The 70,050-nt window shown below is 36.1% G+C and overlaps 6 protein-coding genes and 1 long non-coding RNA gene across 18 annotated transcripts; 3 read left to right on the forward strand and 4 right to left on the reverse strand.

Annotated features, from left to right (window-relative positions):
• Nucleotides 1–3,403: 3,403 nt before the first annotated feature.
• Nucleotides 3,404–11,840, forward strand: LOC106377540 (calcium-transporting ATPase 8, plasma membrane-type). 2 transcript variants are annotated; one of them, XM_048747103.1, is made up of 35 exons: nt 3,404–3,630; nt 4,110–4,301; nt 4,496–4,612; nt 4,716–4,752; nt 4,834–4,949; nt 5,035–5,169; nt 5,249–5,338; nt 5,424–5,493; nt 5,582–5,652; nt 5,737–5,820; nt 5,903–5,980; nt 6,074–6,148; nt 6,265–6,348; nt 6,420–6,502; nt 6,601–6,709; nt 6,805–6,860; nt 7,002–7,044; nt 7,147–7,230; nt 7,347–7,472; nt 7,578–7,643; nt 7,737–7,835; nt 8,105–8,215; nt 8,317–8,484; nt 8,694–8,753; nt 8,849–9,013; nt 9,227–9,343; nt 9,494–9,592; nt 9,700–9,837; nt 9,938–10,084; nt 10,141–10,275; nt 10,355–10,441; nt 11,023–11,043; nt 11,148–11,239; nt 11,341–11,438; nt 11,571–11,840. In XM_048747103.1, the coding sequence occupies exons 2-35, from the start codon at nt 4,158–4,160 to the stop codon at nt 11,579–11,581; spliced, it is 3,216 nt and encodes a 1,071-aa protein (XP_048603060.1). In that variant the 5' UTR covers nt 3,404–3,630; nt 4,110–4,157; the 3' UTR covers nt 11,582–11,840. The 2 variants fall into 2 exon arrangements, with proteins under 2 accessions (XP_048603060.1, XP_048603061.1); XM_048747104.1 differs by lacking the exon at nt 3,404–3,630 and adding an exon at nt 3,790–4,034.
• A 3,651-nt stretch (nt 11,841–15,491) lies between these two features.
• Nucleotides 15,492–21,577, reverse strand: LOC106375096 (auxin efflux carrier component 2-like). Its single transcript, XM_013814994.3, has 9 exons — nt 20,162–21,577; nt 19,632–19,934; nt 18,879–19,320; nt 18,419–18,664; nt 17,766–18,051; nt 17,555–17,640; nt 17,318–17,475; nt 17,129–17,205; nt 15,492–15,769 (listed from the first exon to the last, which is right to left on the reverse strand). The coding sequence occupies exons 1-9, from the start codon at nt 20,429–20,431 to the stop codon at nt 15,703–15,705; spliced, it is 1,935 nt and encodes a 644-aa protein (XP_013670448.2). The 5' UTR covers nt 20,432–21,577; the 3' UTR covers nt 15,492–15,702.
• Nucleotides 21,578–22,635: 1,058 nt separating this feature from the next.
• LOC106374130 lies at nt 22,636–26,063 on the forward strand. 2 transcript variants are annotated; one of them, XR_007319135.1, is made up of 6 exons: nt 22,636–23,145; nt 23,233–23,383; nt 23,468–23,545; nt 23,680–24,658; nt 24,859–25,200; nt 25,378–26,063. It is a non-coding gene; the product is annotated as an uncharacterized LOC106374130 (long non-coding RNA). The 2 variants fall into 2 exon arrangements; XR_007319136.1 differs by having other exon boundaries at nt 22,640–23,145; nt 23,336–23,383.
• Nucleotides 26,064–26,309: 246 nt separating this feature from the next.
• Nucleotides 26,310–30,285, reverse strand: LOC106377544 (formin-like protein 3). Of its 8 annotated transcripts, none has more exons than XM_048747106.1 (4): nt 27,410–30,285; nt 27,083–27,178; nt 26,866–26,959; nt 26,310–26,781 (listed from the first exon to the last, which is right to left on the reverse strand). In XM_048747106.1, the coding sequence occupies exon 1, from the start codon at nt 30,213–30,215 to the stop codon at nt 28,641–28,643; it is 1,575 nt and encodes a 524-aa protein (XP_048603063.1). In that variant the 5' UTR covers nt 30,216–30,285; the 3' UTR covers nt 26,310–26,781; nt 26,866–26,959; nt 27,083–27,178; nt 27,410–28,640. The 8 variants fall into 8 exon arrangements, with proteins under 8 accessions (XP_048603063.1, XP_048603066.1, XP_022551659.2 ...); XM_048747109.1 differs by having other exon boundaries at nt 26,310–26,785; XM_022695938.2 differs by having other exon boundaries at nt 27,339–30,285.
• A 12,200-nt stretch (nt 30,286–42,485) lies between these two features.
• Nucleotides 42,486–46,120, reverse strand: LOC106377546 (casein kinase 1-like protein 12). Of its 2 annotated transcripts, XM_013817801.3 has the most exons (13): nt 45,792–46,118; nt 45,658–45,698; nt 45,280–45,349; nt 45,049–45,197; nt 44,888–44,983; nt 44,740–44,810; nt 44,594–44,655; nt 43,889–43,952; nt 43,713–43,797; nt 43,515–43,641; nt 43,332–43,442; nt 43,165–43,259; nt 42,486–43,076 (listed from the first exon to the last, which is right to left on the reverse strand). In XM_013817801.3, the coding sequence occupies exons 1-13, from the start codon at nt 45,865–45,867 to the stop codon at nt 42,864–42,866; spliced, it is 1,260 nt and encodes a 419-aa protein (XP_013673255.1). In that variant the 5' UTR covers nt 45,868–46,118; the 3' UTR covers nt 42,486–42,863. The 2 variants fall into 2 exon arrangements, with proteins under 2 accessions (XP_013673255.1, XP_013673254.1); XM_013817800.3 differs by having other exon boundaries at nt 43,165–43,442; nt 45,792–46,120.
• Nucleotides 46,121–48,233: 2,113 nt separating this feature from the next.
• LOC106375097 (IQ domain-containing protein IQM5) lies at nt 48,234–52,297 on the reverse strand. The gene is made up of 8 exons (XM_013814995.3): nt 50,751–52,297; nt 50,154–50,659; nt 49,851–49,953; nt 49,667–49,732; nt 49,486–49,574; nt 49,303–49,390; nt 48,883–49,215; nt 48,234–48,792 (listed from the first exon to the last, which is right to left on the reverse strand). Exons 2-8 carry the CDS (start codon nt 50,648–50,650, stop codon nt 48,436–48,438), a joined length of 1,533 nt encoding a protein of 510 aa, XP_013670449.1. The 5' UTR covers nt 50,651–50,659; nt 50,751–52,297; the 3' UTR covers nt 48,234–48,435.
• Nucleotides 52,298–56,448: 4,151 nt separating this feature from the next.
• On the forward strand, nt 56,449–60,628 carry BNAC02G11930D. 2 transcript variants are annotated; one of them, XM_013814997.3, is made up of 4 exons: nt 56,449–59,599; nt 59,803–59,938; nt 60,015–60,055; nt 60,176–60,628. In XM_013814997.3, exons 1-4 carry the CDS (start codon nt 59,500–59,502, stop codon nt 60,541–60,543), a joined length of 645 nt encoding a protein of 214 aa, XP_013670451.2. In that variant the 5' UTR covers nt 56,449–59,499; the 3' UTR covers nt 60,544–60,628. The 2 variants fall into 2 exon arrangements, with proteins under 2 accessions (XP_013670451.2, XP_013670450.2); XM_013814996.3 differs by having other exon boundaries at nt 56,467–59,599; nt 60,173–60,628.
• Nucleotides 60,629–70,050: the final 9,422 nt, after the last annotated feature.

The following is a 70,050-nucleotide window of genomic DNA, read 5'->3' on the forward strand; positions in this document are numbered from 1 at the left end:
TTTTGTAATGATTCCTAGCCTATACATCTCTTCACATTTGAAATTTTATCTAGAATTTATCCAAAAAATGAATTCTAGGTAAAATTTTGAGTTTGAAGAGATGAATAACCTAAGTTAATTAACAATCCAAAATTCATCTTTTTGATAAATAAATGAATAGAAAAGCAAAAACTAAGTTTAAAAATAACTGAGTTTTTTACTTATTTTACTTTCGATGGTTCTTGAAAATAAAGAAGAACCTTTTTTTTTGGATGAATTGTGATTGTTCATGCCATTGATAAAAGGGGTTTAAAGCATTTTGTGACATCTGTGATTAAATGAAACACTACGTTTCGATTTAACGGATCACTGTTCAGAAGAAAAAAAACATTTTTTACGAAGGGTTAAAGCCATTAAATATTTAATAGTTGAGGGTTTAAAACATAAAATTATAGTTGGGGGTTTTCCATCCGATTTAAAAATAGTTGAAGGTTTAAATCACTAAAATATAAGTTAATTATAAACATTTCTTATCATTTTCTGATTATATGAAACCCCGCGTTTCATTTTAACGGATCTCTTTTAAGAAAAAAACGATTTTGTTAACGGAAGGTTAACGACATTAACGGTTTAATAGTTAAAGGTTTAAAATCATAAAAATATAGTGGAGGTTTTCTATCCGATCTAAAAATAGTTGTAGGTTTAAATTACTAAAAACTTTTAATATTATTTGACAATATTTTATTACTTTTTAAAAGATATCAAATATGAAATAACGTAATTCTAGTGGTCGGTCAACCTAATCTATTTCTCGATCATGAATAGAGTCGATCCGGATTATTTGATAGGGGTTTGTTATAGATTCAGCAGTCGGTTGCATCACGACAGAAAAACGTTGTAGTCACTTTATATCGAGGCTGACTGAATAAATAACGGAAAACATACTAATAAGATTACGAAGCTCCAATTGGTTTAGAATAAGTTAGATTTCTCGAACAGAACATAATAGTTATATTTAATGCTGAGAAAGTAAGAAGAGAGCTAAGGCAGCGACAAGCGGAGGAAGTTTGGGGTGCCTGCCCTCGTCCTCGCAATGAGAAGCCTACACCTGACAAAGCGAATTCAGAAGCTAGCATAGATTGAACTACCACCCATCAGACATCAAAATACAATAAGCATCGGAGAGCAGTGAGAGTCTCTGATAATATTAAGAAGAGGTTAATCTCCTGACTCTGGCCATGTTACATGAAAGTAATTCGGAATGATTTTGAAGATGTCTTGGTCGGAGGGTAGAAGGCGCAATCAACAACTTTCTTCAAGAGGTATGAAATGTTTGTTTAAAGTTATATATAATATAAAATGTACAAACAAAACATTTCAAAGAACTGCTTAACAGTTCTATATGAAATGTTTATTATAATTGTTGGCTGATGGTTAATTATATTTCAGCATTTTATGTTTTCTCAGTTTAATTTAGTATAACTTTATGAATATTTTGATTATTTAGACTTAGGAACTGTTACTTTAGATTCTTAATTGCTGAAAATTTACCAACTAATATAAACCTAATAAAGTATTAAATCCAACTTCCAAAAAGTTTTGAAGAATTCTTTGTTCAAAATTATCTGTCACTAATGTTTCTTCAATAGAAAATGTATTTTTAACCGTTTAGGATATCTACTAATTTATTTAATCAATTTTAATTTAAAAGCAGTCTTATCTGAAAGATTGAAACTAATAAAATATAGATATATTTATTTGCCTTTATTTGATTATTTAATGACAAATCTTATCTAATAAAATTAGCAAACTAAATTTAAATTAACACATGTTTCATAATGGTAATGATTTTCTTTGATCAGCAACAGCCACCAGATTAATGACTTTTGAAGATTTATTTTTCTTCTTTGGTAAATCATATCTTTTATAAGATAGGTTTGGTGAATCATATCTTATATAAGACAAGTTTGGTTTAAACTTAAAGATAATCTTACTTAGGTTTGGTTTAATAATATATTTTAAAGAGAAAATGGTCAAACAAAAAATGAATTTACACATTTTCGCCAAAAACATGATTGTTCGTTAATCCAAAACATACAAATTTGTGCTGACCGAGCCAATAGATATAATTTTAATTTAATTTAACTGAATTTTTTTAATAGAAATCTAAACGGCGTGTTTTACTAAAAAAACTAACAAAATTCACGTAAAAATATTAAACTTAATTACACTTTTTTGCTAGAACCATGAATACTTATTTGATCCAAAAAACTATAAACGTTTGACTGAGACAAATTTGATACAAACCAATAAGCCAAAATCCAAACAGAACAAAAAAAAAAGAGAATTCATATTTGATCCAAGATGTAACGAATGAATCTTGTAAGATGGTATAAAACATTTCCAAATAATGTTATCAACATAAGCTGAAAGGGCAAACCAAGAAATCTTAAAATCAAAAATCCAATAAAATTCAAATCTTAATATTCAATCTGAATTAGTATTTAAAATAAGTATTTAAAACGTAAATAAATAATTCAAATTTTCATGTTTATTTTGATATGATATCTACAGTGTATCTAAAACTTAAATCAATACATATATATATATATATATACTAATTTTATGTTTATTTGATATGATATCTAAAAATATCCAAAATCCGATCCTAAATGGGTTTTGATATGAATTACAAATTATATTCGAGCTGAAGTGTTAACCGAACCCGACATATACTATAATACTCAGATGAGCCTAAGAGGCTGAACCCAAAAACTCGGAAACTTCCACTCCCAAAACCCCAACTTCTTAAGTTCAAATCCAAAATCTAGAGTTATTTAACCCTACGAATATATAAATAAATATATTTACTTTTCGATAAAAAAAAATTTTGGAGGTTTTTTTTGTAAAAATAAACTAAAAAAATATCTTAGGGAATCCCTCTATTTCAAACTTGTAAATTGTAATATGTTTTTTTTGTTTAGATAGATTCCGTTTAATTGTGGAAGCCCCTTTGGTCCAGTGGTTTGACCAAGGGTTCATTAATGCTTCTACACTATGAGATCTGAGTTTCAATTCTCGGAAAAGGCGGAATTATGCGAATTAAAAGAGAAAAATCTTACAAGATATCTACAACATGACGCAAAGAATACTGTCAAGCGTGAATCCGATAGAGCGGCTCAGGTGATATAGTCAGGCATGAATCCTCATATGGCAGGGAGAATTGTCGACTGTAGAATCAATCGTCTGTAATATTTCTTACGGTTGTAATAGCATAATTATGTAGCGTTTAAAAAAAAAATTGGTTTAATTAAAAGGAATAATACAGATATTTGTTAATTAATTAAAAATAATAAAAGGCTAATCTAACACGACTACGAGCATTTATTTAACGCGTGCCACGTCGGGTAGTTGAAAAAAAAGAAGAAAGTAACGGGCCAGCAGGGGCTTCTTTATAAAGTTTGAATGTGAAGATTTACTCATCAACCCTAATCCCTCGTCTATCTATACATACACGATACACTCGTATATCGATTATAAATATTCGCTACCGTTCCCAAGCGCTCTCTCTCTCCCCCACAGAGAAAGTTGAAAGCGACGAGAACAAGCAACGTTTTCCGGCGAACTAACCAGAGTTTTCCTCCAATCCAGGTAGAATTTGGTTATAAACCGACTACGATTTTTAATTGGTTTTATATAACCGAGGAAGTTTTCTCGTCTTAAATAATATTTTAATTTAAATTAGTTTTGTTTAATGTAAGATTTGCAGTGTTGGTCGCTTTGTCTCCCTTTTATTCTTCGTCTTCTTCTTCGTTTGTTGAAAATCTGTTGACTGCTTTGCTTTAACCGTAACCGCTAAAGCGCGCTTTTCTCGTGGGTGGAATAAACCTCGCGCACATCGATTTTGGCTTCAAATCTGCTAATGTCAGTGATATTCGGAAGAAATCTGAAATTTGAAATTCGAATTTGAAATTGAGATTCTCGGAAAATACTTTGATTCGAAGAGAGGCTTTACTTTTTGTGTTCCCCTCACCACCAGCTTGCTATTTCACGTGGTTGGTTGAAAGCAGAAGCAACCTTTTAAAGTATAAACAGCGAGCTTATCTTTTTTGTTTCTTTTCCCTTCTCAGATTTAGGGATTGAGAGTGAGTGGTGGTGTTTTCTCTCCTCCGACTACGATGACTAGCCTCTTCAAGCAATCTCCGGGAAGACGCCGGGGAAGCGATTTGGAGTCCGGCAAAAGCGACAGCGCCGACTCCGATAGCGACACCTTCTCCATCCCCGCGAAGAATGCTTCCGTCGAGCGGCTCCAACAGTGGAGAGTAAGACCTACTCCTTCTTCTTGTAAACTACATACAGATACTTAACTCTGCGTACATACAGGATCATAACGTTGATGTTGTTATATGATTCTTTATTGGGATTGTTCGTTGTGTTCTATGCGACTCTGCTTCTTACTTTTTTTTTTTTTTTGGTATCTGCAATCGATCTTTGCGTTGATGTTGTTTATTCGCAGAAAGCTGCACTAGTGCTCAACGCTTCAAGGAGGTTCCGTTACACACTGGATTTGAAGAAGGAGCAAGAGACGAGGGAGATGAGACAGAAGATCAGAGGCCACGCTCATGCTCTTTTGGTTAGTTTTTTTTTTATCTAGCGGCTGGTGAATCATGGTGTTGGTGTGAATGTGATATGGACCGTTTTTTTTACTGATAATGAATGTTTTTTTTTTGTGTTAGGCTGCAAATCGTTTCATAGATATGGGGCGTGAGCAAGGTAATGTTGGTGAACTGTATGCGTTTGTGCTGTGCGTAGTCTTTATATTTCTGTAACTGGCGTGGTCTTCTTTTTATTCAGGGGTTGAAAAATCAGTAGCTTCTGCTACTCCAGCTGGTGATTTTGGAATCGGACCTGAACAGCTTGTGTTGATGTCGAAGGATCATAACGTTAGTTCTCTGAAGCAGTATGGAGGGGTAAGTTGTGTGGTCTCTTTGGTGGATTTTCTGTACTTGATTTTTTCTTGGTCAGAACTAATTTGTTGGTGTGAAATTGCATCAGGCTCAAGGGTTGTCTGAGTTACTGAAGACAAATGTAGAGAAAGGTATCAGTGGGGATGATGATGATGATTTGCTAAATCGCAAGACCATCTATGGTTCAAACACGTACCCTCGCAAGAAAGGGAAAGGGTTTCTGGTAAGTAGATGGTTCTTTGCTACTTGAATATATGTTTTTCCTTGCTCACTTTCATAAAGCCTGTTGGTTTCTTGTGCAGAGGTTTCTTTGGGATGCTTCCCAGGATCTCACGTTGATTATTCTGATGGTGGCTGCGGTAGCCTCTTTAGCTCTCGGGATAAAAACGGAGGTTTGTTGATGAAGTTAATTAATCAAATCTGCTCTTCCCTCTTTCAGAAGTGTAATATCGACTTTAATTAATCGTTGCCTTGCAGGGTATCAAAGAAGGATGGTATGATGGAGGAAGCATTGCATTTGCAGTGATTCTTGTGGTTGTTGTGACTGGTAATCTTTTTCTGTTCAACTGAATTATTTTGGGAATGACTTCTGTAATGTTTTTTTTTTCTGATGCATTCATTCTCCTCCTCTGCAGCTGTCAGTGACTACAAACAGTCCCTCCAGTTTCAGAACTTGAATGATGAAAAGAGAAACATACATCTGGAGGTATGAATTTGCGCTAGTGAAAATCTTTTCTCATTCTCTCTTTTTCATGTTTACTTCTTTGTTACACCGTTGATTGCTGTACAGGTTGTAAGAGGTGGAAGACGAGTGGAAGTGTCAATATATGACCTTGTGGTTGGTGATGTCATACCCCTCAACATTGGCAATCAGGTATATGATTTATTCAATTCCTTTTAATTTTGTCTTCGTCCATATTACCTTGTGTCTAACTGAAAGTGAAAATGATCTTTAGGTCCCTGCAGATGGAGTGCTGATAGCTGGCCACTCTCTTGCCCTTGATGAGTCTAGCATGACTGGAGAGAGCAAAATCGTATGTTTTTGTTTTCTATGACAGTGAAGTTGTTTATGTTTCTCGTTTCTTTTTGGGATAACTCTTAACTGTCTGCTGTTCTTTTCTTGATAGGTTAACAAAGACGCTAACAAGGACCCATTCCTAATGTCTGGCTGTAAAGTGGCAGATGGAAATGGTGTTATGTTGGTAGGATTCCTCCTAGTTTTTCTTTTTGCATAGCATAAAATAGTTATTAGCTAATACTAAAAAGTTGGTATATCTGAGGATATAATTAAATTATTTATGTCTTTTCTTTATGCAAGGTTACTGGAGTTGGAGTCAACACTGAATGGGGATTGCTGATGGCCAGTATTTCTGAAGACAATGGTGAAGAAACTCCCTTGCAGGTAGATTTTTAGACCATTGTTAACACCGAACCTTGATTTCTTTCAGCTTATCTTTGACGGGCTTGTACTAGGTGCGATTAAATGGGGTAGCTACGTTTATCGGATCCATTGGGTTATTTGTTGCTGCGTGTGTGCTAGTGATTCTACTGGTTCGGTAAGGATTCTATCTTTGCTGGTTATTGTTTTGAAACTTAATCCTTATCGTCATCACTGAATGTTTATAATTATGTATGTTGTTCTCTCTTTTTACAGATATTTCACCGGTCACACTGAAGACGAAAGGGGAGGTCCTCAATTTGTCAAAGGAAAGACAAAAATCGGTCATGTAGTTGATGATGTGATCAAAGTTATTACAGTAGCGGTATGTCTCTTAGTTATCATCTTAACCAAAAAGGGAGCGGACAGTAAGAATCTTTAATTTTCTGTCGAAATGCTAATACTCTGCTATTGGTGCAGGTCACGATTGTCGTAGTGGCAGTGCCTGAGGGTCTTCCATTGGCAGTTACTTTGACGTAAGCACTTTCTATCTTGCTACATCAGAAAGTTATGTTCCCTTTCAACTACTCTGTTTTGTGTGCTAGTTTCATAGTTTAAAAAGTTCACTTTTCTTTGCTGATTGTATTTGCTTTTCTACTATTTTTGTTTCGTTTCAGTCTTGCCTATTCAATGAGGAAAATGATGGCAGACAAGGCTTTGGTATGATTACTTTTCCGTCTCCCTATCTTTCTTGTGTGATGGGAGTGAACAATGTATGTTATCTTAGAAGCTCTATTAACATGACAACTATTTGACACACAGGTGCGGAGGCTATCTGCTTGTGAGACAATGGGCTCTGCCACCACTATTTGCAGCGATAAAACTGGAACACTAACTTTGAATCAGGTGTGTTTTGTGTTTACAAATCTGGGTTGGGTTCTTGCTCTAAATTAGAGTAATATACTTGAGAAAGTTTCGTCACTTGATGTTACTAATTTTTTCTTTTTCCAAAAAAAACATAGATGACAGTGGTTGAGTCTTATGCGGGGGGAAAGAAAACAGATACTCAACAATTGCCAGCAACTATCACTTCATTATGCGTTGAAGGAATAGCTCAAAACACAACTGGTAGTATTTACGTACCAGAGGTAAGTAGCTTTGACAGCTTGACTAAAAAGTCAAACTTTTAAGATAATTTCCTGAGCATTGCGTCCTGTTAGAGAAGACACTCATGGGGTTTTATTTTCTGACAGGGTGGCGGTGATTTAGAGTTCTCTGGTTCACCAACGGAAAAGGCTATTCTTGGCTGGGGAATTAAGGTTTAGTTTTTTCAAGTTACCATTGTTTTCTAGTTCGAACTTAGTGTTTTAGCTTATTAGTTGAGGCGTGATTTGTATTTTCCTCTTTTTCAGCTGGGCATGAATTTCGAGACAGCCAGATCGCAGTCTTCTATTCTTCATGCTTTTCCGTTCAACTCTGAGAAGAAACGTGGTGGTGTTGCTGTAAAAACGGTAACATGTCTGCTGCTATAACATAGATACTATATGAATTGTCTTTTTTCGTTTTGGGCAATGATACTATGAGTTTATGTGGAAATAAATCATTTTCTTCATTTCTTTCTTGTCATGGGATTTTTTGTACTCTATTTGTGTAAGTTTGTGAAAGAAATTAGGCTTGTGAGGTCTACTGTATCGATGCAGTTAAAAGTGATTTGGCTCTCTCAGTTCTCTATAAGCACAGTTCACTTATTTGACTTTCTATTTTCGATATTACTTTTCAGGCTGATGGTGAAGTTCATGTTCACTGGAAAGGAGCTTCTGAAATTGTCCTTGCATCTTGCAGAAGCTTCATCGATGAGGATGGTAATGTGGCACCAATGACTGAAGACAAGGTTTGTGAAAAGAAGTCTAATTTATTAACCTCTTAAATTAAGCGTATCTGTATGATTCTGCAATTTACCTTATGGTTACTGTGTTTCTTTGATGTTTCCAGGCACAGTATTTCAAGAATGGTATCGAAGAGATGGCTGGAAGAACCTTACGATGTGTCGCACTGGCCTTTAGACACTATGAAGCTGAAAAGGTCCCAACAGGCGAAGAACTCTCAAAGTGGGTACTCCCAGAAGACGACCTTATTTTGCTAGCTATAGTAGGCATAAAGGTGAGGATTGATTTAGTTTATTTCTGTACGTTTTACTTTATCTGGAGATTAGTTGAGCAAAATTTGTGGCAGTGGGCCTCTCATCCTTCGAGATTGCTTTCGGTTTTCCGCTTAACACCAATTTTCTTATATTTCAGACAACAACCGTATGTTATGTTCTGCAATATTCTTGGTAGTGTTTCTTAACGAATTGTTTGAAATGTGCACAGGATCCATGTAGACCAGGAGTCAAAGATTCAGTTCAATTGTGTCAGAATGCTGGTGTCAAGGTACTTGTTTTATTAAAAGTCTCATTGCTATTTGTTTCCTCGTTTTAGGCTAGTAACGCTTGCATGATCACTTTATTGTATTTGTTGATGTTCAGGTCCGTATGGTCACTGGAGACAACGTCCAAACTGCGAGGGCTATTGCTTTGGAGTGTGGAATATTAACCTCAGATGCTGATGCCTCCGAGCCTACTCTCATTGAAGGAAAATCATTCCGCGCCTTGACTGATGCAGAAAGGGACAAGATTAGTGACAAAATCTCGGTAATGTTCATAACACCTCTTTTGAATTCTTCAGTCTGAATTGGTTGGTAGTTAATTTGAATGCCTTTGTCTCATTCTATGTATAGTTTGGCATGTCTTTGGGTTTCACCCGATTCATATATTGTCCCTGACCATCAGATGCATCAGTAATTGTAATATGATACAGTAGTAACATCCTAACTAGAAATTTAATTGTTTGCTGCACGTGTGAAGGTTATGGGCCGATCATCTCCCAATGACAAGCTTCTGCTGGTACAATCTCTGAGAAGACGTGGGCATGTTGTTGCTGTGACCGGAGATGGGACAAATGACGCTCCTGCACTGCACGAGGTAAACAATTCTTCAATTTTGCTAATTTTTGAAAAACTGGTTATGCCGAAGTCTATAACTATTGAAAGCTCTATTTGCCAAGTATTTGTCTATGCTTATTCAGAGCCGATCATGTTCTGATTGGTGTTGGATTTTTAATTGGATTTTCAGGCCGATATTGGTCTTGCTATGGGAATAGCAGGAACAGAAGTGGCTAAGGAAAGTTCGGATATCATCATCTTGGATGATAACTTTGCTTCAGTTGTCAAGGTTTGTTCAAATTCACTTCATTGCCAAAATCTAGAAAGTTTTTCTCGCAATTGAATTTGATTATTCGATATTCCAACCAAACATGGGATGGCGTCTGATGTATATAGGTTGTTCGCTGGGGACGATCAGTCTACGCCAACATTCAGAAATTCATCCAGTTTCAGCTCACAGTCAATGTTGCCGCTCTTGTCATTAACGTTGTAGCTGCTATCTCAAGTGGTGGCGTTCCACTTACCGCTGTGCAGGTTTGAGTTTCTGTTTCTTTTGGCTCGTTTCAAATCTCTCTCCAACTAAAACACATATATAGTTTTGTTCATACACTTGACGTTTTTTTTAATCATACAGCTTCTGTGGGTTAATCTGATTATGGACACTCTCGGAGCATTGGCTTTGGCTACCGAACCACCCACTGATCACCTCATGGGAAGGCCTCCCGTGGGCAGAAAGGAGCCTCTTATTACCAACATCATGTGGAGGAACCTTTTGATTCAGGTAAAAAAACTCTTTGTATATTTGAAATCACCAACATACTAATATAAAACTCTCAGGCTATCTATCAAGTGAGCGTATTGCTAGTTCTCAATTTCCGAGGCATAAGCATACTTGGCCTCGAGCATGAAGTTCCTACACATGCCACCAGAGTGAAGAACACAATAATTTTCAACGCCTTTGTTATCTGCCAAGTAAGTAAACTGAAAGGAAAAGCCTTGAGCATGTAAACAAGCGCGTATGTTAATTTGATTTTTATTTTGGTTTTGACAGGCATTCAACGAGTTCAATGCTCGAAAACCAGACGAGAAGAACATCTTCAAAGGCGTTATCAAGAATCGTCTCTTCATGGGAATAATAGTCATAACCCTTGTTCTAAAACGCGGCGAGGAGGTCCGATTTTCCGGCGACTAGGCGTGAAGCGGCACCCTGCCGCTACGATTTGCTACCAATCGGACAGTTACGCGGTCTGATACAAAAAAAAATCTTTGTTTTCGCGATTTTGAAGTTCAAATCAACAAGTATTGATAGATCTATAGTTGTTATGTGTAAATAACAACAAAAACGCATGAGAAATGAAGATTTTTCGAAGAAAATCTATGGCAGCCGTAAAAAAAAAGTTGCAGAAACAGGCAAAACCCTGATAAGAAGACGAAGAGATAATTACAAAACTGCCATTTAGCTAAAAAATATGCAAAAATGACTCTATTGGGCGTTGAACCCGGGACTGGTATGTCACCAAGCAATGACTAAACCACTAGACCACAAGTAATCTTTGCAATATGTTACTTAAACTATATTTTGTATATAACTTTATTTTAAAAATAAAATAAAACTTAAAATTAATCTCCGATTAATCCCCGATTAAAATCCGATTTCTTCGTTAGGCGCTAGGCCCAACCCGAACGCACGCGTAGCGCCTAGCGAGTTTCCGAACAAGGGTCATAACTCTCGTCCTCCAGGTATAATAATAATAATAATAGAGTCCATCACAAAAACGTATTGCAATTTACACATCCTTTATTCTTTCCACATGGAGACTAAATCTTATTTTGTCGTTTGTCAGGTTATCATTGTTGAGTTCCTCGGCAAATTCGCTTCCACAACAAAACTTAACTGGCAACAATGGCTAATATGTGTTGGCATCGGTGTGATCAGGTCACGCTTTTTTATTTTATATACTGTCTACATTTACATGTGCAGTGCTTGTTGAAACACTTCTAACTTTGTACACAAAACTTTTTTGTTGATTTGAGCAGTTGGCCTCTTGCTCTGGTGGGGAAATTCATTCCGGTTTCAAAAACTCCTCTCAGCAACAAACTAAAATGCTGGGGAAAGAAAAAATCTTCTGGAGAAGGTAAACAACAAACTTTTGAAGCCTTGTGATTTTATCATTAGTACAAATTGGAATGTTCGGTTTGGTTAGCGTTTCCCTTTTACCAAAATTTGGTAATTTTTTGAAGTATTAACAACATTTTATTTGCCACAGGTTCACTCTGATTTGGATGCCGGTTTTATGACAGACGCTACGCGAGATTAAAGTACACTACTTCTAGGACTAACAAGAACAAAAACAACGTTTCGTTTGGTGTTAATGATGGGTTTTATTGATATATTTTGGAAACCCAAAAGTACAGTTTTTCGGGGTTTGTCTATGCGGTCAAGTTTGGATTTCATGTTTTTTCGGTTATTTACAATATTATTGACTGACTGGTGAAGATTTTATAACCATGAAATATGGAAACTCGTTATTTTATTATCGTTAGCTCAGCAGTTAATGCCCGTTTCCCGTGACCTCTCAATCTCAATGGAAGTCTTGGATATCTAATAATAATATCGAGGCTTTATATTAGTCAATGTATTGCTCCAAACACTGTTGTTTGGGGGTATCGGAACCGGTCTCCGTCGACTGATTTGTTTTTAAAAGTTAGATTTCTTAGAAACTGGCGACATTGTCCTTGTTGTTATACTAAAGAAATCACCCAGGATATGTGTTTGTAATTGACCCATGGGGAGAGCTTCAGAAGCTCGTCTAACGTCTTCAGAATTATACACTTGCACCTAAATTAAAGTTGATAAAAGCCAATATGATGGCTTCATCTACCGAGACTGGGATCATGTTTGGGAGGGTACACTGTCTACGAGAGTTCAAATGTCATGGTGCGAACCAAGAGTTTGTTTGGCCAAGACGTTTTGGTGAACGTGAGTATGGAGAAACCAACAGATATCAAGCTTAGCGGTTACATAAGGATCCCAAGCAAGACACAAGGAGACATGCCTACTCTTAACTAGAGATGTCAAACAGGTTTATCCATCTCGTCCCGTGCCGTACCGCGGCGGGTTAGTTATCGAGCGGGTCACAGCGGGTCTGTCCCGCGCGGGACAATCCTCAGAATGCCGGCCCAAACCCGTACCACATAACATATGCCTTTGCGGGCCGTCCCGCAGAATGCCTCCTTATCAAATCGCCTACTATAACTTTTTTCATCTACAACTTTTTTCATGAATGTTCAAGTGGAAGAATTGTGTAAGCGAGTTGAAGAGACCTCATTAAGCTTCACTAAAGCCTTAAAAACCAATGCCATAAAGCTCTGTTTGTGCTTGCGTTCTTGAGTTAAAAAGCCTTTTTTTTTGTTATCAGCATAAGATTTTATTAAGTTTGAATCTAATTGAATTGTTGTCTTTGCAATAACTTGGTTCAAGTGTTGTATGTCTTCATCAAACCATCTCTTTGTGATTCTTTGGATTTCAAAAAAAAAAATCCGTGAATCACTTTTTATACAAGTGACATGATATAAAACTAACTTTTCTCATAAACAACATCATTGTAACCAAATTTAATTTAAGAAAAACACTATTTCATAGTATTGAAAACAAAACCAATCAACTTAAACAAGAAATCTCACATTGTAATAAAGCAATTCATATTTGTGTGTAATAAAAAGAGAACCAAATCAAAACACCACCAGAGCTCGAATCGTCATCGCTGGAGCTAGAGTCGTCATCGCCGGATCTCGAATCATCATCACCGGAGCTCGAATCATCATCGCTGGAATTCCTTATGTTTTCTGGGGGAAAAGTCACAAGAATTGCTTTCTTCTCAATCTCTCTCTCTCTCGTTTTTTTCAGGTAAACTAAGAAATGAAAAAAAAATACGGATCCACGTAATCCCGCATAACCTGTTTCGGTCCATCCCGCAAAAAGACCCTGTCCTGTAAAGACCCGTCCCGAGAGGCCCACAAATTTATAGACTTAGAAAACCTCGTCCCAATACCGTCCCGCTAGAGTCTTTTACGGACCAGACCCGCGGTCCAAGTCCATGATTGCCATCTATACTCTTAAGCAGATAGGGAAAAGTAACTGAAAAATTAAATTCACTCGCTATCCTCAATATTTCATATAAAAGAATTTACTCCCTAGACGTTCATTTTGTTCTTGAATTCTTTGATATCTCGTATTTTCTAAAACTGACAATTTTAAATTCAAAGCTAAACTATATAGTACATAGTATACACATCTATCATACAAAACATATCCAGTAAATAAAATACGTCCAAATGAAATACTAGTTCTTCAGCATCATGACAATTGGTGATTATTACATGCTCCTGCCTGGTCATACTAAATAAAACAGTATGAACATTAATTATACAAGACAAGATTCAAGAAATCACCGAAAAGAACTAAACTGATGCATTATAACAATAAGATGCCTAGAGAGACAAGCGCTGTCCAAAAATTTCAGTTAGCTTCATAACATTATAAATATTTTTGCTCCTACTATAAATATGCTTATAGTTCTCTTAAGCATTTAATATATTACGCGTAATAATATAAAAGATCTTTTGTCAGATAAGTGAGGACAACTATTGAGAGATGAATCAAATTTCATGTGTTGTTGTTCTTTCAATTTACGTTCCGACCAGAGAGCGAGTTCCAACGTTTATCGCTTCGTTTTGATACCCCCACGTGATACACACAGTCAACGCTCCAGAAGCAAAGCAATGCTTTTCTTCTTTCTAGCATGTTACTACTATTTTACAATGTCAAGGGAAATAAGCAAACATAAATATAAATCGGAAAGGGATTAAAGAACACAATCCATGCATTTTTAAAAAGAACAAATTTAAATTTCACAACTATTCGGATAGCTATACTCAGAGATAAGGTTTATTTGTGAACTACACTTCTTCTTGGTAAAATAATGTGAATCATTCTTTTTTTCTTTTTTGTCAACTGATGATTTATTAGTGGGACTAAAGTCCAAAAATGATAAAGCCCAAAACATAACAACACAAAAGGCCAAGACGAACGGGCCAACATTATACAAACTCTTTGACCCGAAAGCTGAAAGAGGAAAACCATTGAAGAAGCAAAGCGACACCTTTCCACCAAGTGTACGATCGACGAACGATTCAGAGAACACGCGTCAAGAGAGAGAATCACCACCTCCTCCGGAAAGAGCCACGCCGGAGCTCCGCCGTCGGCGGAGACAAATCAATGAAAGACCAACTGAGCGGTCTTCACGGAAGGCCATGAAGGCCGGGACGCGACCGGATCACCACTTCTAGAAAGATAACCACAGTCTTCAATCAATCTGAAAGAACTCCGATCTTCCTAATTGAACAAGCAATCATCTTTAAAGATTGAGAATAGCTTGAAGATGGAACGACCTAATCTCAGGAAAAGGAAGGCGACGGAGGATCAAATCAAGAGTCGGTGGTAGATCGAAGGATATGAAGCGACGATCAAACGGAACCGGGAGAACCCCAATGAAAAGCCGGCGAAGACAATTTGATGGAATCATCTTTTTCCGGAGACAAAAGCCAGCGAAGATAGCGTTGAAAGAACCACCACTTCACAGAGTCGAAAGCTCGAACCATCGGGAACACCGAAAGAATCCGGTGATGGAAAACAAAACTAGGCCGGTTAAGCTCTCCTTCTGAAAGATCCGGAGTTGATAAGAAGAAGCGGCTTCGAGAGATAACTCTCTCTTTCTAAAGAAGAGAGAAACCGACTTCAAACATTTGTATCTAATTTGAATCATTCTATACAGAATACCTTCAAATTAAACAAAAGTTATATATTTGGATAGCTCCTTTAAGAAGTATGTCTACATGTTAAGCAACGATATAAAAATGCGACTACATTCAACCTAATATATAATCCGTTCACATACGTACACAGTAAGATAAAAGAAATGAAATAAAGGCTGAATTTGGAGGGATTAGCGCATTCGATCCAAATAATTGTATAATTTACAAAAGCGCAAGATCTAATCTAAACAAATTTTTTTAGCAAAAAAAAAAAAACAAATTTGCACGATCTAGCTAGTATATAATTTGATAAACAGCAAAACCAATAAAATAAAAGTATATATCGTACGCACATCCCAAAATTTTAATTAATGTAATAAAAATTACAAAGAGTCACGTACATGCATGTGCGTATAAATTATAACAAAACTAACTAAAATATCTATTATATCATCTGCAATAAATTAATTAATACGACATTGCATAGTCCATCCACCTAAGCCTGAACTGGAATTAGTCTCCTTTCTTTTCTTAGTAATTTTTTTAAAAATTACCTTTAATTTGCCATTACGTCTTGATTATAACTTAAATCCCCAAAAGAACGTAGTATAGCACTGTTACAGGCAAAGCAACCAGCATTCCGAATATAACCCTGCAAATCAATAGATATATATATAGAGAGAGAGTTAACTTACGGAATGAACATTTTAATATTTTTGGAATATTTGATAAAATAATATTTTTTGGGAATATCTAAACTATTAAAACTGAAGTACAATTAATATTTAGCCCTGAATATTCCTCAATAATTACAAGTGAATGTCACTCTATTTTTAATTAACAAATAAATTTACAAAAACTAAAAACTAATAGATATAAGTTTCCATAAAAATCGTAAATGAGATTCCCTAATATTTAGTTATTACATCAACTTAAAAGATTGCAATCTTTCATTTCCTAAAAGAGTCTATAATATAAACGCAGAAATCCTAATATTTAGCTATTACATCAATTATACCATTTCATTAAAGTATTTGAGCAAAGTTATGATTGTTATGGATTTTTGTACGTGAAATTGGTAAATGTAAACATAATTCATTTTTTATTAGTTAATTTCTTTTTATCATAAATATTTTAGCGTGTGCACTTCTGAAATACAAAATCCATACTAAAATCCTATAATAAAATCAAAATCATATGTAAATGTAACTTATGTTTAATAATCTAAATAAAAAATCCATATTAAAATCATATGTAAATTTAACTTATGTTTAATAATAAAAATACAAAAATCCTTACCAAAATCATATAGTATACATTATTTATCATTTCAAATTTTTAAATTTCATAGTTACATCCAAATTTTCAATTTTAATAATATATTTCTTATAAAATTAATGCTAAAAATATATATAATTAAATGAAAACTATCCAACTTATGTTTTAAAAAATATTTATTTATTTGATTATTTCAAATAGTTAAAGTGCTAACACTATATACTACAATCATATAAAAAATACTAATCCATATTGTTGTTCATTTTCTTATATATGGTAGATTTAATTATTTACAAATGAAAAAAAATTTACTCACATAAAAATGAAAAAAAAAACATAGCATATTGTTTTTTTAGATTTTGCTTTATTAGTATACAATAAATGAGAAATAAAATGAAAATTTGAAACAAATAAATTATATTTACAAATGCAAATTTTACAATTATTATATTTATAAATGACTGAATTTACAATTTTTATATTTAGTATGATTATTGTTATTTTATTTACCATTATTCAGGTAAAACAATACTGGTGTATATTAAATAAATATAATATCCGCACGGACGTGCGGGTTAAATTCTAGTATTATCTTATAACTTGAGCAAAAAAATCTTGAAATTTTGAAATGAAGTTTGTGAAAATATTTTTTCTCAAAAAGGTATTAATCATAAATGGTTAGACTTTAGATGTTGAGCACTTTAATTAGAGAGAGAAAAAAAAAACAACTTACGCAGTGCTGAGAATATCAGGATGGACGTTATATTCCTTGGCGAAAACAAAAGGAACAATTCCTTGAGGAAGAGCAGCCTTCACAAATATATATATTATTCTTAATAATTATATATGAAACTATTATAAGAATGTCAACATCGCTACTATCAATTGTAAGTAAAATTTAATATGTAAAATTAGTACTAACCTGAACGATAGCGATATGGAGGAGATTGCCACGAAGACCAATTGCAATTGAGGTGGCTGCGATCACGGCCGGTCCGGTCAAGAACCTTACGGCCATCGCGAAGACTGCCACTGATTTTCCGCATGCTATTATCTTTGGTTGCAATGCCATAAATAGACCTGTATATCAAGAACTATAATTAATGAGTATAAAACTTCATATACGTCTCTCTAACATTACCAAAAAAAAACTTCATACCAAGACTAAACATAGCCATGCCGAGACCAGCATCAGATAGTATCGCAATCGATCCACTCACTATGGTTGGCATCTTTATATTCCATCTGTCCCATAAAATGATCAACATCGAGGAAACTACATATATTATGTAAAACGGGAGGGACCAAAATAACGCGCGTCAATTTTTAAAAATAAACTATGAGTATTGTTATTTCTAATTTTGACTTACTTGTAGGAGACAAGGGACCAAGCAAGGCCAAAGAGACTAGAGTAAGTGTTAGGGTTTCGAATGAGTTTTCTCCAAACCATTATCAGTATTAATCTCGTCATCACGTTCGCCGGCGGCATCTGCTGTTTCCTTGGACCGCCGGGACCACCGTCTTCCACGTCACTACCTTTCTTCCCATTGTAAGGTGACGAATTCACCCCTGACCTTCCTTCGTTATTACCGTCTTGATCCATCTCCACATGCCCTTTTCTTCCCGGTGTCATGTTCTCTATCAGACTATGCATCGCTGTCATCATTAAGTTTTTGGGAATTAATATCTAATTATATATATTACTAGACTATGATTGTTTATAATCGATGAAAATACTAACTTATATATTGACTATATAGAGTTCAGTTTGACAATGAAACATTCAATAAAAAATCCAATCAGAATAGCAATTCGTGAAAATGATTTAGTAACAAAAAAGAATAGCGAGTCTCTTAAAAAAAAAGAAAATCATAATTTTTTGTTTTGTTTTTGTTTATAAATGATGTTCTTAAAAAGAAATCGAATGAAATCATAATTTTACACAAAAGGTTGAAACTCTAACCAAAGAATGGGACTACACATTTATACTAAAAGTAAAAAAATGAGTGGAAGATTAATCAACCTTTGTAAGCGAGGTTTTCTTGAGGAGGAAGTGAAGCTTTTGGGTCGGTGGATAAATCGACGGAGGCACCCCTTGTCATAGCGTTCCTGGCGTTGGCTTCAGACACCGGAGAAGCACTAGAACTCCACACGAACATGTTCATCTCCTTATTCTGTCCTCCTCCGCCACCAATTTCCTTTTTCTTGACTCCACTTGCTCCGCTCGTTGACCCCGTGAACATCGGGTTCGGTGGAGGGTACGATGGAACTGAATCATATATTTAAATATTAAATTCTCATGCACACAAAAAGAACAACACAAGAAACAAATGGTACTTTTAATAAATACGACAATGTTCTATCATATTTTTAGAATTACTAAAAAAAAAATTAAGTTACTACAAATTTTAGGTTTATGATGAGTTTCTAATAGCTTAGGTAATGATATTAACTAAAAAAAGAACAAAGACAAAAAAGCGTACCATTATTGTTGTTATATAATTCACCACTAATGTTTTTCCCTCCTCTTGCTCCTTTCTTCGTCTTCAAAACTTCCTCATCAAAATTCGACGTTCTTGGCGTCACTCCTTTAGACGACTGAAGCGAGTAAACATCTCCCCCCGGAGCTGAACCGGCGCCACCGTAGCTATTGGTGTAGCCGTGACGAGGGCTCGGAGCTTTGCTTGCATTAAACATAGCGTAGAAATCTGTCTGGTTAAAGCTCGAAGCTCTCGGCGTCGGCCCTCGCGAAGATTGTACTGAATAAATCTCAACACCGGTCAGATTTGAAGCTCGCGGCGTTATCATGGAGGAGTTAAGTCCTCCACCATGAGATTTATTGAACGATGAGATCATAGATGAGGCGGCGCTTGATCTCCGGACAACCACGTGGAGCTTCCCGTCGTCACCTATCTCCGCATCAGTCTAATTATTAAATGAAAAAAAGAACATATTTTAGGTAATGTGAAGTATATATGAAAAGGATGGAGTTTGTATATTTAATTGAATATGGCTAAAAGAAAATAAAATAGTTGTGTTTGACTTCTGGAAAAATAATTCAAACAAAGCTGATCAAGATTATATTAGACTTTATTCAGTAAAAAAAGTTGTATTAGACTTTCACATGTTTTACCAAATTACTATAAAACGCCATAATAGGTTTTTTTTTAAAAAAGGTGCTATATATATAAATCTGTAAATGCTGCTAATAAGGCCATTCCTGTGAACATTCATACCTGGAGAGGCTCACGGCCATTGAGAGAGACAACATCAGAGTCAACACGGAAAGAAGTGATGGAACCGGCCGTTTCCGGGAACTGCTCGGAGATGAGAAGCTTAGCGCCACGGAACTCAAACAAGAAGAGCATTAATGTATACCATATGATACTCTGAAGCACCACGACCTGCACCATTAGGTTACCGGAGAAGTCCCCGTACATCGCCCGGAGCAACGGGATTCCCATTACCAACGTGTTCGGTAGTGTCGATAGAGAAAAGAGCGTTATCATCCATTCTAGACTTCCTCTCCGACTAAACGCCTGAAAATAATCGCCATAATACACATCAGCGCATATATACAAATAAATATCGTAAAAAGTTGTAGTTTAGTTTCTATCATAACAACGATTACTACTGAACTATGATCCACATACTTAATTAAAGCACACACCTACATTAAAAACCAAACTATATTTATGTGCTTATAATTTATAATATACTATAAAATATGATCATAGAGATTATTATCATTAATTAAGAGACTGGCCTGCCAAAGAAAGAGCGCGGCGAGGATGACGACTTTCTGAAGAGAATCAGCGGCGAGGAAATGGTAGTTCATGGCATACGGATCATTGGAGGAGATGAAATGGAAAGAGAGGAGAGGAACCGCGAAAACCGCAACGAACCGGTTTATACCGGAGCATTGGCTCGGTGTGAATATTCCCCACCACCGAACCGAACCATAGGCTAGCATCATAGCTACGTATAGCGGCACCATCGCCGCTAGTACGTCGTACATATCTTTGCCGGTGATCATTTTGATTTATTTTACGACGAGTTGAGAGAGAAGAGACTAATTAAGATGGAGAGAGAGAAGAGAGGTTTATGTGGTGATATAATATTTATGGAGGAGGAAGTGAAGTACACTGAGTCAATATTAGTTTTGAGTTGTCTGTGTTAATTATACAGTTTTATAGTAGAATAATGAGATTCGTGTTCAGACAATGAATTATGTCCATATATATCGTTTGACACTTGAACATCATTCAAAATATTAACCAAGATTGGCTTTCATTTATTTATTTTCGAAGTTGGTCAAAATTCCAGATTAAATCATAGGAAAAAAAGTAATACTAGGTCCAGGATATTATATGCCTGATATTATATTTTGTTTCGGTGATATGCAAATTTATAGAATTAATGTAGATAATGTATTCCATGAGATCATTAAATAATCATCATGTATAGTAACTTCTTAAACTATATATATATGTATTAACTTTATAACTCTTGCATCTTAAATATATAAATTTTTCTTTTTATTTTCTACAAGAAGCCATGAAGAAGTAGGGAATCTTGTCTTGGGGTGAGGAAGATTGGTTTCCCTTCTGTCTTCGTGGTCTATAAAAGTATCTGAAGCCAAATTAAATGTTCTAGAGATTATATTTACGCAAAAGTTAGATTCTAAATATATAAGTTGGATATTTAGGATCCACATCCACTTGTACGTGTAACACCACCTCTCAGTTTTCAGTTTTCACACACAAATTTTCATTATATATATAAGTATTATATGGTAGTACTATAGATGGAATATATAAAAGTTAAACCGATTGTGTGTAAGCTATCGACACGGCGAAGGTTGATCCATGCACATGGTGTTGATGGCATCTAACAACACTTTCTGAGCGATCTGCGGTTCTTGTATGTATCTTATTTTTAATCAGGAAGAAAACAATTGAAGATCTGATTTTAGTTAGGAATATAATAATTTAATTTTAGACCGTTGTAGTTTTGTTAAGGGAATTTACATGTTTACTAGTCTAAGATAATGGTTTTTCATTTGAAATCCTAATGATTTTTATTAGTTATGGTCAAGGACATAGGCTGGACCGGATGAATAATTATCATCCTTCCTTCCATAAGTTAATTGTCGTATTTTCATATTTCGTCGACGTATTTATCACGCCGCTTTGATTGGGCTGAATGGAACTTAAATTTATCCAAAAGCACAACATACGGTTAGTTTTCTGAACATAAATAAAATTATATCAAACATATTTATATTCTTTTTCTAAAACAGTGATTAATTGTCATATTACAAACTATAAAAAACAATATATACACGTGAACGAAGATTTACAACACCACCATATCAGTTTTATAAAGTCCATGTCTTACATATCAGATTAAACAGAATATTAATCTCAGCGAAAATCTGATATACAAATGTAAGTAAGAAGTTATCTTATGAAAAACACCATGTCTTACGTAACTAAAATCATCTAATAACATCAACAAGTAGATCAATTAGTATGAGTCTAAATAATCATGAATTTCATTTCTGTTTGGAATATCTACTCTTCTAAAGAAACTTATTTAACATGGGTTGAACCTTGATTAGAATATCTACAGTTGGATCCAGTACATCCTAAAAGGTAAATCACCTAATAACACATTCTTTAAGTAGAATCACCTAATAGAAATAGAACAAAATTTTGACAAAAATATATAGAATAAGATTTTAGCAAAAAGGCTAGAAGAAAACAAAAGATAAAAACAATAGTTCTTATTATACAGAGCCCAAAATAAGCGTTGGTTTTTATTGGGCTTTGATTCTACAAGAAACTTTTAGTGAAGCTAATCTGTCCAACTGTGTCCTTCCATGATCGTGCGCAATTACAAGCCTACGAGGCCAATATATAAAGAACGAAAAGTGATCAGAACTATATACATTAGAGCATCTTTACCGGGAGATCTTATGAGGAGTTTTTAGTTTAATTAGGGATTAAATAAAAAGAAAAAAGCCAATAACCAGAAGCAACATATCTTAATTAGGTGACATAAGACCATGATTATCCGGAGATTTTAGATGGGGTTCTTAGTTTAATTAGGAATTAAAGAAAAAGAAAAATGATAATTACCATAAGTAACGTATCTTAAATAGGTAACATAAGAGCCGCCTCTTATATGACACGAGTTGCTTTATTGCTCTTCTCCTCTATTTTTTCTGTTTCGTTTCTTTTGCCTTTTCTCGAGAAAATTCCAAAGAGAAAATCTCATGATTACAAATCTGATCATGGAGATGGAGTCATCAAAGGTTCTTGAAGATACAGACCATAAAACTGATCCGTGAGTACTAATCCAGCGATGACCTTCGACGAGGTTCCATGGAACGCAGCAAGAGCTTCTTCAAGGCCTTGCATGTTTCCTTTTCTTTAATCTCTCTCTCTTCGCTGCATATTCTTTTGCTTCTGTTTGATTAGATTCTTTTTAAAAAGTTAAAAATCTATGAACATGATTGGTCTGAGTCAGATCCATGATCTCCTTGTATGCTCTCAAGGCTTTGTGATCCAATGATCTCTAATAGCTTTGTAATTTGTTCCAACAATTGGCTGTTAGTAGCTTGTGATGCGGACTTTCATCCTTTACGTTTTTGATGTAACAGGAGCTGAAGAACTTGAGACCTCAGCTCTACTCTGCTGCTGATTACTTTGAGAAGTCTTATCTCCACAGCGAACAAAAGCAAATGTATGTTAAACCATGTGTCTCCCTTTAACTACTTAGTAGCTTTGAATGATGGTTGTTTAAGAATATATATGCTATGTTATTTGTTAGGGTGTTGGACAATTTAAAGGACTATAATGTAAAGGCTCTTGTTAATGTTGTTGATCACTTGGGTACTGTTGCTTCCAAGCTTACTAATCTCCTTGATCAGCAGAGTTCTGACATTTCAACTATGGAGCTGAGGGCTTCTTGTGTTAGTCAGGTAAATAAGACTGGCACTCATTGATCTAACCCTTTTGTAGACGTTCTTTGTTATTAAGGTTTGTATGTGTCTTGTTTTTGTCAGAAACTCCTTACTTGCCGGACTTTGTTAGTCCTCTCAGACGATCTGAATCAAGACAGAATCATTGCAATGCGCCAGAAGGTGAGTTTTTGAGTTTCCACACAGCTCATCATTTTCATGTGGCAGTGTGTTTTATTTATATAGTTTTCCACCTTTGATTAGTGGCGCCTTTGTGAGATTGACCTTGAGGACTACTTTTTTGTTCTACTAACCAGGTTGTTCCAGAGCATCCAGAGACACATTTACTTGAAGGGACCAATGGACAAGGTCACCTCTGTTGCCATTCCTCTTGCCTTGGCTGCATCTTCTCTCTACATGATTGTAAGTTTGTATCTGTTCCATTTTCTTGTTTGTTTTTTTCAGAATTGTGTATTCATGCTTTTCTATGTTTTTTTAGAATCTGTTATGTTCTTCACTGAATAATTTTGATTGAAGCTTATATTTGTTGTTATTCATCTTGCCTTGATTGCTGTTACTGAGTTCTTTAATAATCTGTTAGACTGCTACTAAGCTTTTTAAGACCTTACTTTTTTTCACTCAACAAAACTATTGTTCTAAGTTAGGTCTCAAATTACGGACCAATTGCTCATGTGTTTTGCATATCTATAAACATCTATATGCTGGTATCCAATCTTCATGAACCATATACATGTTTGGACAATTTTTTTTTTTTTAAGAAACTCTAAATAAGAGATTCCCATTAGAGCATAAAATCAAAGTATTTCTTAGCTAAGATTCTTAATTACATTTAATTAATAAAATAATCACAATTACATTTAATTAATAAAATAATCACTAGTGAGGTTGTGGGTTAATCATGCCCTAACGTAGGCCTCTTGATGCCAAGCGTCGTTTCTTTGGGTAAACAATTTCTTCTCCCTCTTCCTTGCCCCGTCGCGTCGAGACGAAGAACCCCGCTTTCTCTGAGGTTTCCTAATCGGAGATGGAGATCGATTCCATCGCAGCTGGAGGAGCTCTTAAACCAGATGGAGATCGATTTCGTTGAGACGAAGAACCCTGCTTTTGATAGGTGTGGGCGATTACAGATGCAAAGAGGCAAAGTTTAATCCCCTCCGCCCTTAAACCAGGAGGAGCTCTCCAGTTTATCCCCGGCGCCGTCCGCTTCATTTGCTCTGTCTCTCCATCAAACCATCACTTGCTCTGTCTCTCCATCAAACGATGAACCATCCTCCGGTAGTTTTAGTGTTTTTGAGCTTAAAGTTTGTCACTTTGAATTGAAAAAGATAAGATAATGATTGATTGTGAGATTGTTAAACTTAAAAGTACAAAGCTTTCTTATGTCTGTAGTCTGACAATAGAGTTTCAAGGACTTAGCTTCTATCTTTTGATTGGTTCTCTAAAGAAAATCACTTTTTTTTTTGTTTGGATGATAGAGGTGAAGAAGAAGACGTTGGTGAGGAGGAATGACGTGAGGAATATAGCAATTGTAGCTCATGTTGATCATGGCAAAACTACTTTGGTTGATTCTATGCTTAGGCAAGCTAAGGCAAGGAGCAAAGTTAGTGTTGGAGCTAGGGCCTTGCAAAGACTGTGAGAGGTATCAGTACAAGAGCTTCGAGCTCAACATCGTCTTTTCGCAGGTGTGTTTAGCTGGCGTATCTCTTCTTTGCGTTTCTCATAACTTGAGAAAGCATGGGATTTGAAAGTTTCTCTTCGTTGATCAGCTCAGTGGTCGTATGGGACGGCTCAAGGCTCAGTATATTCAGCAAATCTCGGTGATTCTTTCTATCTTTGGTTCAGAATCTCTGTGACAGATCATTAGTTGCATGAAAGTTGAAACCTTTTTTTTGTTTTTCCTTATTACAGAACTCTGTTAGATTGCTTGTACTTTTGTCACTCCCCTGTTTTGGATTGAAAGCTGAAACATTTTTTATGTTTTTCCTTTATTACAGAACTCTGTGAGATAAGCACATACGTTTGCGTCATTACCTCTCTAAGATAAGCTACAGGTTCCGCATCTTTCTGCTTCTACAGTTTCTGGTCGTCACTGTTAGCCAGTTTACCACGCTTTTCCAGACCACTGCGTATACCGGACATATCACGTATATAAACAGTGGTGATTTCGCGGTGAGTCGAGCTTTAGTTTCTTCTTTGGTTTCTTGTTATACGGTGATGTTAAAAGCTTGGGATTGTTTCAATTCTCTGCGGTGGTCCAAGTTGTTGGGATTATTTTATGTCTGCAAGCAGTAACGAAAATATCTCATAGAGCTCAAGCGATAGCATCAGTTGCAAGTAAATGGCATGCGATAATGTTGTGCTCATCTACAGATACAACTCAGATAAGGACTTCTCCTAGTGGAGTTCACTTGGAAGCCACCACGAATCCACCCATCTCCTTTCAGAATTAGGTACACCATTGCTGAATAACACCATCTTTGATCACTTATTTGGGAAAATATTTTTGCCTGCTTTGGTGTTTTTGCATATGTATACAAATGTTTTTATTACATTCTTTCTTATCATCTGAACTTCATGTTTTTTTTGTTGTGTTTCTACTTGTATTTTAAATCTATGTTTAAAATGTTATGTTTAAAAGTTTAATAAATAAATTTAAAGTTTAATAAAATAATGTTTAATATTTTTTTAAGAACTCTTAAATAGGAGACTTGCAATGGACCACAAAAATATATATGTTTCTTAACTAAGTCTCTTAAACCTACTTTTCCAACTAAAAATTATTAAAAAAAGATTAAGAACCCCTAAATGAATATGTGGGATAATGATGCTCTTAGAGCATGATTATTGCAAAGACTCATATTAGGGGTTCTTATTACTTTTTTAATGCTTTTAAGCACAAAAAGTGAACTAAGAGACAAGCTTAAGAAATCCAAACATTTAAGTGGTCCATTGCAAGAGTTTTAACAAAGGGTTCTTAAAAAAAAATTGACACAACAAAACAAGTGACACATAAGAACAAACACAACCAGACTAGAAAAAAAGGCTTCATGTCCGTTGCAAGGATGCTCCCAATGCTCCACTCTTTCACAACCAGACTAGAAAAGAAACCATACAAGCAGCTTCGCGTATCGTGGAGTTCACATTGACCAAAGAGCACATGATTCAAGACTCTACAAACCAAAGTACCTAAAGAAAAAGTGATCAGCGTTCTACCGTAACGAACAAAAAATCGACATAGGAGACACTCATGGAACTAAGAAACGAACCCATACAAGCAGCTTCACGTATCAGAATTCACATTTAAGAAACAACCAAATTAACTTACTTCCCAATCAAGAATCATTGATCAAACCTCTGGTGCACTGAGCTTGTTGTCCATGATCCCATATGCTCCATGACTTTCTCATTTGCAGAACATATAAAACAAGTCAAACACCAAACAAAAACAGAAGAAATGAAATTACAGATGTTAATTCCCTTACAATGACATCCCAGTTCTGAGTAGGGCAGATGGTTCCACGCATCTGAAGGACCATGCGAGAAAGAAGCCAGAAAAGACAAGTTCATGTGTTGGCTCTACGTTGAAAGAAATCACTGGTTAATCAACGCTAATATGAAACTTGACATTCGAATACACTCATGTATATCCATACATACATAATCAAGATCAGATTGAGTTAATAACAATATATCACAAACCTGTATATCCTTCAAGGCATCAACACGAGCTCTCACTATAGGAGACAGATTCTCAAGCACATCAGAACGCTGCCCAGCCAGATTCTGCAGCTTGTTCTATGGATTAAACATACAACTAACATCAAGACAAATAAAAAAAGCAGACATTGAACACCAATCTACTTTCACCTCATTCCTCTAGCAATTAAGACCATAACATAGCTTGTCTACTGTCTAATGCTACACAAATTAAAACTATAAGCCGCACTGCACAAACCTGAGACAAGCTTCCAACCACAGGTAAGAGAGAAGCCTTAGTAATATAATTAGGGCTATTCAAAAGCTTACAGATTCTAGGGCACAACTTCTGAAAAGCCACAACGGGAGGCCCCGTTGCTGAATTAACCATCTTCCCCATACTAATAGCAGCACCAGACTGCAAGCTTTTGTTCTGCTCCACCATAGCTTCGAACAAAGGCTTAACAAAGAGCCCCACCATCGAAGACCCGTTGATGTTGAAGGAGAGGAGACGCGTTGATTCTCGTTTCACAGGGGTTTAGGATCGGCGGAGGAATCGAAGAGGCAGTGGAGAAGGACAAAGAGGGTGTCGGGGGAGTCGGAAAGAGGAAGATTTCATCTGTTCTACCATTGCTGAATCGAGGATGAAGAAAGAACGGAGATGTCGAGGAAGGGAGAGAGACATAGAGAGACACGAATGAGCTACACATGTCTCAAAAGACGGTCTCTTGTAATACCTAAATAAGATACGTCCCTTCCCATTAAAGCTAATTTCCATTTTTTTTTAATTCTAATAACATTAGATACGGGGTCAAAGACCCGCGTTAAAGATGCTCTTAGAGCACTTGGGGTCCTTCCTAACTCCTAAGTCCTAACATATATGCATTGTGCATAAAAATTATCGAAGCTTAAGATATAGATGTTGTGGAAAACGGTTAACGGAGGCCCCATCCAGAAGGCAAACAACGACGACGACTGTGGACAATGCGTCAATGCCAAAGAGGTTCCTGTGATCTGTCGCCAACTTCCCTGTATATCTTGTTCATCCTTTTACTAAAGATCAGTGAAAGAAAGCTTTTTCTAATTCTTGACCAATCAAGACTTTTGCTCATTACACAAATAAAAGATATCTAAAAACCAAAATGCATGTATCTGTTTGTCAAAACAATCTTTGCAAAAAAAAGAAAAATAAGAGCCCACAACTGTACTTCCATCTCACGGGCCATACATTCATCAATACCAACTACAAACATGTCGAACACCACCAATTTATAATCAACTTTATATCGGGGAACTCAAACCAAACAAAAGTCACACAACCGGTTTAACTTAAAAAATATCAGCCGGTTCTAGCCGATTTACTTTACCGGTAATACCAATATTACCGGTAACTTCAAATTCGAGTGATTAGAGTCACAACGAATTCTCCAATACATATAAACCATCTCCGACAACAAGTGTTTACCCACTTGCTTGCTTGAAGATGTTGTACGACCGTGCTTTATGCGTTACTTGCATGCCACGAAACCTTTAATTTGCAAAGTATGCCTTATATGGAACCCTAGACAGAACTCATGCTTCTTCTCCTCTTGACGGAGTTGACCTTATCGAGCCTCCACTCGTCTCTGAGCCTGGCGATGAAGTTGTCCGCTTTCGTGTTAACGTCCGGGCTTGGACAGAAGAACCCCGTCCCGCCGCCGCCACCATTCACGGCGACGTTGTTGTCCTCCCCGCCATCAGATTGTGTGAGTTCTAGACCCCAACCTAGGTCGATCACTTCTCGGTCAGGGGAGTTGCATCTAGAGCTCTGATTGCTCCGTATCTTCGCAAAATCACCACTCACCACGAACTTCAGCGGCGGAACCCTAAACGGAGGCGGTGGAGGCGGAGGTGGTGTGGTTTGAGTTAACGGCGGTTCTTGGTAGCTCTCTTCGTTTAAATTTGCCTGCTTTGGTTGACGCGGAGGTCTACCGTAGTTAACTCTCCGTGATGGTGTCTGAGGATCCAACTGAATCTTCCTCGGCGGAGGAGGTGGAGGCGGCGCCGGAATGGAGTGGATCTTTTTGCTCTTAACTCCCTTTTTAAACAATCCGTAGAACACTGACTGCGACGAACGCGGAGGCGGAGGAGGCGGTGGAGGTGGCGGCAGAGACGGTGGTTGAAATGTCGATCTGTATTGCGGTGGTTCCATCTCCACCGCCGCCGGCGATTCTCTTTTTTCTCTTCTCTTTAGTTTCTGAAGTTTCTTCCTCTTTCCTTGATTATACAAAGAAGCGAACACCATTTTAATCTCTTTCGCCGCATTGCTCTTTCTTCTCTGAAGAGTCCCCTGCTTCCTCAGCGGCGGAGGAGGCGGTGGCGGCGGAGGTGGTGGCGGCGGTGGTCGAAGCGTTCGTTTAAATCTGGTGGAATCAGAATTAATGTCACTGCGTTTCGACCTTTCTTTCATATCTCTGTTTCTAACAGAACGATGAGTCCTTCGAAGTGGCGGAGGAGAAGACGGTCTTACAACGAACTTATCAACCGTTACTTCCTTAGGCTCAGATTCTTCGATTTCAGTTTTAGAAACACTCCGAAACTGTTCGTCAATCACCACCGTTGATTCCCATCGGTACTTGTCGATTCCAAGATCGTCGTAGAACCGGAACCGGCGATCAGCGGTTTCCCTGAAAACTCCATTCCTCAGATCAGGATACGAGCTGCTACTACGCCTCAACGGTAAACCTCCGGTAACCGGTAACCTACTCAAGCTCTCGTAGATCTTGAGCCTATCAGCGTCGTACACGTCATCACCTATCACAGCTCCTCCTTGTTCTTCTTCTTCGCTGTGTGAATACGAAGAAGGCGATACGTCGTCGTTTCGTCTGGCGAGTACGCCGCAGATGGTCGCGAAAAGTACTACAACCACGTTGATGGAGTCCCATCCTCTCTTCACCGAAGCTGGCTGAAGAATCTGAGATGTGACGGAGATAAACGGAGGGACGACGAAGGTCGTAAAGAGAAGAAACATAGCCGCTGAGATCACTCCGATCATCGCAGGAACTAACATCGTCGGAACCGGTGATCGCCGGCGAGTATAGCCAGTAGATTCAAATTGCGGCCAGATCAGCGGCGGTTGATCGCCGTTGATCTCCATAGTTTTGAATTGAGAGAGAAGAGAGAGAGAGAGATATTGTCGATTCTATTACAATTACATTAATAATGAGTTAACAGTATTTATAGTGATAACTGATAAGTAATTAAGTACGTTTATCAAACACAATTATATGGAAAACAAAATTATGATTATAGCCATACGGACACTAAAAGGAATTGTTGTCATGGTATTGAATAATCTCTCGCTAAAGACCCTGTTAAAGTATATTATTAGGCTAAATTTAAATTATTGAGCTAGAAAAGTCGTCGAATTGCTTCACAGAGATTCATAATCAAACATTCTTTTGTCAACAATACAAAATTTAGAAATAAATTATATAAAAAACTTAAAAAGTTTTGACAAAATGAAAAACATTATAATTTTCTTTTGAAAAAATTAAAAGAAATTTTGAATATAAATTTCAAAAATTGTTTCACATCATGTGATAATGACCTTAAAACAAAAGATTGGTATGATATATTCTCGTAGCCATCCTATTAGATTTTCAATATATTTTTACAGAGTCTATTAATCGAATTTGTGGCATGGTCTAATAATATAACAGTCGGTCAAATGATTGATAGATTAATTCCATTTCAAAATTTTGTAAGAGGACGTTGCCATTAAGGCCCGTCTTGGATAATCCCTTGATTACAAGCAACGTCGAGAAAAAATAATATAATTTGCTTAACAAACGTAAAATAATCATTCAAGTAATGCATATTGATATGTTGACATATCTAAGTACTATATTGTTTAGCAAGATTCATTTCAACACACGTTTACCACGATATTTTACTATAGCTACTAAATAATCCATGCTCAAAGTAAGACTTCAACTTTTCATACTACAAAATAATGCCTAGTTTGGGCTTCAGTCAACAAAGTAACGTTAAAAAAACTTACAATTATGAAATTTCAGATTATTACGGCGTACTATACAAAAATAATATATTTTTATGTTTCAAAAATGGACCTCCTCGATTAAAAAATCATTGAGGTCCAAACCTCGGGATTTTATTCACAAAAGTAACAAAACTGGTTTTCTAAGACATGTTATTGTTGTTTATTATCATTAATTTTTATTTTTTCCTAAAACAATATCACGGCACAGATCTTTTGCGACAGTGGTTTGTTCATGAAGATATAATGTCAAAGTTAACTTTTAAATCAAGAAAGAAACAGAGGTTTTGAAGAGGACTAAAAAGTCTGTCTCAAGTAACTGGGTCCTCTTTTGGGCGTCAATAATGGAACTGTATTATTAATTAACCATGATTGTAATTGCAAACCAAGCTACAGTAATTAAATTAAACATTACAAGTATAAACATGTGGAATAATTGTTTTAGATGTAAATTTGCAAACCCCGCAAACACTTGTTTAGTATCTTCGGAAGTAAAAATGCAAACATGTCTTTTTGGGACAAAAAGGTTGTATGTGTTATTACAAATTAAAATTTTAAAACAACTAAAATCGTAAATGCGGTAAAAATATCATTATAAAAATCCAAAATAAAAAAAAAAAGAAAAAAGAAAGAGAAAAACATCTATATAAACGATCAAACTCCAAACACGAAAATGAATACGCTCCAAACATTTCATGAACAGAGCCCATATGATATAATTGATATATGATGTGTTTTGTGTGTGTGTTTACAATGGTGAGCAACGCTTTGCCACTACATAGATTATATGTTATTCATTTTTAAAGTACGATATTTGCTTGTACAAAAAAGTGCACGAATAGTTATAAATTTTGGAATTTTTTTACGACACTTTATCACTTTGGAATTACATCCCAAGACACTTTCAACATGTGACAACCTTTCAAGATAGTGAATGTCATAGATGTCCTCTTTCAATAGAAAACCCATAAACCAAACCACTCCATCAAACCGGTCAAATACTATTTTTTATTTACTTTTTGAACCAAACTTATTTTGAATCAGTTTCCCAACCCTAATTTTTCGTGAAAGGTAGCAGCCTTTCTCTGAACAACTTTTGCGGCGATTCTCAAAATCCCTAGATCTCTCTCACTAATTCTCAAAATCCTAGATCTTCTCTCACTAATCGTTCTTCACACTTTCTTCCTTTCGATTTTGCCTCTGTAACACACCTCCGTTCCCAGCCTTCTGAATCACATCGTCGCTGTCATACCCTAATCTAGCATAAAAGAACAAAAGACCCATTTTTCTCCTCTTCTAGCCAACCCTTCAAACAACGATGTCTAAGAAACCTAGATTTTCTGAAATCGTCCAATCTTCTAAATCCTTCGAATCTCTGAAGCACATCGACTTTATCTTTCTCCATAAATAAATCGACTTTCTCATTTCGTCTAATCCCCAAATTTTAATCCCACTCCGGTTTGCTTCGATTTCAAGACATGCGAGGTTAGTTTCTTCACAACCCATACATATTCTGATTCTGGGTTTTAATTGGTTTATCCAAGTTTAGATTCTATAAGATTCGTCTTTATTTTGTTGGTTTCTTAGTGTCGTTGTGGATTTCAAAATCCATATCTGCGAAGCTTCGGTTTTAATTTTGATGGGTAAAGTGTGGACTCGGGAGGGGGTGGACGGGTGGTGTGTGGATGGGCGGTGCGTGGATACTGGAGCGTGGATGGGTTGTGTGTGGACGGTTAATAAGGGAACGAGTGATGTGTATGGTCGTGGTATTGGTCCGTGTGGATGCAATCTCCAGGGTCTAGTGGGGTGGTTTCTGATGATGTCTTGCTTGGTGAAGTGAGTGCAGGTGAGCCGTCCACAATTAGTAACATTGCAATTGCTGTTGGAGTAATGGGAGATATCTCATGGTTCCAATATATGCTTCTCTTATCTATAAATCTGTATACAAAGACCTCTTTTGTTATCCTCCATGTAATGTATTTTTGTTCTCTCTTTTCGGTTTTAGAGTATGGATTATCATTTTGTAGTTGAATATCAACATAACCCAAACGTCAGTTTAATCTATTATGCAACTTGTGTTCTAGTTTATTGAATTTTCTATAATATGGATATAGCTATGACCACGTCCACATTTCTCATGTCATCCACAAGTTCCATTCCAAACTATAATCTCTCCAAATTGGTAGCTTATATCAATAAACTTAACACATTAATGCATTCTAGGAAACGAGGACCAAATTGAACCGGTTCCCATATTGGAACACCAAACGAGTGAAACTTTCAACAGGGACATTGTTGTCCGACCACATAGAAAACGACAAAAAAAAGTGTCTTAAATGTTGAATGTGTTTCTGAGTGTAAGACAAACTCAGAATGTGGTCCATGATGTAAACAACTCTAAATTTTGTACATATAAATTTGGAAAATAACTTAAGAGTATGTCTTGTTCTGTTGATAGAAATAATTTGAGCGTGGTTATCATCATTGTAAAGTATTTACTTACCCTTTACTCGCTACATCCCAACCCAAACCGCCGCAACTTTTGTCGAGGTGTCTCTGCTCTCTTAAACATATTTCTTCTTCCTATTATTCGTTGATAAAAAGAAACCGGAAAACTAAATTACAATTTACACACAAATCTTTACCCTATGTAACACTATTATTACGCTTTTGACACATGAGTTATTTTTCAAAGAAAATTAATTTGTAAAAAAATATTTGAACTTTTCGGTTTTACAATATCAGGATTATAATATGGTGTTGTTATGCATATTTCCTTTTTCCTTGTTGTCGGTGATGTGGATATAGAAATATAAATTATACAGATGTCGATAGATAAATTACCTTATTAATAAGTTCTGTTGTTTATGTTGATAGACAAATGGTTATTATGCTCTGAGCTTTGTAATAGTGATAGATCAACGATATTGGAATCAGATGTCGATTGGTAGCATTATAGAGCTTATATGCACCATACTTTGCTTCAATGTATAAATTGACACATTCGATAAGTGGAACCAGCAAAAAAAGTAAATAAGAAGATATATATCACCCAACAAAAAGTTGAAGAAAAAGAAAAGGGGACCAGCATCCATTCCCAACCATTTAAACTCGTCTCCGATATCTTATAAAGCCTTTTAACGTTTTTTGTAGTTTAGTACATTATGAATATTTCAAATTAGAAGTGTTAGTTAAACAAACTTTTCAACCTAATATTACTTATACGCGAATTAATGAATAAATGATCTAAGCCCTGATTTTTGGATTGTGTAACGTTCCACCTTATCAACAATGTGTTGTACACTCGGCCAGGCCACCGCCATTTTCAAGTTTATTTTAATAATTTGTTTTGGAACATATAAACGCTTTATGAAAAGATCAACGTTTTAAAAAAAAAAAAAAAAAAAAAAAAAACGTTTTGAATTTTAAAGCGATCAAATGAGATAACTCATACGTAATTTATTTGTAGATTTTAACGTACCATTCTGACGTCAAGACAATCCCACAATAACTACAACAAGTTAACAACACATGTATCAAGCTTTTAGATCTGATACTCGTCCTAGAATATATATGGTCATCGCCACACCAGCTTTCTGTTTATGAATAATAAATCATTTCGCTATTTTGAAATTTGGCTCTTATCTTTCTTTCTTTTTTGTCACAGCTTATCTTTCTTATTCACTGTCCCACTATTAACCCTAAAGACCGAAGAAAGAAAAGGAAGCATTAACTAAAATCATATAAAATTATTAACCAAAGAAAAGGAGGATAGCGATTTAGTTATAAAGAAAAAAAAACATGGCTTACTTTTTATTACAAGAGAATGTGTTTCGTGAGGAGAGTCGTTCTGTAATATCTCATAAATTAATCAAACATCAGGTGATTTATACGTGGGAAAAGTTAGTGAAAGAAAATGTGAAATCAAAAAGTGTTTTGCCGACCAAAATAACTAGTTGAGCCATCGAATCAATAATTTCCATAGATCAAAGCTAATAGTTGATGTGTGGCCGAAGCCACTAAACATGAAACAATTTAGGGATTTCAAAGACACAAACCAAATGAAAATGCTAATTAATACTGCCCGGTTGATAACGGGAGTTGTATCTACTGATAATAGCATGAATCATATAACATAAACAACTAATACGCGTTCGTACAGAGCGGATTCTGAAATTAATAGCTAGAAACAATCATAGTGTAAGGATTAAATAATCTCTATATTAATGATTTGGTGTTAAATTATTTATGCTACATATTATGTATTTAAAATTTGGAAACCAAAGCAAATGTTCTGTTGGGGTTCGGGTACCTTCAAGGTTGTTTCTGCGTTTGTAGATTGAATCGATGCATGATTTTGAAAGATCTATTAGGATTGCTAATTATCCGAGTGTTAATAAGTAAATCATTCGGCTAAAGAGAGAATGTTTTGGCTAGCAGCCTAGCGCTGCCGTATTCAAACTTGATCTCCGTTTAAAAATGTTTTTTTTTAAACTAAATACAGCATAAAAATCTAATTTATTAATTTAATGTCTTATTTTTATCTAACATACAAAAGTATACGATATACCATTAATTAGAAACTTAACTAAATATCTTAAATTTACTCATATATGATATTTTTCTAATAGAAACAAATAAACAATATACATCTAAACAATAACACTCATAAGAAAAACCAAATATATTTCTATTATGCTATTATTTTTTGTTGTTTATCATATTTAATCTAGACCAAAATTTATATATATTTCAGTAATTAATTTTAAAATTAAATATTATATCCCAATTCTTTTTTAATTATCATATTAACCTTTTTATTAAAAAATAAATAATAATTTATTGGTTGTAATATTTTATGTTTAATTTTTGTAGTAAAAATAAAAACACCAACTGAAATATAAGATATTAAATAAAATAATATTTTAAAAATATAATATTAAATAATTTAATTTGGTCACATACAAATATTTCAAAAATCAAAAAATTTAAATAAAAATAATAATCAAATTTGTAATGATTCATATAAAACTAATGTTTAAAATTAAACTATCAATATGATGTTGCATTTTTAAATAAATAAACAAAATAAGTGATTAATATATGATCAGTACAATTTCATCAAAAAACAAAATTTAAAAAATAGAAAAAATAAATAAATAATAATATATACTTAATTGATATTAAATATATATCTTTTAACTTAGTTTATAATTTAAATATTATTTTAAAAATAAACATATATCCGCACTTATGTGCAGATTCAAATCAAATTGTTTTTTTATTATAGCCAACAAAGAGTGATCAATTAAATAATTGGACACATATGGACATGAATCTGGATTTTAGGTATACTGGTATAGATTACATGTATACTTGTCTGGAAACGAGCAACAATAGAAAAATAGTTATTTTTGGGTTCATCTCTTTGGTGAACATGTAGATTCACCAACCAATAGGAAGTCATTATTGTACATTTAATATTTTTTTAAAAAGAAACAAAATATTATCATTTTATATCATGATTTTAAAATAAAAAATAGTGCTAGATGCAAAAAAAAAAAAATTATTTTTAACGCCGTCACCAAAACACTAAACTCTAAACCCTAAACTATAAATCCTAAACTGTAAATCCTTAGATAAACCCTAAACCCTTGAGTAAATTCTAAACCATTTGGTAAACCGTAAATCTTTGGATAAATCATAAACCCTAAATCAAAAACACAAAATACTAAATCTTAAAAACACTAAACCCAAGGGTTTAAGAGTTATGATTTATCCAAAGATTTATGGTTTACCCAAGGATTTTGTATCTAGTACTATTTTTATTTATTTTTACTTTTTTAAAATTATGATATAAACTGACAATATTTTGTTTACTTTTTTAAAAGATACTGAATATAAAATAACAACTTTTTATTAGTTGGTGAACCTACCGGTTCATTCTAGGGGGTAAACCCAAATAATAACTCATAGAAAAAATAGAGAATTTGCAGCCTACACACAAGACTTATGTTGTAATTAGGCTTATACACTATTTACATCTCCGAGGCATCTAGAACGTGTGAGGTTTTACCCTTTTAACCTTGATCACTTACAATCGAGAGCAACCGGCTACCTGTTATATGTGTAATTCATTTTTTATTGATATCGCAAAACAACACGTAATATAGTGTGTCAGGCAAGTTGGCTTTGCTCAGTTATCGAAACTTCCCTATTTGCTCGTTATTATCGAACAACACAATCCCCCAAGATCATCCTTATTGTAATAACTGTTCTCGACCCATTTCTGTACTTCAATTCAACCATTCTAAATAGATCCCGATCTCCTTTCTGGCTGAGATAACTTTTCCGATGGATCAAACCGAAGAACCCCCCCCCCCCCACCCTCCCTTCCGCTTCAACCATTCTAAATAGATCCCGTTCTTTTTTTTGAACGGTTTTAAAAAAGTATAACCTCTGTTTGGATCAAGGATCACGGGGGAGTTCTCGTCCGCCACCATGTTAGTCGGCATCCTGACCTGATGACGTCCACGGACCAAGCTTACATCTGTCGACCCCGCCGATGATCCTCCTCCATCTTCAAACCCAACATCTTGCGTAGCAAAGTTAATCACAGTGTTGTTTGCGACATTGCTATCCATGCCCCCATTCTCCCCAATCACATTCTGATTCTATGTTGGTTGGCTAACATTTGGCTCGCACTCAGCAGCCAACTGCTCATCAGCAAGTCCATCAGACAGCATCACCTGATTGTCAGCGCTACAGCTGCAAATAAAAAGTTGTAGCCGATTAATAGTAAACAATAAATTGCTTGAGTTATTCTTAGCAGGCTAACATAACTCCCTAAGATGTACGGTTTCCATTTTCAAATGAACTTTGGAATGCTAAAAAAAACATCCCTTATATATTAAAAGAGAAGCATTGGCTTTAATGCGTTCACATTACCTTGGCCACGTGTCAGCTTGATAGAACTCCTAATAAAATGGTGACAAAAACTTTCCTATTTTGATTCAATTAATCACATGCACGTTTCTGTGATTTAGCTCATGCCGATAATTATCAAGGGTAAAGCAGAGAAACATTTCGTCTTGAAACTTGAGCAGAGAAACTTGAGAGAAATTGTATTGTGATCTTGTACTTGGGAAAACATTGTGATTTTATGAAATAAAAAGCAATCAAATCTTGTGAGGAGATAGTTGATGTATGTACCCATCGGACAAGAGCGAGACAGAGATGGCGTTGGATCTCTCGGTGTAAATCTGTAGGTAAATACTGGAGGATTGATTCTTCATTGACGCCTCTGGATGCAAGCCATTTGTATTGAACGAATAAACGAACACGTTCTTGAAGCTCTGGACGTAGTTGACGATACTTCATCCATTCTTCAGTGTCTTGTCACTTAACTCTCCATTCCTCAGCTCTGACGGACATCGATTGTAATGATGTCTTTCCACAAAGTTAAACAATATCTTTCGTTAGAAAAAAAAAACAAAAAACAAATAGTCATGAAAATTAAGTTTTGAAGCTTACTTGCATGTTACCGTTCAGAAGTGTAAAGAGAATCAACCCAATAATACAAATTGTAATAGAGAACAGGATCTCGCCAAAATATACACTTGTGATTACATTCTGGCCATAAGAACTATAAAACAAAACCGCCAGATAATCTTAATTTATACACCATAAGTATTTTGGATCAAGTTGTTATACCTTAGATTTCTTAAACCCCACCAAAGACAATATAAGTACTCAGAGACAAAATTCGTGGTAGCAACTTGAATGGTAAAGGCTTCAGCAAATATGCAAAACTTGACATTGGTAGTTACTTGTAGCATCACAATGAGAAAGGACCTAAGTAGTATTCTGCCAATACTGACGCTCAGATTGCTGTAGACTCTTGCAGTCCAAGAAGCTATCATTGTAAAAGCGGGTTATACACTAACGAAAACGATTTCTACAATGCTACCTGACGTTGTAGTGTATACACTCTCACTTCTATCAATGACATTGATTATAATACTTATCGAGAAAACAACAATCAGCCGTTTATAGAAATCTCACACGCACGTAAGAGATGAAAATTTCTTTATCTACAACCTAAGAAGAAAACAATGTTTGTGTTATAGCTTATCATCCTTAATGCAAGATTTTGTTGATGCTATACATATTGGAGTCCTCTTTTACATTGTTTATTCATGCATGTAACCTAAGTTTGTGTTTTTAAGAAAATGAAAAGGTTGTCCTAGACGAAATTAGAATATTATGGTTAAGAATATTAAAAAGATATCAATCAAGTGTACACATACCGAATTAAACCGTTTTCGTATGGGTTTGGACAATATTTAATTGTCGTGAGTGATTGGCAATGTAAATTAATGATATTAGATGGCATATATTTCTCATTTTTAGGTTATGGCAATATATATATCGAAGATTGCTTGACAAGGTAAACGATATGCAATTAAATTTGGTATTATACGGAGATACATCGTGAATTGCCTTAGGTATAGTAAAACTATATAAGACTCGCTTCTCCCATTCATTTCAGTTATTCCATAAACTCAAAATCTTACAAAATTTATCTCATTCTCCTATAATGGCTGCAATAACTTTTGTGTCTGACTTGAAACCATTCAGGTTAATGTCGAAGATTAGGAGGAAGATCATACGTTTGTGGTAGCAGTATTGTTGCTGGTGGTCTAACCATTGAGATGGTTCTAATCGACTATAATGTAGGCATCCTTTACTCTTTATATTACTAAGTTTTAAAAAATTTGCATGCTTAATTTTCAGATTCTATGTTTCGATTTTTTTTATATTCTGCAGGATGTTGAGATTAACGCTTCCATCAAAAAGGATCTGGTGAATCAGTTTGATTCATTTCTTTCACAAGGTTGTTCCAAGATTCTAATCAACTTTTCACTCAATGATTCATTAATACATGGTCCATTTTTATTAAGGTATGTTGGGTTTAAAACCTACAATAGTCCATTTGTTTTAAAATTAGTTTGTGTATTTTCTTAATATCCATATTTAAAACAATAACATAGAAATAAAAAGATAAAAATCTCAATATCCATTCAAAAATCAAATTGTTTTACTTTATAAATTATATTAAAATTAAGGGATTAAAAAATAAAATAAAATAAAAATAACTATTAAAAATAAATTATATAAAAACTACAATTAATAAAAATTATATTATTAAACTCAATAAAAACAAATTTCTATGAGTATAAATATACAACTTTTTATATTATGTCTAACATATATGAAAGTTCAAACAACACAACTAATATTAGATTATCTTATATAAAATACATAATCTTAAAACATCACCAACATTGTTTGTACAAACAACAAAAATAATATTAAATGTCTTTTTTCAACTATTATTTACATTTGATTTGATTTGCATTCGTTTAAAAATTGTAAAATAAAACCATTGAACATCAAAACTTCACACATTTTAATCGAACAAAGAAAAATAAATATGAATTTAGAATGGTAATTATATTTTATGAGACTAAAAACCGAAAACAATGTGAACCGAACCGATATCCAGATTAAACATAACTAATATCTTTTTATTTAAAAACGAAATTAATAATCTCATCCCGCGCAAGGCGCGGGTTACTACCTAGTGAACTGGTTAATTAACTATCTTCCTGGTTAACACTAAGCGTAACTAGCTAACAACTGACCATATACTATTGCAACTGTCACTGTCGATGCCCACAGCTGGGTACTAGCTTGTTAACACTTATTTATGAATCACAATACGTTATAATACATGCATGCGTGGACGCATTGCGCAAGGGAAAAATTTGTACCCGATTAATAGCAAATAATTAATTTCATGACTTATTGTTATCAGGCTAACTAACATAAGACCCTAAGATGTAAGGTTTTCATTTTCAAACGAACTTTAGAATGCTAAAAACAAACATTAACCGGTTACTAACATGGCTGCCTTGCTAACAATAAGCGTAACTCGCTAACATATCACACTATAGTTTCGTAAATGTAATGTGGACGCCCACAGTTGACTACTAGCATGTTAACACTTATTTATGCATCACAATACCTTAAAATACACGCACCATCAATTTTTTGAATGTGTTCTTCCATGTGTTTTATAATTCAGCAGAAGTCTTGTGTGTAGACTGCAAATTCTCTTTAAAAAAACGTTTACATGTAGGCACTTTAGTTTGCGTTCCATCAGCCATCTCATCATCATCATCAAGCTATATTATCTCCCGCCCTCGTTGGGTTCTATGATTCATGTTTTCTAGAAAGTTGTCTGCGAAGGCCATCTCCAATGAAACTCGGTGAAAAAGGAGCATTCCTTCCTCGGGAAATACGGCATTCATAACTCTCTCCTTTGATATTCCTCAACATGCAGACATTGTGTCATTGCAATAAGGTATCACATTGGGCAACGTGGCTTTAGCCGCCTCACCTAAATAATCGGGGGGCAAATACTAGGTTAATCATTACACATTTTCTCTACTTTTTTTTTTTTTTTTAATTCTAATCGTTTGGTAACCCATTGTCACCGGTTACGTTCTCGTTTTCTTCCTTACCGGCTCGAGGACACTTTTGTCATTTGACTCACCTTACTTACTTTCCGAAGGCCCACAATTTCTATGCCTTAGGCATTCTCCTAATTTGTTAATTCTTAAAGGATTTTGGCCCAATTCACTCAAAAAAAATATATATATATAATTATCAACTTTTTTAACAAGTAAAAAAGGAGACAGGTTGGGAAAAAAAAAAGAGCGGCTAGATGAAACGGAACTACGGAAGTACCATAAGTTTCTTCAGACAGTTATCTTCTAGATACACAGCCTGTATTCCACACGTGCGATTTACGACATCTAAATGTACTACATTACTTGTCGTCTTGTTACTGTTACATAGTATAAAGCTCTTGATGATTCGTCTTTCAATTATTACTATTAAAAGTATTAATCAAATGTAAGAGATCCACACATTTGTCGTGGCACTAACCTATTTGGAAGCTTGTGGCGATGAGAATAATCGAATCAACCAAACTCTCTCTTTTGTCGTTGAAAGTACAACGAAGATATCTAAACCCCGTACCTATCATAGGAAACATCTCTTCGTTTCACATTCTGATGAAAGCAGATCGTGCCTTCTTGAAGTAGTTTTGATGTGTATACAAAACAGGCTAAACAGCTTGGATTTTAATCCACACCGACTGTATTAGAAAATTTGTCAATCATATTAATTTCTTTCTTTTCGTTAGAAAAAGTTTGTTAATCATATTAAGTTAGCCGGTCGGCCACGCCAGTAAACCGGTCTATTGGCTGATTCTTAGCGTAATTTAGCTAAATTCCATTCATACTTCACCTTTTTCATTTATTCATCCAGAAGAAAAAATATTAAACGTTTATGTTTCTACAAAATATTTCATAACTAATCGCTCTTGGACAGCAGCTAGTAGAACACCTAAAAAGATTATTTATAATTTGATCCTGACATAAGAAATCTAACATTTATTTAAAGTTGTTACATCTCAAACTGGCTAAGTTAGTTCCTGAGCAAATGTGTAACAGCAGAGACATCGTAGTGGTTCCGTTTTATTGGATCCAGGAGTGACGGGTCAGGTGCATCAGGTAACTTGTAGATCACGGTTGCACCAATGCATTTCTTAAACTCAAATATATATAATGTATTAATATCTGTCACGTAACCATTCTTTTTCTATCTTCTGGTTCAACGGTGGTGAAACCTTTCGTCTGAGACTTGGAGAGTCTCAATGCCTTTCACCGCGGAGTCATACTGTTTCCTGGTGGAAGATGATCTCTTCCCTGCTGTCGTTGAAACCACCGCAGAGTTTCTTACTCCACCGCCTGCATAGTGCAGCTCCTCCGACGTTACTCTCCTTGATGATCCTGCTGACTGTGCAAACAGTGACTCCCTTGGCATCTGTGAATTGAAAACAAAGTCAATACCCTTTTATTTTGGTCTTGAGAGAGAGAGAAACAATGAAACAGAGCAAATTTTTTTTTAATACCGTAGGGGCTCTAGTAGCTGCAGAGTTGTCAAGAGCTCCTCCAGAGGTTCTCCTTCTTGATAAATCCATTGTTGGTCTCACTCTCTCTTCCTCCCCTTCAAGAAACAAATCAAAACAAAGCTTAAAAAACTTTTCAAACATTCTATTGGTTAAAGATGTTCTGTTACCCGCACTGGTTCCAGCCGCAGGAGTTACGACGCCACGTGATGGAGGAGCTGTTAGCTGTGACTTTTGGTACTTTAATATGGTCCAGTCAAAGACATAATCCAATTGAAACCCTGCAGTAAAGAAAGTATAATAAGTAAAGTGTGTGATTTGGGAGAAACATGGAGGGCAAAAGATTAAAGAACCTTCGCGGACAAAGAGATCCCTGAATATTCTTTTGAGATAATTGTAGTCTGGTTTATCATCAAACCGGAGGGAGCGGCAGTAATGGAAGTAAGATGCGAGTTCAGATGGGTAGCCACGGCATAGAGACTGGAGGGCAAGATGAGCAACTTGTGTCAAATAGAAGTTAAGGATAACACTTTGTGGTTGAGAGAGTTTACCTCGATTGATGTAGAGACTTTCTTTTCGCTGATTCTCTCATACTTTTGTTTCTTGGTTCCAGCTTTAAGTCCTTGCCATGGAAGACTGTAAAGAAAACGACGAGAAAAAATTCTACTAAGGAATACGAAGAACAAAGTGAAAGAATGAGGCTTGTAGGTAAGATGATAGTACTCACCTTCCTTTAAGGAAGTACATGAGGATGTAACCAAGTGATTCTAAGTCATCCCTTCGGCTTTGTTCTGTATGATATAACAAGAGGTATTAGTATAAGGACAGTGTCTGGAGTAGGCCTGCGAGTTCAAATAGTTCGGATAATTCAGTTCGGTTAGTTAGGTTTTTGGTTAGTTCGGTTCAACATAAATTTTACAGTTCGATATTCGGTTAGTTTGGTTTTTGAAAATCCTACCCAAGTTTTGATTTCGGTTTAGTTTGTTAAAATTTCAGATAAGTTCGATTCAAAATTTGGTTAGTTCGGTTCAGGAACTATACCAAAAAACTGAACCAAGCTAACCAAATTTCAACCCGAAATAACCAAACTTTTTTTTAGACCAAAAAAAGGTTCAGTTATTACAGGTACGTTAATTTAGTTCAAGGTTTTGGTATAGTTCATTAAATTTTTTTAAAAGAAAATCTAAGTAGCCATTGCCAAACCGAACCGAAAACCTTAACTTTTTTAAAAAGCCTATTGAATCGAAATGAACTCTTAGAGCATGTTTAATGTTAAAAGTTAAGAGACGGTTTCTTATATTCCGCTAAAAACGCCACCCTAAGAACCCCAGGTTAATCATGCTCTTAACCGAACTAACCGAAAAAAAATCGTTTCGGTTCGGTTCAAAATCCCAGCACTAGTCTGGAGCAATTACAACACGAAAAAGCTTACCAATTCCCAAGTGAGTATTCATACTAGCGTATCTTGCAGTTCCAGTGAGATTCTTATTTTCTCTACAAAGATAGAAAACAGCAGCAAGAGTTGAGAAGAAGAAGATCCGTTAGACTGATTGATTACAATACAATCATCTCACGCACCTGTAAGGAATGTGCTGATGAGTAGTGTTATCCCTGTACTTCTTAGCAAGACCAAAGTCGATGATGTACACCTTTGGAAACAAAAGGAGTCATTTCGGATTATTAAATAAACTGAGAAGAGAAACATATGATAGAGGTGAAAGGAAACCTGGTTTGCACGTCTTCCTAACCCCATGAGGAAATTGTCTGGCTTGAGGTCTCGGTGAAGGAAAGATTTCGAATGGAAATACTCAACACGGGTTATCTGAATATCAATAACGGAGTCAGTCACTGAACAAGTGTAAGGACAAGAGAGAGAGGGAGATGTACCATTTGATCAGCAAGCATGAGGACGGACTTGAGAGAAAGTTTCCTGCTACAGAAATTGAACAAGTCTTCAAGGCTAGGCCCAAGCAAGTCAATCACCAGCACATTGTACTCGCCTTCAACACCAAACCACTTGACATTCGGAACACCAGCTGCCATATGGGTAAAGGTTCATGAGAGACTAAGGTCATATTTATAAAATAATTAGAAACAGAGAATGAAGAGAATTATTACTTCCTCCCTGTAGAAGTCTGTATAACTTGGATTCATAGAGCAGCTGTGGATGTTTTGTCTTGGCATTTTCCTGCAAACAATTAAAGACAACACGCTGAGTATTTAAACAAAAGGCTACTAGCAGTAACAAACCCGCATACATTGTTCATAAAATGTAAAAGAAGCTTAGTGAAAGATTAGACTTTTGTGCCATATTATCTTCAATGTTGATCTAATTCAAGTAACTCTTAGTAAAATGTTTATAAGCTCTAGCCAATGTTATTTTATTTATATACTAGTAAACAACATACATTGTCTTTATCTTTCAATTAATAACATTCACATGATGCTGACAACAGAAAAAAAGAAACAAATGTAGCAGCGAAGCAAAGAACTCACAAGCTTGATGGCAACTTCTTCATGTGTTTGAATATGAGTACCTATAAAAACCGCAATACAATGTTTGGGATTGAGACAAATATCAAAAAAAAAAACATATTGAATTGAAACAAAGGGTTGAGTAAATGAGGAACCGAGATAGATCTCTCCAAAAGAACCGCTTCCAATTTTGCGTCCGAGCCGAAACTTGTTTCCCACACGAGCCTCCATCGATGCTGAAGCCCTAAACTTTGATTAATAATCTCAACCCCAACGCTGATTCAAATCAGGAAACTTTATTCCCTTTATTAATCCACGAGAATCAGCACCTCAAACCCCAAAATTACTCCCGAAGAGATTCCATTTCTGCTAAATTACGGCTGAAACAGAGAAACCCAATTGTCATCCTCCTTCTCGTGATCGAATGTGGATTGGGGAAAACCAGGAAAAAAGGAAGCTTTGGTTGAATGTTTGTTTGTTTCTCAAACTTTGGTTCTTTCCCTTTGATGTGTTGTACACGGTTCCAAATATCCGGTTTGATTTAACCGGAAACCCGGTTTACAATTCTCCATTAGGCACGGGCAACAATCTCCAACATCATTCACTTATAGTACTTCAATCATAGGAGTAAACATAGGAGTATATCACATCTTTGATTTTTTTTTTTTGAATTTTTATCGTATTTAAATTTACGTATCAATATGATACAGATCGGTTTTCGTAATTTTGTTCGGTTTATTTGGGTATCTGAACGTATACCACGCGTAGAGTGGGAAAAAACGTTTTTGGAAAAAATAATAGTAATTAATTTGGGTTGGCTACGAGAGAGAAATGGGTGACCAAGCGTGAGAGCTACGGGGTCCCGTTGGGTGAGCGGTAAAGGTCGTTTGCCACGTGACTTTTAGTTTGTAATAAAGAGTCCATTACTTTCCTTTCGTATTTTGACTTTACTGGTCTTGAATATTTAATCATTCGTTGTACGATGAGGTGATTTGAATATTTGTACTTTGGTCGGTCGAAATATAAACTCTTCTCGGGGAGCAAATTATCTTATAGCTTTAATATTTTTGAACGTGTAACTGTTGAAGTAGTGAAGTACACGAGAAAATCGTTGATTATAATCAAAAACCTTTTTTGATTCGGCTTTCTATATTTCGTGACTATAATCAAAAACCTTTTCTCATTCGGCCCCCAAACGCCTCTCGATCAAGTTTTCATAATCTTTGGTGTTTGTTTCACATGATTTGATTTTTATTGGTATTAGATCGTTGGATTTGTGCGTTCTTTATCATTTGAAAAAAAAACTAGTGATGGTTCCTATTTAGTAGTTTTTATAATTTGAAAAAGAACTAACCGCTCTTATTTTCAAAGAACAATCTTGGAAAATGTCAAAAAGAAAACAAAATGTCAAGGTAATATATTCTCGGTGGATGTTAAGTATACATAGATTCCGAGTACTTATGGGTAGATGTGGACACTTAGGACATAAAGATAAAATATGTCTACTCCCAGCTGTCCAAAAGAACGTGGAAACACTTTCAGTGAATGAGGTGCTAAATGAAGATCGCGGGGTTAAGCCGAATAAGAAACAATTAGGAAAAGAGGTAATACAAGTTGAAGATTCAAAAGCGAATTTGGTTTTAGTTTCTACTGATCAGATTTCAGAACCCACTAATGGGACAGAGATTGAGCAATTGCAATCACAAAAGGGTGTTCTATCAACGCCAGTAAAGTTGTCCGTCCACTCTATGGTAACAATAGCCAATGGCTCCAACTCTCAATCCACTACACCACCATTCGCAGGTACCCCTCCTTCTCCGGCTGAACCAACTATTATGGAAAAAATTTCATCTCATATTATTGTTTCCGAGACCAATTTGGAATCAAGAGACAATTCATTGGCTTTTATGTACACACCTACACATGACAGCCCTTTTCACAATGACATTGAGCAATTTAGTGTTCATGATGTTGGAGATGGAATGATGAGTGATGTTATGGCAAATCTCAACATGACAAAAGGTGGATTGGATTGGACCAGGGTACGAGGGAAAGGCAAACATGGTCGAGGTCATCCAGGTCATGGGTACCACACTCCCTAGTGCTTGGTCCTTTCTTATCTTGTTTTATTAGCTTATATCCCATAAGTTTCTCTTTTCTAAGTTCTTGTTTAGCTCCATATGAAAAATGTGTCTCATCATACTTTCTAAAACTTTATGGTTTCAAAATCATACCATGTATGTTTTATGTTTTTAATTTCAATGCATTTTTTTCAAAAAAAAACAAAAAACAAAAATATGGAGAGATCATTTTGCATCAAAAATCTCCATTTATTTTGGCATTTTCAAAAATAATATACGGTTTAGATTCATTACCAACAACGTTTAAACCAATCTTATTAGTCAATATTATGATGAGTCTATCTTGGAGTTTTACCGGAAAACAACAGTCCATAAACAACAGTCTTTCTTAGCTACTTTCTATTTCTTCATTAAAAATTGTTTTATTTTATTTTAAAATTTTGTTTTACCTGTTGTGTTGGAGATGTTCTTGTAAACTTCTTTTGATAGTAATATATTTGATTTGCTGGAAAATAATTATTTGAAAAAAAATCATGATATTACAAAAGATGTTACAAAGTAAATAAAAGGTTACATGTTATATTACTGCAAAACTGTAAAATTAAACTACGTACCTAAACTTTTGATGGGTACAAGTTTTACGCTAATTAAAGAATCATCCAAGATCAAGGAAGACAAGAAAAATTGAATGATAACAGATAAAAAAGAAGCTGGAAAATTAATTCTTTGGACTTGGAAGACCCATGCAAAATAACCTAGGAGAGACACGAATCTTTGGACTAGGCCTTGGTGAAGGTATTGGACCAAATAGTCCCATCGTCATGTTAACCACACGAGGAGAAAGGTTAACTTGTTCAAGCGCCCGCGTCTGCAAGTCCACAGGGTAGTCCCGCACACACCCGATCCTAGGCCCATTCCCGGTACTCCACTTGCATGGAAAGCGTTTCTGTTCCCTGAGATCATCAGCCGTCGCATCAGCCGTGATGGCCTTAGTTTCATCTCGACCGTTAGATATCGACGGCTTTGTGCTTCCATCATTGGAGACCATATGATTATCATCGTCAATCGCATTCAACTGAAAACAAAATATAACCATCAATAAATTATGTAGTTAAGCTAATTTTGATGAGATTAATATCTTTTCATTTAAAAAAAAAAAAATTACCTTGACGTTAGTGAGATCCACATGATTTTCTTTTAAGAAATCGATAAACTCTCGAAAATTCTCTTCTGTCGGAAGATAATGACCACTATACGGCCACACAGCTTCTAAAACTCCGTCCTGTGAGACAATTCTACCAGCGGCAATGATGGCAGCGCCGGAGAGAAAACTTGAATGTTGAAACCGTCCTTTTTGTTTCTGGCCAATGTATAATTTCCGTGCCGTGCTCAACACGAAAATCCATTTGGTTCCTTCAACGGTCTCAATAAAGTTCTTGTTTTGTCGGTTGACTAGTCTCCCTCCTTCCACTACAACTTCGTACGCTTGTCTCTCTTTCTGTTAACATAACCCATTCAAACCATAATTAAAATCGAATTTGAATAGTTCATAACCGGAACTAACCGAATTATAGTGAATACATACCGGACCAAGGTAAGTGATGCATTGGCGTTGAAGAAGAGTTCGTGGACATTTGGTGAGATTCACTTCTTTGCCATCTCCGATGTCTAACCTTTAGAACCGTTCATAAAGTTTACCATCGAATCAGATCAACTAATTGTGAAAAAAAAATGAAATAATTGCTGACTAAGTTTGATTTAAATTTACCAGAAGAAGAATGGCTGAGTACTCTCGCTTTCCGACCAAACATCGTAGTATAAGTGTAAATTGTGTCCGTACCTATGACGTGGATCAATCTGTACAAAAATAAAATAAACAAGACATTATTATATATCAAAGTTAAATACTATCCATATAATAAAGTAAATTAAATAAAGCCGAAACTTACGGCTTCTAACCAATGTCGCAATGCTAGTTTCTGGGCTTTATCATCTTTCAGCAATCCTTTCCCTAACTACAAAACAAAGGGGACTACTAAATTATGATATGATAATGTATGATATTTATTTGATTAATTATGGAGTATAAAATAAAAAGGTTCAATTATATGTCCACTTTCGTAGTAAAATTACCTTTGCTGCTTTTGTTCCAGCTCTTGCCCACCTCGACACAGCCGTCTCCGGTTTCTGGTTGGTTCGGTTCGGTTCTGACGCTGCCAATTCCAATTCTTTCCACCTAAACCAAGACACACATATAATTTCATATCACATTATCTGGTTTGTGTAAAGATGAACCTATTTTCTATTATAATATTTGGTAAAAAGCTTTAGTCAAAATGTAAATTTCTCAGTGCAAATGCTTTCAACTTTTAAGCATTTTCTAATAAAATTGGATTGACGATGCATATTTCATAGAATATTATAACTTTGACGTACCATAACTCTTCAACAACAACTGCACAGTCAGCGAGATTTCGACGCGTTCGATAACTCTTGTAAACCTTTTGTAACGTCAAGGCCGCAGCGTCAAGCTCCGTCGACGGCCTAGGAGACCAGAGCGGCTTCGGTGCAGGTACACTTAACGCCGTTAAGTTCCCTATTATTCCCATTTTACCCTTGTTCCTTCGTTTCGGAGGCGAGCCTCTTTCGTCCTCGTCTTCTTCTTCTCTGTTCTCCACCTGTACTAGACTCGTGAACGAGAGACTCCTCTCAAGAACCATGTTATCTGGTTTAGGACCCTTTAAGTTTATACCTTTTCTCGTTTTGACCCCAAAACTCTCATTTTTGTAATTGTGATCGACCAAATCCTTGAAGGATAGGGTCTTTTCAAGAAACATGTTTACTGGGCTATTCAGAACTCTTGGTGTTTTACACTCTTGTGAATCTTTCTTGAAACTGTTGTCCCTTTGTAAGAATCCAAAAGATAAAGCCATTAAAGCTACCTGCAAAATTTAGAAGTAAAGATTCAGACAAGGAGATCAATAAGTGAAAATAGTTTCTGTTGAAACCCATAGATTGAGGAAGATAATTTACACTGTTACGATCTTGAGAAGTTTCGTCGTCGAATGTTGTTAACAGAGAGACCTATTAAACACAAGAAGAACTCTGTTTCTGGTTATGTCTCTTCTTTGCCCATCTGTCGTCTATATATATAACTTTAATTAATATTAATCGATATATAAAAATGATGTAATAATTATATTTTCTTCAGAACAAATTTGGGACTGGACCTTAGGATACGCACTGAAGATTTTTCGAAGTCTTAATTCAAAGGTTTTACGTTTTCCTCATAACTTAAAACGTAATAAATCAAACAACACGAGCTCTTCTTTGATTTTCAATGCAACATAAAATACATACTAGCGTGTGGGACATCTTTGAATGCGTCCTCATATTGGTTAGATGATCGTACTCACAACTTATTTTCTACATTTTTATAACACTGTTAGAAGTTGTATACATGGTCTTATACATACTCATATGTGTGAGCGTATATTATATACGCATGGCGTTACGTATATTATATACGCATGGCGTTACGTATGGAGTCTGTGGGAGGCGCATCTTTGAATACGTCGTCAGGTTGAATGTATAAACGACTAAACGTACTCACAGCTTATTGCTTAGACAAAGTTACAAACTATTTGATAACATTGTTAGAAATTGTATACATCTATATATTACATACTAACTTGTAATTACATATGTGATATACGCACGGCGTTACGTATGAATGGTGGCATCTTTGAATACGTCGTTCTTGGTTAATAGTGGAGTACAGTTTTAGCGTCCTCACAACTTATATGCATTTCAGAATTTTCTGGTCTGATCATTAACTATTTTGTTTGGTCGGTCAACAGATTTCATCTATTTCTATTTTAGATAAACTGTATTAAATATTCTTGGTTTGTGCGCTTTTTACATTCAAACAGACAGGGGTTGTATCAGATCTACAAGAGAAAAGGAGAATAATGTTTTTTTTCTTCTAATATTTCAATGCTATGAAGAGTACACCTGTATGCTGTAGATAAAATAATCATGTTGAACAATTCTCCTATGAGCTACTGATCGAGCTGATTATATTTAAAGATTATCCTTTTTATTTCATTTTATTTTATACTACTACCGACGTGATGATTACAAAATCTATCTATTACGCAAGATTCGTAACATTTTCCAGAGTATACACACTTATTAAAAATTTAATAAATATTTATAATTTAATTTATTTTTATTTTATTATACACTTTCCAATGACTTTCCACCAATAAAATTTAGTCAATTCAAATATTCTCAATTAATATTCCTCAAAAATATAAAAAAATACCTTAACAATATAGAAAATCTATTTTTGTGGAACAAGAAATGAATCTAAAAAATCTTATTTTCGGGAACGGAGGAAGTATAATTTATTCGACTGGTTATAATAAATTTGGTTCAGTTATGTCGAATTCAACTGGTTATGCTTTGAGACATGACTTTTTCTTACATAATGATAATGCAGAATCTAAGAAATATACAGATTAATGGTTATGCTTTGGATGTTATTTCATTTGTGACGGTAACAGGAAACATATACTGATGTTCTATACATCAGTACTTCAATGTCTATAAATACCAACAGTTCAACTTTATTTCTATTATATAATATCTTGAAATCAATGGGTCATAACATTTTATTTGTAAACGAAACCGTGTAAGAAAATGCATGTCTTCGTGTAAGCTCGTGGGGCTAATTTCTCGTTCTTTTGGTTAAGGAATTTCACACAAGTCAAATCAAATCTTTAACATTCGAGTTTGGTGAGAAAACGCGGTGTGGGACACTAAGCATATAGCTGCACATATAAAATACGACTTTAAATCATATATATGATAACGAACTTGCGATTATGATAGTGCAAAGCCAATATTAATAAAATACATTATAATAAATTGATATCAGTGGCCCGGCCATCTTTATAAATTCAATTTATAACACTACTACTGTACATTAATAAAATAAATATTACTATGATTTATGACGGTCAAAGAAAGCAACCATATTATGAATGTGATAAAGACAACGAGAGAGAGCACCGAAACCGGTTCGGGGTCGCAAGGTGTAAATGCAGAGTCAACCAATTTCGGTCAAGTCCCTTGGCTTTCCAAAAAGAATTTCTTCTTGATATTTTTCTACCAAATTGGACAACGTACGTGTTATTTTAGTTCAAAGTTGTTGGTCTATTCACTTGTTCACCTTTTACACGACACAAAACAAATATATGTTTTAATTATCATATACTATTACGTTAATACAAACAAAATTAAATTTTTTCTTAATTAGGTGTTATATGATGTTGAAATCTACCTTTACCTCAAAGTACTTAATCGTTATGGGAATACCGCAGTAGTAAGAAAATGGTATTAGTAACAAAACAATATCTAAAAACAGCTGAACTACTATTGATACGTGCAATTATTGTTTATGCAACAATTTTTCTTTTTTCGTTCACATTAAACTCGTTTCTGGATTTTGTGTAAGAATATTAATTTTGCATAAATATATATATATATATATATATATATATATTGTATATATAGCTTACAACTTAAAACATTACTTGATTTCATTGTGTGCATTGAGAAGACTCTACTAGAAGCGTAATAAAAGGGCTATAACTTTATGCCTAATTATTTACCAAGTAAAACACTATCCCAAGTTATGGATTATAACTTACAACACTGGTCAATAAGTAAGACCGTAATTACGTGTATTTCGATTTGAATATTCTTGTTTACTTTTTCTGTTGTTGAGATTTTAAAGGTCTCGTATTGGTGAAAAAACCACATAATGCGTTAGCGTGAAGTCTAAAATGTTCTAAATAATTTTTTTTCTAAATGCAATATACGGAAAAATATTAGTTAGCCACATTTTGCGCTATCGATTCATATTATGAGGTTGTTTATTATATACTACGTATGATAATAATTCATCTCTTTTGTGGACGTGCTGGTCACATTTCTCAGTGTCGATTTCATACTGTGAGTAAATTATATCGTAAGATCATTCTTACTCTTTGAACGGACTTGACCCAAGACCAAGATGTCAAACTTTGAAGTTAGATCTCTGACGAAGGTAGATATCAAAACCTTCCGATCGAGTTTAAAGAAAAAAAAATGGTAAACCATTATCCGGAAAGAAAATGTGAAAGCCCCAGTAACCATGCACGTGAAAATCTGGTGTGGTGCGGATTCGAAATCGGGTCTCTTGGGATCCACAGAACGCTTTGACCATCAGACCACGAACACGTGGTTGATCGAGTTTAAAGAAGTTTGAGTATGACCATTAAGAAAAATCATGATCTGCTTTTAGCATTTAAAAAAAAACACACACACATGCAAGACGACTGCTTCAAAGCCAACTGATTTTTTTTTCTTTTTATAATTTTATTTTGTACTTAAGCTGTTCTTGTTATAAATTTATTTTATAAACATTTATTTTGTAGTTAACCTGATCGCAAAGATCCTTTATATACTAAAGCACAAGTCACATGACCAATCAAATTTAAACACATGACATTTGCTATACAATTTAAAAAAAACAAATGCAGAAAATAAAATTTAAATGTAAAAGAACAGCTCCGTTTTTAACTGATTCTATTTACTTTTGATTTAAATTAAAAATCCTTAATATTTCTAACACCATGATCTCTTCACGATCTTGAAACAGTTAATTTTATTTTATAGAAGATTTTGCTCAACGATTCTGTAAAATTCAAATTCATCTCTTCTTGCATTTTCCTAATTATTTGCAGTGGCTCCATCGATTCTCTATCTTTCGTGAAAGTGTTGAAATTTCAATTTTTTAATTTCTGACGATTGTACCAACACTCTCGGCTCTGCTAGATACAAATAAAAAAAAACAAAAAATTTCTATAGCAAAGCTTCCCGCAAAGTTGATAATTTCCTGGTTAGTGAGGCTAATAACTCCCCGACTATAGTCAAATCGTAGTTTGTTTCATGTTTCGTTGTTTATGAATTTTTTTCTCCTCTAGCCTATTTATAATTATAATTTTTTTCTTTTGCTTTCTAGATATTGGCAAAATCTACATACTTCTATGCAGTAAAAGGTAAATCCAATAAATTAGGTCAATTCTGTTTTTAAAAGACTAAATTGGTTTTCAATATGCTGGCACATGATTCTTGGTTGTGGTCATGGTAATTCAAGGAAGAGAAGTAAGAAGATCAACTTAAGAAGCACCTCAAGAAAAAACAAAATGTTGTGATAACACGAAATAGAAAATGAGGATTAAGAAAATCGAGTGGTAGAAAAAACGAGGACTCATGTCTACCTCTGTATCAAGATCTAACTTCAGGTTGTTCTTATTTTTGTATGGTGGTATTATTTTTTTGATCAACATACGCTTTTGTAGATATTCTCAGAAACAAAAACTTTAGGATAAAAAGCATTGAAAATGAAAACCAAAATAATAAAGCAAGATAGAAAACAAAAATATATATAGGAAAAGAGCAAAGAGACGTCAATTATCTACAAAATTTAGAGTTAATATCTTAATTGTATTTGTGCTAGATATATGTGTTTCCCTCATTTTCATATTTAGTGATTTGGATTTTGGATTAAGCGATCAATATTCTACGTGCATTTAGGATCCATATTGGGCTGATATAAATTATAAATATATAAATTTTTTAGGATAGTCATTGTTAAGTTTTTGGTTCAAGGGTCTGTCTCGCCTTATACTCAAGGATTTTAGTTATTAACTTTAGTGTAATCTCTGATTTGATCCTCAATCTATCTATCGATAATTATACAATATAAAATATCACAAATATTTTTGTTGATGAATTTATTATAATTTACACATTAAACAGTGTCATGAAATTTTCTCTTGAGTAAATTACGTAACTAGATAGTCCGATTGTGATTTTTTTTTTCATCAAAAAAATATCTCACTGATTTAAATTGAGAGGTTGCAATTTTTTTTCTTTTTTTGAACTTCAGAGGTTAGAAACTTGAAAAGAAACAAGCACGTAAAGTAGCTTTTGGTCAACAAAAATAACAAGCATGTAAAGCTGCCTCATTAATTGATACACATCTGAATGTGTTTTCCGTCCGTAGATTGTGAATCTATAGATTCATATATTTGTTGAGAACGTAAATAATAATTGAACCAAATTAAGATTCACGATAATTACATACGCTGATACGCAATATCAAATTTTGAATAAACTAGTTTGATATAGTTCGATGTGGTTGGATACTACGACTTAGCCTTGATTGGCATAACAGATGATAAAACAGTAGCAATATGCTTTAGAATTGGTATGATGCAAAAAATGTATGTTTTTGATAACTTGTTTAATAGAATGATTGATAGACCATTATAAATATGCTATTTAAAATTATTATAAAAATTAATATACAATATATAATATATTGATTTCTGATGAGTATATTTCTAATATATATATATATAAATATATAAAATTTAAAAGATATATAATTTATTTATTTTATTTAATAATTTAATAATTATGTTTATATCAAAAAATATTATTTTAAAAATAAATTTTAAAATTAAAATATCTATTTAAAAATAATATTTCATATTTAAAATAATTATATTTTAAATATGAAATACTATTTAAAAAAAAATATTTTTATTGTACATTTATTTTAGAAATAAAATTTTTATTTTCTCATTATACCTCAGCGGGGATTACGTCAGGGAGATCCATTATCTCCTTATTTATTTATTATGTGTACAAACGCTTTAATTACGAATATAAAAAAGGCGGAGCGGGTGAAACAATTGACCGGTATGAAGGTAGGTAGAGCGTGTCCAGCTGTTTCGCATTAGCTATTTGCAGATGATAGTTTGTTCTTTTGCAAGGCAAACAAAGAAGAGTGCCGCACTATTCTGAGGATACTAAAGGATTATGAAGCTGTATGAGGACAACAAATTAATTTTCAAAAATCCTCAATTCAATTTGGACATAAGATTGAGGAATCAAGTCGCCAAGAGTTGCGAGATATATTGGGGATTCAGAATCTAGGAGGAATGAGTTCTTATTTAGGTTTGCCGGAAAGTTTAGGAGGATATAAGGTTCAAATGTTTGGTTTTGTACAAGATCGTCTGAATAATAGGGTGAATGGTTGGACTTTTAGATTTTTCACCAAAGGGGGAAAATAGGTGATTATTAAGTCGGTGATAACTGCTCTACCAAACCATGTGATGTCGGTGTATCGGTTACCGAAAGCTACAATGAAGAAACTAACGAGTGCGGTAGCTCAGTTTTGGTGGAGCCCAGGAGGAAGCACAAGAGGTATGCATTGGAAATCATGGGATAAATTGTGTGAACATAAGGATAATGGTGGGCTAGGTTTCAAGGATTTGAATGATTTTGATACGGAAATGCTTGGAAAGCAATTGTGGAGGCTGATCGAGAAGCCAAATTCTCTTTTCTCTCGAGTTTTTAAAGGGCGGTATTACAGGAATACTTCACCCCTGGAACCATTCGCTCATATTCCCCGTCGTATGGCTGGAGGAGTATCATCTCTGCTAGATCTTTGGTTTGTAAAGGACTAATTAAAAGGGTGGGAACATAGTCATCTATCTCAGTATGAAATGATCCTTGGATCTCATCCACTCGCCCGAGACCAGCTAACAAAAACCTTCATAACAGTTACCCAGACCTTACAGTGGATTCTCTTATTCATCAGGATTCCCGCACTTGGAATTTACAGGCACTTAGGACTTTGGTGGAGCCCAACGATGCAAAATTGATTGAAAGTATTCCTCTGAGTAGAAATCAGATGGAAGATTGGAATGGTTGGCATTTCACTAATAATGGGACATACTCGGTACAATCAGGGTATCAAGTAGAAATGATCTATCCTGACAAGGAAAAACCACCAGAATTTTATGGTCCCAATGTGGATACACTCAAGGCATTCTGCTGGAAAGTGAAGTGCCCTCCAAAGTTACGACATTTTCTATGGCAGTTGCTGACATGTTGTATAGCAGTGACAAAAAATTTAAAATCAAGAGGAATACAAGGAGATACAGTTTGTGCACGGTGTGGAGATCCAGAGGAATCAATAAATCTTGTTTTCTTTGAGGGTCCTCCGGCACAACAAGTGTGGGCACTATCTAAGATTCCATCAAATCCAAACTTTTTTCCTATTGGTTCTCTATTCGCTAATATGGATCACTTATTTTGGAGAGTTAACCCGAAAATGGAGGATCATCAGTGTGTATGGATACTATTGTACATCTGGAAGGGCCGGAATAATAAAGTTTTCAGTAATATAGATATTGATCCGAGAGAGACGCTCAACTTAGCAGAATTGGAGTCAAGACTTTAGGCTGAGGCACATAATATAATTAATCCAAGGGTGGCAATTGAAGTACAAATCAGATCGACCTTAGAGACCACATGAAGATGGTGTTTCACGGATGGTTCTTGGAAAGATAAAGATTCTTTTTCAGGACAAGACTGGCTCAGTACACTTCCAGGGTTTGAGGGTTTGTTAGGGGCAAGGAATGTAAGGGCAAGTCTCTCACCTCTTCATGCGGAGATGGAGGCATTAATTTGGGCAATGGAATGTATGAAAAACTTAAGACTGTACCGAGTCACGTTTGCAACAGATTGTTCTCAACTGGTGAAGATGGTTTCAGAACCAGAGGAATGACCAACATTTGGAAGTTACCTGGAAGACATTAAGCTTTTGAGAAGAACCTTCACCAACTCAGAAATCGTTCATGTTCCTAGGACGGAAAATATAATGGCGGCTCGCTTGGCACGCAGTGCTCGGATACAACCGTCGTTCATCGTACACATGGATGCAGAGTTACCACTTTGGTTTACAGAGTCTACATGAGTCTGTAAATGCTTTTGCTGTAGAAAAATATATTATTTTCTGGATAAAAAAATAATTTTATGATATTATTAAATAAAATAAATGAATGAATTATGTATATTTTTTAATTTTAAAAATTATAAATGCAAATACTCTTATAAAAGCTTCATATGAGAGCTTTGATCAGAGAGCATTTGGAAAGCATTAACATTTAGTAAATGTTTTTTTAAATGCTTTTCTAACAAATGTTGATCGGATAATGTAAAACATAATGCTACTGCTAATGTTCTACCAATCAAGCAACATATATTCTAGTAAAAGAGTTTCATCATAAAAATTTAAGCTTCTATTACAATTTTATGTTCCAAGATTTATTGTGCAAATCCTCCACGAGGATCAGTTTAAACATTTGGCTGAAGAAAATTAACCGTATGGTTGAGTGGTACAGCAGATTTGCAAATGTGCTAAAGAACCCAGGTTCGAACCTACCAAATTCATATTTACTCGTTTTTCTAATTTTCATTGCGATCAACCAGATCTATTTAAAGTCGGTGGACATGTCTTAGAAAATTAGTCAATTGGATTTTGATCCGCCGGATACTCCAGATTATCAAAAAGAAAAGTTTCAAACGTTAAAAGAAAATCTAACTTGCATTTTGAATAGTTATTAATTTATTATTTTAAGAACGATGAAAATGATAGCTTTATTTTTGTAAGATCCAGCATCACACTTGTGAAGGCCCAATAGCTTTAGTCTGAATTAAAAGCCCATAAGAAGATGGTTATGAATTAAGAAACGAGGAAAATTTTGATTAGTACTTATAATTAGCATAAAAACATAATAACAGTGAGGCCCAATATGCTGCTAATCCAGCTGGCTCTTACGGTTTGTTTTCAAATAAGAAGAGACCAAATTCTATGTTGCATTCACAAACTCTTAGAAAACCCCTCGATTTTCTCATTTTCTCATTTTCTCGTCATCCAAGGAAGACGATGACTGGTGCCAACACAGTTTCTGGTAAATCTTCCTCGATGTTCATGTTCCTTCACAGTCATACACAGTTGCGATGAAATCTAGCTTTAAGTTGATTGGTGGTTCTTTGCTCAACTGCACTTATCAAAACCCGTGCGATGAATCTTGTTTACAATTCAAATTTTTAGGGATATTAGTTATGTATCTCATGTTATATGAACTTATGTGTGTGTGTGTGTGTTTGTTAGGTGGTGAACATGGTTCGGACAAGAAGATTCATGGTGACATCGATGTGAGCAAAGTCAAAGCACCAAACATGTTCGAACGTGCCAAAGAGGAATTCGATGCTGTTATTGGGGTGATTCATCAACACAAGAGTTCCAGGTTTTGTTTTGTTTCTCTCCGTCTAATGGCCTAATGCTATGATCTTTTGCTTATAATGTTATACATCCTGTTCCAGGGACGAATCTGATAAAATGGAACTCAAATCCGAGAAAACAGGTTCGATATTGTTCTCTCATAGTTGCATCAAACTTGTATTAGGGTTTAGGGTAAAGTAATAACCAAGTTTGTATAGTTTGTGAGTTTGTGCGTGTGTTGTTCTTGATTCTTGTTCAGAAGATGCAAAGAAGAAACGGAATATGATAAGAAACGCCAAGGAAGAAATCAAATCTCTATTCCATTCAAAGGAGAAACCTCATCGCCACCATCATCATCGCAAAGATTCTCATGGAAGCAGTGATGATATCGATGAGAACACGCATGTGGATGAAGTGAAGGCTCCCAATGTTTTCGATAGATCCGAGGAAGAGATCGAGGCCGTCGTCATCGACACCATCCATCCCGAGAAGAATGAGATTGACGGTTCTGATTCTCCTAAGAGTTCTAGGTCTGCCTCACTGGAGAAGGAAAGAGCTGGATTTGGATGCTCTCTTGGAAAGTGGCTTGAAAAGATTTGTGCTCCTTGGGGTGATAACAAAAAAGATTGAGTTATTAATAAATTGATCATGATCATGAACTTGTTTTCTATTTGTCGAATGGTAAAGTGTGGTTGAGTTTCAATGAGTTTGTTTATTTGTAGTTACTGAATCGCTACCTTATCAGATTATAAAGCTCGTTTCATTCATATTTCAGAAACTTTAGTCTTTCTTAAAACATTGGAAATGTTTGTAGGTTTAACAAAGCGTCTCTTAGACGACTCAAAGATAATATTCATGTGATGCGTATTCTTCAGAAATTATATCATCTATAATAGAATCAGAAGCTCATCAGCTCGGAGTTGAGGAGGAAGATAGTATGATCGTCGACTGTGAAAATGACATTTCCTTGGTAATCTTTGTGGGCTTTGGTCTTCATATTTCTGAGTTTTGGGCCAACTCTATTGGGCTTACTACTTCAATAACGGAGAAGACAGGAGATTGAGCTGAGCCTCGTATCAATTAAGCCCACGAGTTTGGCAGCTGAGTAAAAGCTGAATATAATGGCCGTAACGGCTTTCGTCTTCATCTTATCACTTGCAGAAGAAAGATCAGAGAGATTAGAGAAGTTTCACGAGAAGAGAATCAAGGAGAGAGAGCTTTATCGGTAGCTACTTCAACAGGAAACAACGGCGCAGTGTCTCCGACGTTGATCTAGCCGAGGATCCAATTATCTGTGGGATATTTCGGAGGTAACGACACTAGACTCCTTCCGAGTATTGAGATCTTGTTGTATAGCCGTTACCGAAGCTTTGTATTGATTCTAGGGAAGCTTGAGGGATACCGTTCCCTCCCCGGACAGTAGGAAACGAAGTTCGGGTGAACAATCTTGTTTACATTTCGTTTTCGTACGTAGTTGATCACCTGAGAACAAGAACGAACAAATAAGATCTATAATTGAACCTGAAATTGACTCAAGATCAAGCGTAAACTAACCAACAAGTGGTATCAGAGCTGTGGTTGCTTGCTTTGTAGCTGATTGGTTTCAGGAAGGTCTATTGATTGCGATCTGGTGAGGAGCTGAATCAAGAAGGTTTTTTCAAGATGGATCTTGGAAAGGACCGTGTGGAGATTGATCCTACTCGAGGTCGATTCAAGATGGACAAGTTTGATGGAAAGGGAGATTTTGGCATGTGGAAGTATAAACTTCTTGGTCAGCTAGAGATTCAAGGTTTGGGATCAGTTCTTCAAGAGGGATCAACACTCTACAAGACGTCAGAGAAGTTGGAAGAAGGTGATGATCCAGTTCTTGATCCTGCAAGGGTTGCGAAAGATACAAGAGTCAAGAATCTAATGGGAACCTGCTTGAGTGATATGATTCTACGGAAGGTAATGCATGAACCTACAGCTTATGCAATGTTGAAAGCATTGGAACGTGATTATCAGACCAAGACTCTACCTAACAGGATTTATCTAAAGCAACAGTTTGCCAGTTTCAAGATGGATGAATCGAAGAGCGTTGAAGAAAATATGGACGGTTTTCTAAAGTTGATTGGTGATCTAGCGAGTCTCAACATAACCATAAGTGATGAAGATCAGGCGATTCAGTTACTTAGAGGTTTACCACCACAGTATGAAGCCCTAGTTCATACTCTGAAGTATGGTACCGGGAAAGACACTCTCACTGTGAGAGAGGTGGTGTCTTCTGCCTACGCCAAGGAGATAGAGCTGAAACAGAAAGGTCTTGTTGGAAAAGCTGGAAAATCAAATGAAGGGCTGTATGTGGAGTCTCATGGACGATCTAGTAAAAGGAACGATCGTGGAAACGGCAACAGTCAGTCTGACAGAGGTAGATCGAAGTCTCGTGGTCATAGGTCACAGTCAAAGCCAAGAGCAAACAAAGATGGTAAAAATGCTTGCCTTTTCTGCAAGAAAGAAGGACATTGGAAACGTGAGTGTCCTCAAAGACAAAACAAGTCACAAGATTCTAATGACTCAGCAAACACGGTTTCAGAACGAAGGCAGCCTCTAGTCCTAACAGTTAGCACTTTGGATTCTAAGCAAGGGTGGGTTTTAGATTCCGGTTGTTCTTTTCACATCAATCCACAAAGGGACGTCATGTATAACTACAGAGACGTTGATGGTGGAAAGGTTCTCCTGGCAAACAATACTCAGTGTGAAGTGAAAGGGATTGGGAATATAAAGATTCAAAATTCAGATGGGATGGAGGTCATACTTACAGAAGTGAGATACATGCCGCAGATGAGCAGAAATTTGATATCATATGGCATGCTTGAGAAGGCTGGGTGTACCTACAAAGGTGGAGATTATCGAGTGGATTTTTTCAAGAATGGTGAAAAAGTGATATCGGGTAATTATCAAGACGGTTTATACTACCTTCAAGGTACAGTGCAGAGAGGTGAAGCTAATATTGGGAAGGCTGAACCCAATATGATTGACTTATGGCACTCCAGGCTTGGACACATGAGCATTGCAAATATGAACGTCTTGGTAAAGAAAGGATATCTGCAAAATCAAAGAAGTCGAAGATTTAAAATTCTGTGAAAGTTGTACTCTTGGAAAATCGCATAAACAAAGTTTCAAGAAAGCAAAGCACATAACAGAGGGAATTCTAGACTACGTTCACTCGGATTTATGGGGATCACCCTCTACTCCCGAGAGTCTCGGTTGTTGCAAATACTTTGTTAGTTTCATTGACGATTACTCAAAGAAAGTTTGGGTTTACTTCCTAAAGACTAAAGACGAAGCTTTTGATTGTTTCAAAGAGTGGAAGTTGGAAGTTGAAAACCAAACAGGGAAGAAGCTAAAATGTCTAAGAACAGACAATGGCCTAGAGTTTTGCAACTACAAGTTTGACAAGTTATGTAAGGATTCTGAAGTTAAACGTCACCGTACGTGCACCTATACACCTCAGCAGAATGGTGTCTCTGAGCATATGAACATAACCATTATGGACAAAGTGAGAAGCATGCTATCTGAAACCGGTTTGGGATCTGAGTTTTGGGCTGAAGCCACATCAACTGCGGTATATCTGATCAACCGAACTCATGGTTCCAGCATTGATTTTGAGGTTCCAGAAGAGAGATGGACGGGAGGAAATATTGATTTGTCACACGTCAGGCGTTTTGGTTGTGTACACAAAGTACAAGAGAAGACAAGTCCTAGAGCTGTAAAAGGAGTGTTTGTTGGTTATCCTTTTGGAGTTAAAGGCTACGGGGTTTGGATTCAGGATGAAGGAAAATGTACTACGAGCAGAAATGTTGTGTTTCATGAACAGGAATTGTATAAAGATACGCAAAAGGCTGATGGTTCTGGAAATGTTAAAATATCAGAAGGTCTTGAAACTGACAGGAAGATGAAAAAGAAAGTATCTTTCAGTGATGATTTGATACTTGGTCCTACTCCTAAAGGAAACACTAAATGTGCATCAACTTCAGGTGAAGATGTTTCAGAACAGTCAGATGATTCCGACAGTGAGGATTCTCAAGGGTCAGTCAGTTCAGACCGGGGGGGGGGGGTCAGATTCAGATCTCGGTATAGGAGTTATGGTCAGTTCAGGGGATGCTGCTCTAGACGATTATGTATTGGCCAGAGATAGAAGCCGAAGACAGAATATCAAGGCTCCATCTAGATTTGATGATGCAAACTTGGTAGCTTATGCATTGAGTGCGGCTGAGGAACTCGACATTGACGAGCCTCAGACTTATGCAGAAGCTATGAGAACTAAGGAAAGAAAGTTCTGGGATAATGCAGCTAAGGAACAGATGGTATCTCTCAAGAAGAATAGAACTTGTGATCTAATTGAGAGACCTAAGAATCAGAAGCTTATAGGCTGCAGATGGATTTTCAAGTTGAAACCCGACATTCCAGGAGTAGAGTATCCTCGTTACAAGGGCAGAGTTGTAGCCAAAGGCTATTCACAGAAGGAAGGTGTGGACTACAACGAGATTTTTTTCACCTGTTGTGAAGCATATCTCTATAAGATTGATCCTATCACTAGTGGTGAATTTCGACTACGAGCTAGAACAAATGGATGTAAAAACCGCGTTCTTACATGGAGATCTCGAGGAGAGAATTCTCATGGAACAGCCTGAGGGTTTTATTGAGAAAGGAGATGAAAACAAGGTGTGCTTACTGAGAAAATCCTTATATGGCCTTAAGCAATCACCCAGACAGTGGAACCTAAAGTTTGATGGTTTCATGAAGAAGCAGAAATTTATCAGAAGCGAGTATGACTCATGTGTTTACATGAAAGATGTGAATTCAGATAAAGCGATCAATCTACTTCTATACGTTGATGATATGTTAATTGCTTCAGGAGACAAACCTACCGTCAAAGCTCTAAAGGACAGTTTAAGTGAAGAGTTTGAAATGAAAGATTTGGGAAAGGCCTCAAGAATTCTAGGAATGGATATTACTCGTGAGAGGAAGAATGGAATCTTAAAGCTGTCACAAGCTAAGTATCTAGAGAGGGTACTAAAGACATTTGGGATGTTAGAAGCTAAAGCAGTTGTTACTCCTATTGCGTCTCATTTTAAACTCAAGATTCTCCATCCTAAGGAGAGAGCAGATGAGTATGAGTTTATGAAGGATGTACCCTACGCAAGCGCAGTGGGCAGCCCGATGTATGCTATGGTTGGATCAAGTCCAGACTTGGGGTTTGCGGTTGGCTTGACCAGTCGTTTCATGTCACACCCTAGCAGAGAGCACTAGGAGGCAGTAAAATGGGTACTGAGGTATGTAGCAGGAGCTTATGAGAAGTGTCTAACATTCAAGAAGTCTACGGAGTTCAGAGTTGAAGGGTTCTCGGATTCAGATTATGCTACAGACCTAGACAGGAGACGATCAGTGTCTGGAATTGTATTCCAAGTGGGAGGCAACACTGTATCCTGGAAGTTAGGACTACAGTCAGTAGTAGCGCTCTCAACCACCGAAGCTGAATACATGGCATTAACTCTAGCAGTGAAAGAAGCTATTTGGCTAAGGGGTTTCACTTCGGAATTGGGATACAAGCATGACAGTGTAAGGATACACTGTGACTCTCAGAGTGCTATTTCCCTATCTAAAAATGCAGTTCATCACGAGAGGACTAAGCATATGGATACGCAGTTCAATTTCATCAGGATATTGTTGCTAAGCGTATCGTCAACCTAGCGAAGATTCATACATCTAAGAATTTAGCAGATTTTCTAACTAAGTGTGTACATGGCACTAAGTTTCAACTCTGCTGTGATTCATTGAACGTGTGCTGAAGCACGTACCGGCTCCAGGTAGCTCCATGATGATCTCGGAAAATTAAAAGAAAATTTTGAGTAAGGGATAAAAGCTAATCGTTTACGCGAAAAAGATTTTTTTTTAAAAAAAGGACGAGGAAGCCTACGAGAAGGAGATACCTGTCGAGCAGAAGAGATCAAACCGAGAGATCTCTGAACAAAGGTTGAGGTGGAGTCACCGAGAAGGTTCTTCTGGCTATATCAGGTATTGGTCTTCAGATCTACAGTCTTAGAAACAGAGAGGGATTTGTGTTCAGTATCAGATAAAGAGTGAGTCAGAGGATGGAAGTCTGATTGATTTGGAACAGCAAAGGGAAACGAGAGTTTGTGTTACATGTTTGTAGCTTCTCTACAGAACGGAGTGTTCAGAAGCTAAGCAGTGTGCTAAAGGAAGCTTCTATGACTAACATGTAAGACAGATGGATGTTTGTTTCAGGTGGAGTTGCTCAATCAGGATTCTAAAGAAAGAGAATCGAGAAGAGAGCTTACCAGTTCTCGGTATCTGAACCAGAGGAAGGCCGGAAAGGGAAGCTCCGGTTTGAGGGATTGGTATTAATTGAGTTTCTTCGGAGTTTTCTTCTTTGATTGTCTAAGTGAGGAGGCGGAGAAGAGAGCGAGAAGGAGCTGATTGTCGCCTAGGGTTTCTCGGTTGTGTCTGAAAACCAAAGAGCTGGAGATTTGTGGGCCTTGGTCTTCAGTTTTCTGAGTTTTGGGCCAACTCTATTGGGCTTACTGCTTCAATAACGGAGAAGACAGGAGATTGAGCTGGGCCTCGTATCACTTAAGCCCACAAGTTTGGCAGCTGAGTAAAAGCTGAATTTAACGGCCGTAACGGCTTTCGTCTTCATCTTATCACTTGCGGAAGAAAGATCAGAGAGATCAGAGAAGTTTCACGAGAATAGAATCAAAGAGAGAGAGCTTTACTGATAGCTACTTCAACAGGAGACGACGGTGCAGTGTCTCCGACGTTGATCTAGCCGAGGATCCGATTATCTGTGGTATATTTCGGAGGTAACGACACTAGACTCCTTCCGAGGATTGAGATCTTGTTGTATATACGTTACCGAAGCTTTGTATTGATTCTAGTGAAGTTTGAGGGATACCGTTCCCTCCCCAGACAGTAGGAAACGAAGTCCGGGTGAACAATCTTGTTTGCATTTCGTTTTCGTACGTAGTTGATCACTTGAGAACAAGAACGAACAAATAAGATCAATAACTGAACCTGAAATTGACTCAAGATTAACAATCTTGCAAAATCTAAGAGGTTCAGCTGTTGACAGTTTGATGGGATCCAAGAGACACCAATATTACACTTTAGCATCCCTTGTGGAGGCTTCCTCGAAAGAAGTCTTCCTCGAAAAAAGAAAAAAAATCTGGTAAAATTCATGGTATATTAGCATGCTTGAGAGAAGAAGAAGGAAAAAGGCAAGAATACATGAAGGGCAAGAAACAAAGGAAGAAAAGAAAAATCAACGTGAACAATGTGGGAACCGAAATTCGCACTGTCGATTTCCGTTTAAATAAGGAAACTAGGAAAACCCTAATTTCCCAGAGGTCCCGTCTATCAGCTAATACCACACGCCAAGCAATCAGAACACGAAACGAGAACAGTAATAAAATAAGAAATCGAAAAAGAGAGCAAGATAGTTCTTATTCCGAATCTGCGTTTGAGGGTCTACAACAAGGAAAGTGTCTGGGCTACGAGAGCTGTCGGCGAGATTCTTTGTTCTAAAACCCTAAGACCGCAAAAACCTAATTGAGTCGCAGCTCGAATAACAAAAACGGAAAATTGCCTAAAATCGCTCTAAGTGCTAAGTTTGCTGTGAAAAGTTCTCCTCCATGCCTCTCGCCTAGGACTCTTTATATACTGGCTCCAAGGTCGGTTTACACTTTTCTCCTTCTGCCCTTAAGTCGCCATAGCATAAAAATGGAGATATTCCATTTTTTCCGATCTTCGTAATTATCTTCAAAATTTCGTATTTATCCGCGGAAACTTGACATTTATCTTTCCTTGCGAACCAAGCGTAAACCGTCATGCGGCTTACGGGCTGTTGGTTAAAAAATCATAAGTTGAGCCTCGAGTCATGTCTTAGGTCCCTTTGGGCCGTCTTCCGACTCGAAGCATTTATTACGGTGTCTTTCGATAAAGAACGAACTTTCCGTGATTTTTACGGTAAAGTTTGATCGATAACTTAGAATGGCGGGGATCTTGAAATGGGTTCGCTAAGGTCTTCGGGAGATAGCGTCGAAGGGTAGTCGAGAATGCATGGACTAATGTCGTATCGACGTTTCGGAAGAGCTTGGTCGCTACGTAGCGACCGGGCTTTGGCTCGAGCTCGGTCGCTGTATATCGACCGAGCGGAACACGCGTTCGGTTGCTGCGTAGCGACCCTTTTCGAGCTCTTGTCTGATGACTCGCGTTTCCTCCGCAAAGCTTTTCGTAAAGAAGAATCTATTTCAAAAAAGTATTTGTCGAAGAAGGTTTCTACGTTTTCTTCTTCGGGGATTTGGACGTTAACTTCGTCGTAACCGTTTTCGACCCCAACAGTTAGCCCCCCAGCTCGTTGGGAGCGTGGATTTCTAGTGAGCTCCCAATGCGCGGTATGGCGAGTTCGGACGAGATTGGTGTATTTGGGCGAAGTTCGTGTCCAAAAATCCGCAAGTAAATAGTAATTTCTCATGTCTATAAGAGGGGAGGTAATTTCTTCACAATCTTTACACTTACTCATTGTCATAGAGAGGTTTTCTTGAAAAGTTCTTTCTCTTTCTCTCTATCATTTCCTTCTTGATTAAAAAGAAAAACACGAGATGTGGAGTAAGAAGAGGAGTTCGAAGAAAGGGTCCTTGCCCGCGAACGTTTCTGAAGAGCTTCGAGTGCCGAAGATGGAATTCGTTCCTCATTCGGTAGACCCAGCCGAGAACAAGGCATGGTGGGTGGCGTGTTACGGTTCGATCACGCCTCCCAAAGAAAAATCGTTCCCGGTCATGAACCATCGCCCAGTGGGGGCAGGTGCACCAAGTAGGAGTATGCACCTCCAAAGAAAAATCGTTCCTGGAGGTCATGCGGTCATTCTACCATATTTCGGACGCGGTGGAATTCAGGGTTACTCGTCAAGGAGAATGCGCTAGTAGTCCCCCAGAGGGCTAATTTACTTGTTACGAAGCATTCGTAGTGCGCTGCCGTTTGTGGTTCCCGATCCTCGAGATTATCGTCCGTGTGTTGGGTCGTTTTGGGGTGGCGATAAGCCAACTGAATCCTCTTGGCATCTAGCACCTCATAGGAATCCTGATCATGAGCTACGAGCATGGTCTCTCACTCACCGTCGATCACTTCGAAGCGCTTCTTCGGTTACAGATCATCACGGATACGGACACGTACATGCTGGTTCCTCAGAACTTCATGTCAGTGGTAAAGGGGTTTACTTCTAACTTCAACTCGTGGAAGAAGTTTTTCTTCTTCGTTCGTGTAGACGCAGCGTCCGTTGAGGAGAGTTGTATCCCACTGTTTCAGAGGTTGCCGAACGATCGTCCCTTTATCAACCCTCTTGCTCCGTTTCCTGAGGACATTATTGCGGTGAGGGATCTGCTCAGGAATGGTCCTTTTTTTCTGGACTTCCTTTACGCCGAAGAGAGTTCGAATGGCGCTGAGGTTTGTGCATCCTAGTCCTGCTTTGGGCGGAGAAACAAGGAGTGATTCCGAACCTGAAGACCAAGGTCCCAACGCCGCTCACACGATTGCGACGGGGCTGAACTCTTCGAAGGGGAAAGATATTGATCTCGGTGACCTGGAGTTTTCGGTGGACGATTGCATGCTTCCAGGATGGGATCCGGACCTTGCTTTCGGCGATGGAAGCGGTACAAGCGAGGTCCCTATTCCGGACTTTTATGATTTCTTTGCTGGTCTTCCTTCGGGCTTTGATGATCCTCCGGCCACGAGCGAGTCGGGGAGGCCGAAAGTCGTCGAAGAAGGATCTCGTATCATTAACGGGGTATAAACTTTAAGAATTTATTTATTTATTATTATTTTTTCCTTATAACGTGTCAAATCGTTTTTATAGGGCTTGAACTTGATTGGATCGGCCATTGAGGCGAGCCATAGAGAGGCCATGATCTATCGCTTTAAAGCGGAGAAGGCGGAAAAGGATCTTGCTCGCATGCGAGACGAGATGTTGGCGCGAGATGCTCAACTTGCTCGTGATCATGCCAGGGCTATTCATAGGGTGGAACGGAAGGGCAAGAGGGAAATTGCCGAGGTAATGAAGACTCACGCTTCTCAATTCCAGGT

This window comes from Brassica napus, chromosome C2 (genome assembly GCF_020379485.1).
Source record: "Brassica napus cultivar Da-Ae chromosome C2, Da-Ae, whole genome shotgun sequence".
Classification (NCBI taxonomy): Eukaryota; Viridiplantae; Streptophyta; class Magnoliopsida; order Brassicales; family Brassicaceae; genus Brassica; species Brassica napus.

Excerpts from the sequence above, each read along its gene's own strand:
- LOC106377546 (XM_013817800.3), bottom strand. The coding sequence starts at position 45,867 with ATGGAGGCTCGTGTGGGAAACAAGTTTCGGCTCGGACGCAAAATTGGA. Across the intron at positions 45,198-45,279 it reads CAGACTTCTACAGGGAGGAA|CTGGTGTTCCGAATGTCAAG; the intron begins GTAATAATTCTC and ends CCCATATGGCAG. Across the intron at positions 43,443-43,514 it reads GGATCTCTTTGTCCGCGAAG|GGTTTCAATTGGATTATGTC; the intron begins GTTCTTTAATCT and ends TCTTTACTGCAG.
- BNAC02G11930D (XM_013814996.3), top strand. The coding sequence starts at position 59,500 with ATGTTGCATTCACAAACTCTTAGAAAACCCCTCGATTTTCTCATTTTC. Across the intron at positions 59,600-59,802 it reads TGGTGCCAACACAGTTTCTG|GTGGTGAACATGGTTCGGAC; the intron begins GTAAATCTTCCT and ends TGTGTTTGTTAG. Across the intron at positions 60,056-60,172 it reads ACTCAAATCCGAGAAAACAG|AAGATGCAAAGAAGAAACGG; the intron begins GTTCGATATTGT and ends ATTCTTGTTCAG.
- LOC106377544 (XM_048747106.1), bottom strand. The coding sequence starts at position 30,215 with ATGGAGATCAACGGCGATCAACCGCCGCTGATCTGGCCGCAATTTGAA.
- LOC106375097 (XM_013814995.3), bottom strand. The coding sequence starts at position 50,650 with ATGGCTTTATCTTTTGGATTCTTACAAAGGGACAACAGTTTCAAGAAA. Across the intron at positions 49,575-49,666 it reads TGCGACATTGGTTAGAAGCC|ATTGATCCACGTCATAGGTA; the intron begins GTAAGTTTCGGC and ends ATTTTTGTACAG. Across the intron at positions 49,391-49,485 it reads ACTCAGCCATTCTTCTTCTG|GTTAGACATCGGAGATGGCA; the intron begins GTAAATTTAAAT and ends ACGGTTCTAAAG.
- LOC106377540 (XM_048747103.1), top strand. The coding sequence starts at position 4,158 with ATGACTAGCCTCTTCAAGCAATCTCCGGGAAGACGCCGGGGAAGCGAT. Across the intron at positions 6,503-6,600 it reads CTAGTGATTCTACTGGTTCG|ATATTTCACCGGTCACACTG; the intron begins GTAAGGATTCTA and ends CTCTTTTTACAG. Across the intron at positions 11,240-11,340 it reads GTTGGCATCGGTGTGATCAG|TTGGCCTCTTGCTCTGGTGG; the intron begins GTCACGCTTTTT and ends TGATTTGAGCAG.
- LOC106375096 (XM_013814994.3), bottom strand. The coding sequence starts at position 20,431 with ATGATCACCGGCAAAGATATGTACGACGTACTAGCGGCGATGGTGCCG. Across the intron at positions 18,665-18,878 it reads ATTATATAACAACAATAATG|TTCCATCGTACCCTCCACCG; the intron begins GTACGCTTTTTT and ends TATATGATTCAG. Across the intron at positions 18,052-18,418 it reads AGAAAACCTCGCTTACAAAG|CGATGCATAGTCTGATAGAG; the intron begins GTTGATTAATCT and ends TAATGATGACAG.